This window comes from Gorilla gorilla, chromosome 7 (assembly GCF_029281585.2).
Source record: "Gorilla gorilla gorilla isolate KB3781 chromosome 7, NHGRI_mGorGor1-v2.1_pri, whole genome shotgun sequence".
Taxonomy (NCBI): domain Eukaryota; kingdom Metazoa; phylum Chordata; class Mammalia; order Primates; family Hominidae; genus Gorilla; species Gorilla gorilla.
The window spans coordinates 131,737,891-131,809,979 of NC_073231.2; the positions used below are offsets into that span (position 1 = coordinate 131,737,891).

At 38.3% G+C, this 72,089-nt stretch overlaps 1 long non-coding RNA gene, 1 other non-coding gene and 1 pseudogene across 2 annotated transcripts; 1 reads left to right on the forward strand and 2 right to left on the reverse strand.

Moving 5' to 3' along the window:
* The first annotated feature begins 1,354 nt into the window (after window positions 1-1,354).
* LOC115935658 (U6 spliceosomal RNA) lies at window positions 1,355-1,458 on the forward strand. Its single transcript, XR_004071282.2, has one exon. It is a non-coding gene; the product is annotated as a U6 spliceosomal RNA (small nuclear RNA).
* A 21,133-nt stretch (window positions 1,459-22,591) lies between these two features.
* On the reverse strand, window positions 22,592-51,485 carry LOC134759038 (uncharacterized). Its single transcript, XR_010134894.1, has 4 exons — window positions 51,202-51,485; window positions 46,237-46,486; window positions 36,580-36,673; window positions 22,592-22,616 (listed from the first exon to the last, which is right to left on the reverse strand). It is a non-coding gene; the product is annotated as an uncharacterized lncRNA (long non-coding RNA).
* Window positions 51,486-52,138: 653 nt separating this feature from the next.
* On the reverse strand, window positions 52,139-52,765 carry LOC109027942 (superoxide dismutase [Cu-Zn]-like; annotated as a pseudogene).
* Window positions 52,766-72,089: the final 19,324 nt, after the last annotated feature.

Genomic DNA, 72,089 nt, shown 5'->3' on the forward strand with positions numbered 1-72,089 from the left:
TATTTAGATTTTGCTGATGTGAGAGCAGATTAAATAACAAGGGAAAAAAATTCCCTTTTCATGCACTAGTTACTAGTCTGAACAAATGTGTAGACTTGGTAAACAGGGTGATGAGGAAAACAAATGCTGCAGCAGAAACATTGGCTGAGAAATCAGTCAGTTCTCATGACTCCCCAGCCAATACCAGGAGTGCTCGTACTTCTCAGAGCAGCACTGAGCTTGCTCAGCTACGGTTGGCCCTTGCCCTGGCCCAGTGTATGGCGAACAATCAAAACAAAACAAAACAAACAGACAAACTAGAAAACCAATGTAACGAAGAGAAGAGAATGCAGAAACTAAGGTCTAAAACTAAGGATGTTTTTAAAACTCTGTGTCTGGGGCTGGTCTAGCTAGTTCAAATATATTATTTCATTTAAACTTCCTAGAAACCCCAAGAGGTAGGTAACATTAGTGGCATTTTGTAGATGAGGAAACTAAGCTCACAGAATACTTACAACTTTACAGTATCCCATAGAATTGATAGTGTTTAGAATACAAACTATTTGAAAAGAACAGAGCTAGATGAGATAATCGAGAGTGTCTAGACAGTGATGTCAAATGTGTTGCATCTCATGCCTTAACTGTAAGTTTTTTTTGGTAGGGCTGTGCTATGGTTTGCATATTTGTCCCTTCCCAAACTCATGTTAAAATTAAGTCTCCAATGTGGTGGCATCGAGAGGTAGGGCCTTTAAGAGGTGATGGAATCATGAGGACTCTGCTCTCACTAATGGATTAATCCATTCATGGATTAATGGATTAATGGGATAATGGATTAATGGGTCATCATGGGAGAGGAACTGGTGGCTTTATTATAAGAGGAAGAGAGACTTGAGTGAGCACATTAGCATGCTCAGTCCCCTCACTATGTGATACCCTGTGCCATCTCACGACTCTACAGACAGTCCCCACCATCAAGAAAGCCCTCACTAGATGTGACTCCTTGGTCTTGGACTTCTCAGCCCCCATAACTTTAAGAAATAAATCCTTTCTCTGTAGCATGCATCACTGTCTCCTGGAAGATTTTTACAGCATAGGTTGCTGAGCATCACCCACAGAATTTTTGATGCAGTCCGTCTGAGATGGGGCCTGAGAATTTGCAGGTTCCTAGCTGAGGCTAATGTTGCTGTCTGGGCCCACCCTGTGAGGACTTCCTATTGGTAACTTTCTTGACCATTGATCTGATTCCTCTTAAAATGAAATGAAATTATTCAAACATGCATTTAAAAAAATCATACAGACTTGTTTTTTTAATGTCTGTCAACAGCACAGGATTTGTCAATAAGTTCTGAAAATTGCATCGAAAATTGTTTAATTAGTTCTTGTTTTGGCAGCACATGTATGAAAATTGGAATGACACAGAGATTAGCATGGCCCTGGTGCAAGGATGACATGGAAATTCATGAAGCATTCTCTGTTGTTTGGAACCCTTCCGCATTGTTGGTGGGAACATAAAATGATGCAACCACTATGGAAAATAGTATGGAGGTTCCTCAAAAAATTAAAAATAGAATTATCATATGATTCAGCAATCTACTTTTGGAAATATATCCAAAATAAATTAAAGCAGGATCTTGAAGAGGTATTTGCATACCTATATTCATCGTAGCATTATTCACAATAATCAAGAGGTGGAAGTAACCTAAATGTTCGATGACAGGTGAATGGATAAAGAAATGTGGTATATACATACAATGAAATATTATTAAACTAAAAAAGGAAATACTATCCTTTTTTATTGTGTAGCACACACTACCACATGAATAAACCTTGAGGTCATTATATTAAGTGAAATAAGCCAGTGACAGAAAAGACACATACTGTGTGATTCCATTCCTATAAAGTATCAAAAGTAGCCAAACTCATAGAAACACAAAGTAGAATGGTGGTTTCCAGGGTTTGCAGGGAGAGGAAACTAGAGTTGGTGTTCAATGGTTACAGAGTTTCAGTTTTACAAGATGAAAAAGTTCTAGAGGTCTGTTGCAAAACAATATGAATATACTTAACACTACAGAACTATATACTTAAAAACGATGAAGAGGGTAAATTTTACACTGTGTGTATTTTATCACAATTTAAAAAATTGTTTATGTAAAGATAACACCTTCCCTGTAGGGCATAGCAATCCTCTGTTTTAAACACGTCTAGAGAGAAGTGGAGAGGGACTCTCCTTGTGGTCACTCTAATGGGAGCCAGCTATTTATTCTAATTCCAGTCTTAGCAAGTCCCATGTTCTCTGTGGATCTTGCCTCTCCAAGGTCCTTCTTTAAAGTATGGGTGCTGGGTCCAAGCCAGATATTCTAATCTGGCTTGTGATGTGATCTGGGTAGTAAGGATTTTTGAAAGCTCCTTGAAGCTTGAATTGTAGCCATGGCTATAGGGCATTGGTTGGATCAGTGATTTGTCACTTGTGGAAGGCTAAAAATAATCTTCTTGAGGGTCTTGTCAAACTACATATTCTGAAGTCTTCTCCATTCTCTTCCTTACTGTCCCAGGTAATTCCAATGACCATCATCTCCTCTCCCTCAACTAATATGAGAAATATAACATTAGAAAGCCCTTTTCAGAGAAAATATGTTCATGAATCTCAGTTGCAGGAGCTTGGGTTCATTGTCAGCTGAGTTTGTGCCTCACCAAGGTCCTTACTGAGATTGGTAAGACAGTCAGTCATAGTTTAGGCTGCACATGTACACATAGTCCACCTATCCTTTTTGAATCCTCAGAGTCGGTCAAAGCTTACAGGTAAAATATAGCACTTTAGCTTAAAATGAAATTGCAGAATGATAACAAAACTTCATTACTTTGTTGAGAAATTAAGTTTGACAGGCTATGAATAATTTAGAAGATGATCTGAAGAACAAAGGAATAAAATTTTATTATAAGTTCAACATTTCTGTGGCGGTATTAAGCCCTGCCAAGGGTTATTTTCCTTGACTTCCTAAAAATCAGTGGTGTCAGAGGGAACTTGAACAATCCTGGGGATTTTAACTGTAGTGTCAGGGTGTGCTTAGTATAGGATAATCCCAAGTGGAAACAATTCTCTACATATTTAGTCATTGTAAGCCAGTTTAGATATCCATGAGATCAGAAACTTGGCAGTACAGGAGAAAGGGAGCTTGCCAACTTAATGCTGTTTAATATTAATTAAATTTGATATAACCCAGTTATATATTTTTCAGATATTCCCAGGCAGAATGCCAGAGAAGAAGAAATAAATCTATATTCATATTATACATAGTTAAATTATATTATCAAAATTTATTCATAATTATACATTCACATTATGTAATATATATTATCATATCTTCTAATTTTCTGAACATTTCTAGAATAACTGAAAAGGAGGAATGGATTGCCAAATCAAAAATTTTCATGAAATAGAAAAATTTTCTTGTGTACTGACACAAGTATTGTTCATACAAATACAAATTCTCTGTTTAGTATGAAGAAGGCTAAAATAATGCTACATGTCCTGCACAATAAACACACAGGAGTGGGAGCAATTAAAGTTGCCCAGAATTTTGTGAGAAGATACCATGGAGGAGGTGATTACTTAGCTGTGTTTTAAAGCATTTCTAAGACTATCCAATACCACTGGGAAACACTATTACTGAAGTGGTGCTACCTTGGAAAGGTATCCAGTAACACTTAAAGAACAAAAGGAGGATCGCAATCTTGATGGATATTCACTGCATCAAAACTTTGATGGCTTTCTCTTTAGGGTGATGATCACATCTTACACATGCAATAAAACTGTCATTGTTTCTTCGTCCTCTGGTACACGTGTGTGATATTTACAATAGGGCAAGAAGTATTCAATTTCTACTGAGTATCCCAATTTCTGTTATAGTCTTTCTAATATTTAGATGATTAATAATTAATGAACTGTATAGAAAATTAAATTAGGCTTCTCAGCATTAGCTTTAATGTAGCAGACGCACTGGTTGTACATATGGGAGAGAGTGGAAAAAGTTGTGGCTACGGGGTCATAGAACCTGGGTCCATGATCCTTGTCATGTTCTAAAACTCACCCCACAGACCTCAGATTTTGTTAGATATAAGAGAGTGGATAAATCTATACTTCACAAGCCAGAATGATTAATAAATTCAGTGGGGAGTTTTGAAAAGATGCGGATTCTCAAGAATGATTAGCCCCAATTTATGTATGAAGTAAGCCCTAGGAAAGTGCATGTATAAAAATCGTCCAGAAGAGATTGCGCCTTTCAACCAAGATGGGATAACAGAAACTATGTTAACTCTCCTGCAGAAACTAAAAAACTAGACAAAACATATGACACAATGATTTTTAAAACATTAGGTACCAGACAACAGAAGGCAATAACTCCTGAGAGATAGAAAACAAATGAGGTGAGCCCTGCAGTTATCTCAGCTAACTGCTTTGAGAGAATTTCCAGGTTGTATTGTTGGTGGGAGGGATCCAGATTGAGCCTGGTGGTCTCTGTGCATTGGGGAAATTGACTTGGGAATCTAAGGAAGCTGAAGTTTCTAGAGTTTACAGGGTAAAGTACCAGAGAAGAGAGAGTAGTACACAGAGAGGACTCTGAAAAACTGCAGAGTTGTCCCTCTAGTCTTCATCTGAGTACTAATCAGTTGCACACATGTAGAAAACTACACAAGGACAAGGAAAAAGGCAACATCAGCTCTTGATAAAAACTGTCAGCAAACCAGAATAAAAAAGAAATACACTCAACTTATTAAAGGGCATTTGTGAAAACCTATAGCTAACATTGTACTTAAAAATGGAAAAATTATTTTTCTTTAAAATCAGGACCAAGAAAGTATTATCTGCTCTCATCACTTCTATTCTATGCTGTGTTGGATGTTCTAACTAGTGCAATTAGGCAAGAAAAAGAAAAAAATGCATCCAGATGGAAAATGGTGAAGTAAACCTGTCTTTACTTGCAGGTGGCCTCATTTTTTAAGTAGATAGTCTCATGGAGTTTATGTAACAGTTATTTGAACTAATAATTAAGTTTAGCAAAGTTGCAAGATAGAAGATTAACATACAAAATTCAATTGTATTTAAATATGTTAGCAATAAGTACTTGGAAATTGAATAAATATCATTATTAATAGCACATAAACATGAAATACTTAGGAGCAGCAGGTGGGAAAGAAGAATGTATAATCCAAGTATATAACAAGTCATATTCTTAAAATTTGTACAGCATTTTCTACTAGCTTTGAAGATATTGGATGTTAGTAGTGAGTGGTGATTATTAAATGAGAAAAACGCATGCGCAGAAAATGAGGAACAAAGTATGGCACTTATATTGGGAATTTTGTAATGCTGGTAAAAAAAATATGTGGTTTTCAAGCACCCCACTTCCTCCAAGTCATGGTTTCTTTTAGAATTTGGGATTGTAGAAACATTCCTTTCTGTGGAGAATAATGCAAGCTATGCGATTTGTTCTATTTCCATTGCTGCTGTGGTTAGCTGAAAGCTCAGAACCAATGATGAATTACAGTCTTTATAATTATAAAATACCCATCATTTTTATATCTGACTATATTAGTTCTGCTGCAGAAACTAAAAAACTAGACAAAACACATGACACAATAATTTGTAAAACAGTAGATATCAGACAACATAAGGCAATAACTCCTGAGAGATAGAAAACAAATGAAGTGAGCCCTGCAATTATTTCAGCTAACTGCTTTGAGAGAATTTCCAGGTTGTGTTGTTGGTGGGAGGGATCCAGATTAAACCTGGTGGTCTGGATGCGTATCTGATGTATATACATCTGATGTATCTTTCCTTTGGTGCTAGTTTTTTGTTTCAATTAACTTTCTTATAAACTACCTATTTCTTTGTGAGAAGAGAGGAAAAAATAAATATGTATGCATGTTATAAAGATATGTGTAATTGTATGTAATATATATAAATGTACATGGAAAACCCTAGCTACATATTTATCCACATTCACTCAATAAACATGTAGGAACTACTAGGCAGATTTTATAAAAATTCTACCTGGAAACTAGTCTCATTATTGTACGCTCACCCAGCATTTGCGAGTGGGTGTGTGTGTATGTGAGTCTATCTTGTGTGTCTGTGTCTACCTTGATTCCATTGAATCTCATTCTTTAGGGACGTTGGGTTGAAAGAAAATCCATCCTTTTTTGGCCAAGGAGGATGAGGCGTTAGTTAATTAAATTTCTCGTAGGCGTTTTTCCTGATGCAATAATACTAAATCCAGGGATAAGTTGTCTTGGCAACTGCTTTGGCAACTGTTACTAACGTGCTTTTTAGGCTTGTGAATAAACATGTTTGAGAATGTAAATCACAAGCTGAGGTTCAACAGATTTTTTTTTCTTGTTCTTCCAAAGAAACTGGACAGTAATTGATAATACAGTGTACTTCCATTTATGTTTGAATAATGCAGCAACATTCAGAGCTCAGTCTTTGGACGATTACATGTATTATTCATGCTTTCAAAATGTAATGAAGATACATACTTAATATCAGTTTTCCAATTAAACTTTATAACCAAGCTCAGAGATGGTTATAGTTTTTGGCAGAGATTTTTAATTTTCTTCAAATGCTTTCTTGGGATTCACAAAACAGCTTCAAGCATAAACATGTTTAGCTTGGGGGAAAGGGAGGGGCAAAGACATTGCAAATGTGATGACATACATATGCAAAAATTATTCTGGTGACGAATCTGGCAAAAATTTGACTATAGCCCTTTTCTCTAGTAATTTCTTTTTAATTAAAAAATTCCTTTTAGCATTCAACGCACTGAAAAAAATTGGCTAGACAGTCAATTTGTTAACTATCAATTTTGTGGCCAGCTAATGTACACTGATGTCCTTTCTTAACGCTAAAATAACATGTAGCAATAGAACTATTTTTACTAGATAATAAAGTAATCCTCACTTACAGAGGCTTCATATTGAGTTCTTTTCAGAATCCTAGGGAATTAAACAATTATGCAAGAGTAAAAGGGGCCCAAGATAATTTTGTCTGAATACTTCACCTTATAGAAATGGGTATTGAGATTCAGATAAAGCATAAATATCCTAAGCCTATAGTTAACTATGATCAGGCCATGTGTTCCCCAATGTAACATCATAGCAGCCTTCTCTGAATATAGTTCTGGCTAAAACAACCCCTTCATAATATTTTTTCTTCTTTATAGAGATGACATGGTATGGTTTAAAAATATGGGCTTCTGGGTTATGTAGATGTTGGTTTAAATTTGTGTTACTTACATTGAAAACAGCAACAACTAACTTCCATAATCTTGATGCTCATCTTATGATCAGGTAGTGACTTCCCTGTCTATAAAATACGTGGAGGGTTTCCACCAGCTGGAGGTTATAAAAATGACAAAGGGCTAAAAATTCCATAGAGAGCTTCAACAGCAGACTCCATCAAGCCGAAGAAAGAATCAATGAACTCAAAGACAGGTCATTTGAAATTACCCAGTCAGAGGAACAAAAAGGAAAAAAAAAGAGTAATGAAAGCCTGTGGGAATTATAGGACACCATCAAGCGAAACACTAAAGATGACAAAGGAAATTTGTGAGACGCTGATCCCCCTCTGCCATGAGAACTTTATAAAGTGTACAACACATGGTTATAGTCAATAGCTCTACAGAACAAAATGTGTTTTACAATTGGTTTTCATTTAGTGCCCACTGGTGAACTGTTTCATTTCGGGTTGCTAAGGAAGAGGCTGCTGGCTTGTTCTGTTGGAATCTTTTTCTCTGTGACCCATTTTGCTCTTTTTCCATGTAGCTTATTGGGCAACAAAAACCTTGCTTTTTAGTTCTTTATATGTCACAGTTTTAAAAGCCTGCAAGATACTACAGCTCTCTCTCTAGCACAATGTGCTTAGCTCTTTCTTAAGCCCAGCACCTCTGAAGTATATGATACGTTCCTTCAAAGAGAGTCACTTATGAGGGCAATACTGTTCAATAGAACTTTGATGGAAATGTTCTGTGTCTGCACCGACCACTATGTTAGCTACTAGCCTCATGTGACTATTGAGCATTTGACATATACCTACAGTGATGGAGGAGCTGAATGTTTAATTTTACTTAATTTACGTTTACGTTTAAATAGCTGTATGTGAATAGAGGCTACTATATTGTACAGTGCAGATCTACAAGTTGAGTGGAGATATATGGGGAGCCTGGTTCTCTATCTCCCTTTCTTCCCACTTTCCTCAACTCTTTCTACTTCAAGATTTTTGGCTACATGCTAAAGTAATCTAGGCCAAATAGCATTCCTAGTGTTATTATTCCAAGGAAACATATGTGCTTTTTAATGGAATCCTTTTGGGGGCAGTCTAAACCGGAAAAAAAAATTTCAAGCTCTATAGAATCCTGGTAGGGAAAATCCTTTGAAGTTAAAGTGGTTGTCTTACATCCCTCAAACCACATCTGTGGATAATCATTCACTGCCAGTTTAGAACACAGGCCTAGTTGAGCATCACCACTATTACTGCTGTTGATATTTCTTGATCTGCTATAGTAATATTTTACCCTCTTTAAATAATCTGATATATGTTTTAAGACAAATAGCTTTTACATTTTATTTTCTTCTGGAGAAGGGTCTCACTCTGTTGCCCAGGCTGGAGTGCAGTGCTATGATGTCACAGCTCACTGCAGCCTTGAACTCCTGGCCTCAAGTGATCCTTCTGCCTTGTCCTCCCAAAGTGCTAGAATTACAGGCTTGAGCCACCGCACTTGGATGGGACTCTGACATAGTTTGGATGTTGTCCCCCTCCAATCTCATGTCAAAATGTAAGCACCAATGTTGGAGGTGGGGCCTGGTGGGAGGTGATTGGATCATGAGTGTGGATTTCCCTCTTGGTACTGTCATCATAATAGTGAGTTCTCGTGAGATCTGGTTGTTTAAAAAAGTGTAGCACCTCCCGTCCCTCTCTTTCTTGCTCCTACTCCAGCCATGTGATATGCCTACTTCCACTTTGCCTTCTGCCATGATTGTAAGTTTCCTGAGGCTCCATGGAAGCCAAGCAGTTGCCAGCATCATCCTTCCTCTATAGCCTTCAGAACCATGAGCCAATGAAATCTCTTTTCTTTATAAATTACCCAGTCTCAGGTATTTCATTACAGCAATGCAAGAACATACTAATATAGACTGTATTATAAAAACAGGTAACAATTTCATTTTTTAAGCTCTGCTCATCTATTTCTAGTCTCCCATTCCCATGAGTTATGTAAATACAGATAGCACCTGCACCACAATAGTTTCTTTAAATCTTGTGCTCATTCATTGCAGGAACACCACACTTCCTTCTAGTAGTACTGTGGGGAAACAAAAAGAAACGAGATGAACACAGGCATTCGTTGTCTGGGGGGTAGCCCTTAAAAAGGTTTCTTAGTTTCAGTACAAATTTCTCTCTTTTATGTTTGGTGCCTGGCTTGGAGATTTTTTTAGGGGGAGAAATTTTTGTATCTCAGCTTCTGAAGTCACATCCTTTAACAGTATTTGTGTGTGTGTGTGTGTGTAGATAAGGTCTCACTATACTGCTCAGGCCAGTCTTGACTCCTGGCCTCAAGTGATCCTTTTACCTTGGCATTCTCTTGAACATTGATATTTGAATACATGACCTGTCATCACTGAAGCCCAGCTCTGTTCCATCAAGATGTGGCTTTCTAGACCCCAGCTGGCTCATCGCCCAGTCAAGTAAGAATCAAAGGTCAGCGCCTTCTTGGGAGCTGAGTACAGAGCTGTTGTCTAAAGCTGTAGTCCAATCAATTATACCCTAAAATGGTGCCCAAATGTACCATTTAACTCACCATGATGACTGCACTGGTCCATTCCGCAATGTTCCCAACTCCTCTTAGCTGCCAAAAAGATCCTTTTTATATTTTTTTCTGATGGTTTGAACAGTCTGATTTTTTGCACCTTCATAAAATCCTTCACATCTAGAGTGGTGTGGTACCAAAATAATTTGCGCCCCACTGATCACTCACTGATGAGCAATTTGATCAATTAGCTGAACACTTAAAGAAAACTGTAGTGTTGGCAGGGTGCGGTGGCTCACGCCTGTAATCCCAGCACTTTGGGAGGCCGAGGCGGGTGGATCACGAGGTCAGGAGATCGAGACCATCCTGGCTAACACGGTGAAACCCCGTCTCTACTAAAAATACAAAAAATTAGCCGGGCGTGGTGGCGGGCACCTGTAGTTCCAGCGACTCGGGAGGCTGAGACAGGAGAATGGTGTGAACCTGGGAGGTGGAGCTTGCAGTGAGCCGAGATCGTGCCACTGCACTCCAGCCTGGGCGACAGAGTAAGACTCTGTCTCAAAAAAAAAAAAAGAAAAAGAAAAAAGAAAATTGTAGTGTCAGTAAAGAAAACTAATCTCCACTCATTAAATTAATATTTTGGTGCTGTTATAGAACCTCTGTCTGGGTACATTTTTTCATTTAACAGCAATAAAAATTATTAGTGAGTTTTCATTATTAGCCTTCCTTGTAGATAAGGAAATTGAAGCATAGGGTGTTTAAGTAAATTCTGCAAGACATCACAGCATGTAGTGGTAGAGTTGGCACACAAAACCAGGTCTATTTGGCCCCAGTTACAAGAATTTCGACTTATCACCCATTTAATCCAGTTGAAAAAGCAGACATATGTGAAGAATGTAATTCATACATGATATTTAGATTCCAGGTGCCTTTACCAGTGAGTCTAATCTATTCACTATAGCCGACCTGACAAGACTTGGAAATTAAGATATTTGTCTGAATTCGTTTGTGTCTTTGAAGAAAATGTATTTCTTTAACGGTATCACAAAGTCCAATTTTTCATGAAGTAAAAATTTCTATCAGCCAATTCATCCTCATTATGAAGTTAAAAAAATGTATATGAAGCTGGGTGCAGTGGCTTACACCTGTAATCCCAGCACTTTGGGAGGCCGAGGTGGGTAGATCACTGAGGTCAGGAGTTTGAGACCAGCCTGACCAACATGGAGAAACCCCGTCTCTACTAAAAATACAAAATTAGCCGGGCGTGGTGGTGCATGCCTGTAATCCCAGCTACTCGAGAGGCTGAGGCAGGAGAATCGCTGGAACTCGGGAGGTGGTGGTTGTGGTGAGCTGAGAGTGTGCCATCGCACTCCAGCTAGGCAACAAGAGTGAAACTCCATCTCAAAAAAAAATAATAAATAAAATAAAATAAAATAATAAAAAGTATATGCTTGTATAATATATGTACTTGGGCATTTTGTTTCCCATATACACGCATGTAAGTCCAGTCTTGAACTTTGATGTTTGTTCCTGAATTTTTTCTTTTAGGATGGAAAGGAATTTCATTTTCTGAAGATACTGATTTAAAACGTTGGTTTTCAATTTGAGTTTATCTAGCAGCTTGCCATATGGCTTTGACTAAGACAATTAATTCCTGGGCCCTCCGGTTGTCTACCTAAAAAATGGGAAGGAGAGCTGTATTACTGTTTATATTATTTTTTTTTCTCACGGAAGTAAAGACTTATAAGTGTATTTTTAAAAAATATATTTTATTTTAAATTCTGGGGTACATGTGCAGAACGTGCAGGTTTGCTACAAAGGTAAACGTGTGCCATGGTGGTTTGTTGCACCTATCAACCCATCACCTAGGTATTAATCCCCGCATGCATTAGCTATTCTTGATGCTCTCCCTCCCCCAGTCTCCCTGGGAGGCCCTGGTGTGTGTTTTTCCCCTCCCTGTGTCCATGTGTTCTCAATGTTCAGCTCCCACTTATGAGTGAGAACATGTGGTGTTTGGTTGTCTGTTCCTGTGTTAGTTTGCTGAGGATGATGGCTTCCATTATAAGTGGATTTGACATAACCAATTCTTTGTCCTTAAGTACCTTGTCCTCTCATGGCCTCTGTCACTTGCTATTCAACAGGGATAAATCAATCCTGCTCATGTGAACTCCACACCATACCTACTGTTCATGTCTGCATCTGTAGCATTCTCTTCATGGAGCATCCAGAACTCTCTTTTCCTTATAAATATTTATTTTCCAGAAATATCAGAATATACAGAACAAGGAAAACCTAAGGCCATCTGAGATAGACCTGTTTTAAGGAAGCTGGTGTAAGTGTCGCTCCAGAGTGCCCACAAGGTGGCAGCGTCTCAGAACATTAGGCCAGCAGAAGTCCTGAGTCCTGGCCTTGGCGGTTGAACTGGGCTTCATAGCTTAGTTATACTGAGATAATAGGGTCAAGTGCCTGCCAAGTGATAGCTACGGGGAGGTCCACCAGCCAACAGTCTAGAAAACCACTTTTTGACGGTATTTTCTAAAAAGCAGTAGCAACATCACTCTTCCATTTTAGAGTGCTCTATTCAGAAAAAAAAAAAAAGAGCTTTCGGAATGCTTTATTTCACTTAAGAATGTAAAACCTACACTGGTGAGAAAAAAAAAAGGAGGGAGCAGACTCTTCCTTATATTTTCCTGTCATTCAAAGTCATTGATTCTCAACCTTGACTTTACATTAGAATATCTTGGGGAACTTTTAAATCACTCTCTGGGACAGAGGCCCAGAGATTAATTTTTGAAAGCACTGTAAGTGATTCTAAAGAGCATTTGGGGTTGAGAATCATCTTTTCAGTTCCTCTCCATCCATTCATTCATTCACTTGCCATTTATTGCATACTTCCTCATGTCAGCTTTGAGCAAGGAAATGGCAATGATGTAAAATGAGATTCTACAATTGCCCCCAAAGACCTTGCAAGTTAGTAATTCAATTTAATGGAAGTCAATTCAGCAAACATTTATCAAGCTCCTAGAACATGACAGGTACTATGCTAGATACTGAAACGGCAGAGATGAGAGCAATTCTAGCTGCCTAGCATTTATATTCTAGTGGGCAGTGTATACAACTGAGTATCAGATGAGGCAGAATGTGGCATTATTCATATTTTACCTTTCTATAACATTTTACAGTAACACAAAACATTTTAACCAACTTACATAACTTAAGCTATATAACCCAATAATTCTTGAGATTTGCAAGCAGCTAGCTATCATTATCTGAAGTTCAGAGATGAGATTAACATGCTTTGCCAATATGAAGCAGAATAAGTCATCATATCCAAGTCTAGGGACTCTATGGTCAGTGCTGACTGCCTCATTTATGGTAGGTGTGGGGATCGGAAAAGAGTGGTTGATTTTACATGCATAAGTGAAGATCTTTGTCTCAGGGTATATTTGTGCATTTGTCTTGGAGATTTTATTTCTGAGAGAGTGAGTAGAAGATCATTTCTGTCTATGTATTTCCTGAGACTCTTCCTCCATCTAATCAAAGGCCTTTTCTGCTCCAGACTTAATGTATATATTCTTTCTATATGCTCTCCTTCTAACTTTCACCAAAATGATGATCTCTAAAATTGCTCTGGATGTCTATTTCCCTGAAGAGAAAACTGAAAATATTTAGTTCTATCAGCAGATCTGGTTGTCATCAGCTTCTGTCAATCACAGAGAGCTTTAATGAGGGGAATGAAAATTAGTCTAAATGTATGTAAAGAAGGCATACAAGTCTCATTTTTCAGAGATCTGCATTCTTTCAGCTAATAGAGTGTTAAGCCAAATGCCATCTGGATTAGGACTGGTACATGAGATAGTTGATCATGAACATGTTTTAAGAATTAACCTTACAGCAGATGTGGAGAGTTGACTCATGAGGGAGTCAAGTGTGGGTGAATATCTTCCTTGTGTGGAGAACCAAAATGATATGGGCATCCTTTAGGGTCAATAAGCATAGGAAGATATTACCGGGTAGCTTGTAGGTTTTATGTTCCCATAATAGCAGAGAATCCACTCAGTGGTTGACTTCCAGATGATTCATGGTCTCTCTATTATACAGAAGACTCTTACCAAATATCCCACCATGGCACTGTGGAATTGTCTGTCCTTTCCCTAAATGCTCAGCTCTATTAGGACTGTCAGATTTAGGTGCCATAGCCTAAGAGAAGCACGAATCAATTGGAATATATCCAGCAGAAAACATTCATATGACGAATGTGAACATCATTTTAAAGAACAATTGAGAAGCTGTGAAGTTTTAAGCTAAAGTAGCAGTGACCCAGAAATGCAAATGCAAGCACAATAAATCAAATATGCAAACATCTATTTCTGCAAAAGGGGGTTACACTTGTTCTGTCCAGCTCCAGAGAGAAGGAAAATGGCCAGAAGTGGAAGTGACAAGGGGGAAAATTGGAGCTTATCTTGATATGGAAGAACATTAGAATTGAGCAGTAGAAGCAGTTGCTTCCCAAGCCCCCTGTTTTCAGAAGTGTTCAAGAACACTATGTTAAGAATGTGAAAGTCCGGCAGACAAGCCCCATCAGTAGCAGGAGTCAGCAGACCCGGGAATTTGGGAGCGGACTGAGTAATTTTTCTTTGAAAGAGGACCCATGAGTTAGAAAAGAATGGCCTTGGCCTTATGCCAACAGGTATTACTTTGAGGACTCCCACTCCCCCTGTTTTGGGCCCTGAAATCCTTGCATTAGTCATTTTTCTAGTTAGTAAGTCTATGAAGGCCTCAAAGACAGATGTGATAGCAGTCCTTTATCCAGGGGCTGAGACCGATCCCTGCTTAGTCCAACAGTTAGGACTTAGGAGAGGGGACTCTGGTAGATTTGGCCCAAATTAACAAGCATGGCCAGGGCTGATATGAAGCCTGGGGAGGAGGAGATTCTGAAACGAAGAGCTGTGGGTGCCAAGTACCCACAGCTTGGACCTAGTTGTCACTCCTGCCATCTGGAAGCTCATCTTTAAGAAGAGATGCTTATGTCTATTAGACTTTCATCATGGTACATCTGGAAGTTTAGCTTAAAGAAATGATGACTCAGATGTGGGAATGGACATATTAGAAAGGCCCATTGGGTAGAAGAAGGGTTAGACTCTCTCCACTGAGCACTAGAGGAAGGAAAATCACCAAGGGTGGATATGTTGAGGGGACGAGGTTTCAGTATAATCAGTAGCTGGAGGGACTTTAGAACTACTGAACAGTGGAAACAGCTGCTTTACAATAAGTCCTGTCTGTAGAGATGTTTAGGGACACATTGTCACTTCAGGGAGGAGGAACCATCATTCATTCATCATTTGTCCTTATTGAAGTAAGAATTGAGATTAAATAAACTCTAATGATGTGTAGGAATTTGGATAAAATGTATTTTCCTGAAATTTTGTGAAACTACTAAACACTTTATTTATTCAACATTCCTGGATGCACTAAAAAGAATAATTCTCCTCCACATGTATCTAATAATTCTGATTGAATTGTCTGTGCCAGAAGACACTATTATCTCAGCTGAGGGCAGAGACTATGTATTTATTTTTTTCTGAATCCCTAGCCCATAGGACACTGCCTACTATAGAGTAGGTATACAACAAACGTTTGTTGAGTGAATGTCAAATAAATTTTGTTAATTCTATTGCTCAAACATGGACCGAATCCCCTCTGTGTATAAGGTATGCCTACTCAAAATATATCGATAGCTAACATTTATCAAATTCTTGTTATTGGCTAGGTGCCAGGATTTCATACACTGCCTCATTCAGTCCCTGCAACCAACCCTCTTAAAAAGATCAAGTAGATGCTCTCACTACACCCTTTTTACTAATAAGGAAACTGAGGCATGCAGAGGCCAAGTAGCTCCCCCATGGTTACACAGAGAGTAACTAGATGATACAATATTTAAATTTAGGTTGTGTGACTACAAAACCAACACAGTTCATTATTACAGTATAGTCTCAGTAAAGGAGTGATCATTAATAGTGTAAAATATTTTTAAAATATAGCTAATAATTATTGCATGTGTTCTATATGCCAGGTCCTAAGCATTTGTCCATTTATTCCTCACATTAGCCTCACAAGGTAGGTACTATTATTGTGCCCATTTTACAGATAACAAATAGAGTCTAGGATTTTTGGATCTGGGCTTATCAGACTGTCAAACTTATCCTCTGAATGTTATGTGATATTCTTCCATTTTTAGGGGTACTGAAGGAACAAGTATCCCCCAAAATGGAAGAAGAAGAACATTTTGGGGGATACTGAAAGAATAAGTCATGATTCCTCTTCTGTGAAGTGTGTGTGTTATTTTAAGAAAATTATATTTAGATTTGACCTGGCACTGGATCTCGGCTCATCCAACACTCTATTAGGATAGTACCATTCCAAATGTTCTTTATGCATGCCTTCTGGATATCAATTAGCTATGAGTTCAGAGGCAGGTTAGAGGTGACAAGGAAACTCACAAAGAACTAAAACATTAGGATCAAATGGAGATGGGTTCTGGGTGAGGCTCACTATTGTATTAGCTATGGGAATACTAATAAAATCCCATATTTGGAGGCCACTTAACCTCTGCATAGCCTAGTTTCACCATCTATAAAATGGAGTAGCAGGAGTAATTATACCCCTTTCTTCTTATCCATTTTCTCATTAAAACTTGTAACTTTTTAAATGGGAAGAATCAGGTGTATTATAAGACAAATGGAATTAGGTGGAGAAAAATTCGTGCAAGCCTCATTTTATTATGTAGCCTAACTTTGCTTTATGAAACTAAGTCTACCTCAAAAGGGCATCGGAGCCTCAGAATCCTACAAAATATGGCCCCTGACTCAGAATTGGAAGAACTCAACCAGATACACGAGCAGGCTTAGGTTGTCTTGGGCCTGGAACTTATACAAATTTTGGACTCTCTTTAGGTAAAAGAATACGAAATTAGACACAAATGAGATTTTGTCATAAATCTTTAATGTGGATTAAATTAAGTCACATAAGAGATAATTCACTTCTTTTAAAATATCTTCACCTAATCAAAATCAATCATACTTCTGAAATAATCCCAGATCTCATACATTAAGTTGAAATCAAAAGCTGTGGATCATGTTATAATATAACAAGCTTGGCTTTGTGGAAAGAGGCATGGAAAGAGGCATAGCTTCCCTCTCCCCCCATTGGTTTTATATATTTGAGGTCAAAAGCCTTCTTGCTGAGAAAAAGAGAAAAGGGTTGATAAGCGCAAGAGTGCATGTGTGCCTGCAACAGCAATTTGGTGTGGGGAGTTCTCGAGGACAGCAAGGATGTGAGCCATGGCAGCAAATCAGGAGGAAGCTAGGTGTTCACCACATTAACCTTATCATTAAGAAAACAATCTGCCTCTCTTGGCCTGGGAATCCCTCCTGAGTGCTTCTAGGCTACGAGTGTCAAATTGCTCCTTACAGATGCTGAGCAGAAGAAGATTTTCCATTTCATCTTTCGGCCTTCTCTTCTCCCTCCCTCAATGAGGACTTGTGCTGCCTCCTGCCGGAGTGTTGTAGGGAAGATTAATTAGCTAATATTGGTTAAGGGCCTTTGATGATGACTGCTAAGTGTTTGCAGCATGTAATTGCCATTTTTTCCAAGGAAATGCCCATATAGTTACTAATTAGGCATTGTTGAAGAACCTCATGCCCCATTATTTTACAGTTGTCTTGTAATTAACTGGCATCAGTTCCATTTCAAATGACATTTATTGCCCATTTCCCTGGTTTAATTTTTGGAAATTTTATGGGAAGCCTGGGCATCGTTTCTTATTCACTGCAACTTGAATAATTAACAAGGTAAATATGGCTTTGGGTGGTGATATTGTCAACAACAAGAGTACTTTAGAGATTTTAATTAAGAATGCTACTGCTGTACTTTATGTGAAAGTTTATTATGGTGCCTAAGCACTCTAAGCACTCCTTCATTGTGGATTGTGGCTCATGTCTGAGTGTTTGTGCCCGTGTGTGTGTGTGTGTGCGTGCTTGAATGAATGTGTAATTTCTATGACAAACAATGCAATATGAGATATGAAAACAAAGTCCTCCTTTGGCTTACCCTTCTCAAACGCACAAACTGGAGAAGCTGATTAATTAATATTTTGCCATTTTCTTACTATAACCTAGAGACTTGAATTAACTCAAATCAAACATCACTTGTTAAATGTCTACTATAGTATCAGTTTTGGACTAGATGTGTTTCATGATTTCTTTAATCTTTACAACAAGTCAATCAGGTCTCTCACAATGACAAGATGAAGATTCAGAGAGGTTAAGTAAGATGTCCAGAGGCACATGGGTAGTAATAGATGAAGATAGAGCTCAAATTCCGGTCAGCCACACTCTGAAGACTGGGCCCCTTCCATGCTATCTCTCAAGCAAAATTACTGAGCTTTCTACTTGGAAGTGAGTCTTGGTCACTCCAAAGGCCAACTCGTGCCTTCTCCAGGAAGTCTTGAATGATCATTTATGTAAGTGCATCTTCTCACCTGTACTCTGATATTACTTTCTATGGCTTCTCATAGTTTGACTTTTATTTAAGCTGTGTGCCAGTGGCAAGGACAATATAATGTGACACTTAGAAAAGGGTGGACTTTGGAGACAACTGTAATGTATTCCTTATTCTGCTTTTTCCTATCTGAGTCATTTTGGACAAAATTCAGCACAGCTTAAGATTCACGTTGTTGATGTGAAGACGAAAGTAGAGCATGTGTGGAAAGTTCTCAGAATGTGTTGTGCATGGGAAGCACACAATATATGGTGGCTGGTTAGATGGATAAAAACAACATAAATGGGCTGGGCAATGTGGCTCACACCTGTAATTCCAGCACTTTGGGAGGCCGAGGCGGGTGGATCATGAGGTCAGGAGATCGAGACCATCCTAGATAACACAGCGAAACCCCATCTCTACTAAAAATACAGAACATTAGCTGGGCGTGGTGGTGGGCACCTGTAGTCCCAGCTACTTGGGAGGCTGAGGCAGGAGAATGGCGTGAACCCGGGAGGCGGAGCTTGCAGTGAGCCGAGATTGTGCCACTGCACTCCAGCCTGGGTAACAGAGTGAGACTACGTCTCAAAAAAAAAAAAAAGAAAAGAAAAGAAAATTGTAGTGTTGATAAAGAAAACTAATCTCCACTCATTAAATTAATATTCTGGTGCTGTTTTAGAACCTCTGTCTGGGTATGTTTTTTCATTTAACTGCACTCCAGCCTGGGCGACAGAGCAAGACTCCGTCTAAAAAAAAATAAAAAACCGTAAATGAAGGAATGAATGGCAGTGTCCTTTGTTCGTTTATAGGATCACCTCTCCAAAATTGTGCTCTGTGTCGGTTCAAAATGTAATTTTAAAAATATAAAAATGAGTCTCATAAAGACTTGAGAAAGACAAGTATATCTGACTGAGTTCCAGGCTGCCCCACTGTAGTAGAAAAACCTGACTAGATCACACTGATTATAATGTTGTATACAACTTCTTAAAAATAATGGCCACTGAGACCAGAATATGTTGATTATTAATGAGCTGAAATATGGGGTCTATTGTGTTGTGAGTTCCTCCAACCTATTTCATGAATGAAATAGAACGATGGAGACCAACAGGAGACCTGGACTCGAAATCACAGGATTCTTATCAGAATTTTAATTTCAATTCCACCATGTGTAATTATATATGTGACCTCTATACGCAATAAGCTGTAAATTTCATGGAACTACCAAGACTCCAGGAAGTGGAGTCTGAATTGGAAATTTATTTGTGTAAAGTTTATTGGGGGTGTTTTCTGGACCAGGACCTGTCAGGGGGTCAGAGAAGCAGGATTGGGTCATACTGGTTGCAAGTGACTTCCCAGGCATTTCTGGAGGGCTGAATTGAAGAAGGAATGCTGAGACTTTGAAGCCTTTCAGACTGTCCCCAGGAGAAGGGTGTAGCATTAGAGAGAGCAGCTCTCTTTGGCCAAGAGAGGACATTTCCTGGGAAGAAACTTGGCTGTGAGATGTCAACAACCCATAATTCCAGCAGCCATGGGCATGAGTTTCTCAGTTCTGGAATCTGAGTGGAGCACTACAGCATCCACTACAGTGGTGAAAGAAGGATTCGAACTCATGAAACCTGACCCCTCATGACTTCATTATAATTTCTTTCCTTGCAACTCAATGACTATCATCATTTTCACTTTACAGTTCAAAATATAGAACCTCAGAGTTAAGTAACTTGCCTAACATGCCAGAAATTGTAGGTCCCAAGATATACAACGAAAGCCCATGCGCATTCCCTAGGACCATATATCTGCGTACTTTAATAGCAAATGAAAAGTCACTCAATAGACTGCTAAATTGTTCAACATGTAATCGTTTGCTAAATCTCAGAAGATGGAAGGGGATTATGTGTGTATGTACTTGCGTGTAATGTTTTAGAACAGGCAGATAGATATTAGCTGTTTCCGCCTGGATGGTGGAAACACTCAGGACTTCAGAGGAGTAGCAGCAGAAAACCATTACAACACACTTCATATCAAGCAGATTTTGCGAGTCAAGTAATTGCTTGTAAACACAACACCATGGAATAAAACCTGATATATATTATTTGGACTTCACAAAATAATTCCTATTATTTCTGTAAGTAATTTTTGTGTATCTCTTTTTTTTTTTTTTTTTTTTTTTTTTGAGACGGAGTCTCGCTCTGTTACCCAAGCTAGAGTGCACTGGCGCGATCTCAGCTCACTGCAAGCTCTGCCTCCCAGGTTCAGGCCATTCTCCTGCCTCAGCCTCCCGAGTAGCTGGGACTACAGGCGCCTGCAACCACGCCCGGCTAATTTTTTGTATTTTTAGTAGAGACGGGGTTTCACTGTGTTAGCCAGGACGGTCTCGATCTCCTCACCTCGTGATCTGCCCGTCTCGGCCTCCCAAAGTGCTGGGATTACAGGCGTGAGCTACTGCACCCAGCCTTTTGTGTATCTCTGATGTTATGATGTACTCACTAGGAATATGGAGGTAAATGGAGCTTATAGATTGGTGACAGAGTTGTGTTGTATTTGGGCTTCAATACTGCAAGAGGTTTCTGGTGACGTGGTCACCCAGAGAATATTATAAACAGACGGAGAATAGTCTTAAAACTCAGCCCACTCCATCATCCCAAATCTAAGATAAAAGGAAGGGAAGGAGGGAGGGGATTTACTGAAAGCAATAACTTATTTGCTCCAGCCTGGAAAATGTCCTACAACGTATGGAGTTGTACTAATGTGTGAGTGGACCTCAACGTCAGCGTGAATCCCTGCAGGGTTAGTTGGCATAATCATCAACCTACCCACTCACAGGATGCCAGCTTCTGGGCCACAGGAGCTCATGGAGACACAGTAGCACCATGAAACTTGTCTTCATAACAGGACTGGTCCATGCATCTACTTCTTCCTCCTCATAGACCCCATCTGCTGTGGGAAGTTAGGGCTTCACCCTGAGGTTCTGTATTTTCAACTGTAAAGTGAAAATGATAATAATCATTGAGTCTAACCATTTCCATTTTCTTAATATTTGCTTTCATCAGCCTGGGCCACCTCAGGATCTGTGTGTCTGCCTAAAGGCAAAAACAGTTCTCCCAGGCCTCTCCCAACTAAAATGTGAGAGCAGAGTCCAGCAGGACACTGGATTTGCAAGCAGAATGACATGGACACGAGTCATGATTCCATCACTTTGTAACCAGCAGGCTACTCAGTTTCTCTGGGGTTTGATTTCTTCATCTGCAAAATGAGGTCGGATGAGGGATAATAATAACCATTCACAATTGTGAGGCACAAATGAGAATATTTGTGTTTTTAAGGAGGAATTATATAAAAGTTCCATACAAATAATGATGTTGAGCTGGAGGGCTCTGCGGATGCATTTAGCTTGGGAAGAAGAAGATAAGCCTTTACTTGGAGGAAAAGCCAGAATCACAGCTGTTGGATTTGTTCTGAAATGAATACAAGACACCTTTGTAAGCCAGACTGACAAATTAGTCTGCCCTACTCCTCATGTGCTGGCGGTCAACTTGTGCCCCACTGCATCCTGTGCCCCATGTTCAAATTCAATCAAGGTCAGAGCAAACAGTCACCCATTGCAATTCTAGAAACCTGTTTTCTCCTATCCATTGCACATCTCAACCCATCACATTGGAATAACACAGTCAGATGCAATTAGCCCCAGACTATTTAATTACCCAATGGGTTTCCATATGTCATTAAGCAACGTCCTTGTGAGATCACAAGGGTGCTGCACACACAAAATGGTCATGTCCTCTGCTTTGCACTTTCAGCAAATAAGACTTGAAGTCAGGTTGTCATGATAGTCTTGATTTAACATATCTAATTCCAGTAATTTAGAACTTTCCTTGGATCTGGAAATGCTCAGGACCCATCACTGAGGGTCTATTTTGATTTCCCTGGAGGTGGAGAAGGAGATGCTTTTCCAGACTTCTGAGAAAACACATCCTTCTTGGGCCCTCACTTCCTTGCACAGGCTATTCTTCTTGCTATCAATATGTTTCCTTCTTATCTTAGTTGGCAAATTCAGAACACAAGCTTCAAATTAACCTCAGGTGGAACTCACCTGTGAGTAAAGGTTTTCCTGAAGTTTGCAAAAGCAGAGAGAGTCACAGCCATGCCCCTTGTTCAAAACACTTCTAAGCACATCAGCTCCAATTTCCAATTCTGCAGTTATTTGTTTAACTATATCCCTTTCCTGTAGACTGTGAAGTCCTTGAAGAATGGCACTGTATTTTGTTCATCTTTTTGATTCAGAACACTTAGTGTGGAATGAGCCTGAAATTATAAATCGAATAGATGAATAAATATACATAAATATAAATAGATACTGTTTTCAAATGTTTATTTTCAACAGAAATATTGAACTCATTGTCTTTTGGTGAGTTGACTTTCATTTTTTGAGCACCATGCAAAATTATACTGGCTATTTTTCAAGGAATAAAACAATGGAAAATAATACCAGAAAGATGAGATTTCTTCACTTCCTCCTTTCTCCACTGTGGGTAAGTTTATTATTATTTTTTTATTTCCGCTTTAACTATGGGCTGCTATAACATGCATAATTATTTAGTGGACTACTGGACTTAATGATAAGATCTGTCTGATACGCAGGATGATGTCTTGGAACTGTCACAGCTGAGTTGGGAGAAAGATATAGCTCAAGATGAATGGCTGAATTCAGATTAAATCATCACTCTTTGGGCATCTACTAAGGATTGGATATGGTGCTGAAAACATCACCTTCATTATCTTAATGGTCAATTGACATTAGCACTCCCATAGTGCAGGTGTAGAAAGGGAGGCTCATAGAAGTGATTTAATTTGCTAGAGATGACCCAGCTATTAAACATATGCTGAGTCCAGTATCTAGTTCCACACAGACTAGAAATGGGCTGGGATTCAGAGAGGACATGGGAGTGCTTAGCTAGCGGATGTGTCTCCAAGATAGCCAAGTCCCTGCCAACCCTGAGGCTCTGTGATTTGTGTGGCTTGGTGAGGACCTCTACTGGCTAAACTTCCTGGGCTGATAAAATGCAGTGAGGATGGAGACTGGGGGAAAGAAGGGCAAAGGATCTGAGTTTGAGTATTAGTCTAGTCACTTATTGGATGCATTGGGTGTTTCTTGCTTCATGCCACTGTTCTGCCTATGTCCTTCCACGGCTCCCCAGTGCTCTTTGTACAGAGATCGTGAATCTGTCAGTTGCTGTATGGCCTGCCTCTCCTTCCCACTCCAGCCTCAACTCATTTCATACCCTGCTCCCTGCCTTGGGGCTGGCCATACCAGGAGGCTTCTTGCCTGCTCTCTCTTGCCTTTGCAAGTGCTGTATATTCTGCCTAGAATTCTCTTCTCATCTCTCTTGTGCCACCTAAAAAAAAGGCTTTTCATCTTTCAGCTCTCAACCCAAGCACCTGTTTCTCAAGGCAAGCCCTTCTGCTGCCCCAGAGCCAGCTCAGCTTCCATTATGAGTCCCTGATATTGACCTGTCTTCCTTTCCTTCAGAGCCCCTCACTTGTTTTGCAGGTAACATTCACTAATGGATTAGGTAATTAATGCTGGTCTTTCCTTTTAGACCGGAATCTCCATAAAAGCAGGGACAGCGTAGCATGGCTGGCACAGATCATGTTATCTACTCACAGACAGCTACTATCTAAACATTTGCTTGCCCTCTCTGAATCCCAGATAGTCTCCACGCTCTGTGAAACTAGATTATAGTAGTTGGCAAATCAAAATTTGTGATTCACTTTCAAAAAACTGTTTGCCATTTCTTCAGAGTACAAACTCAGTTCATATCTACAAACTCCAATGGGTCAAATGACTAATAGCGAATGAATGGAGAAGGAAGGAGTAGACACAACTGGTCTTATCATTGCTTAGCTGTCTGCAAGGCTTGAGCTGCAGAGTGCTTGCTATTTTGTAAGTTTTTGACCTTTGGAGGAGAATTCCAGAGCTGGTCTACTTATCTAATTAGGAGCCCATGTTCACAGTAAAATCAATTCTTCATGTAGTATGGGGTTGAGGGATCAGTAAAAGCATTGACTTTGGAACCAGACTGCCTGGATTCTACCACTTATTTGCTCTGTGAATTTAAGCAACTTACTTAACCTGTCTCTGACTTAGTTTTGCCATCTGTAAATTGGGGGATATTACAGTATTTGTGTTGTATGGTTGCTGTGAAGATTAAATAATTTATATTTATTTTACAAAGTGTTTATAATAGTTCCTGACATATAGTGCATGCTATATAAGTAATTTCTATTATTTTTATTCTTTTGGAGATGGGACATACTATGCCTTTTCAAGTGCCAGCCCCTATAACCACTTCCTTCCTAGGCATCCTCCCATTTCCCCCAGTAGCTGTAGCTGTTTCTGCCTCCCTTCTAATCTGAGTTGCTAAAATTTGAGTGTGTCTCATGTGTTGGCTTATGACAATATTGGTTGTTTCTTCCCTCTGTATTTTCCATTGCAAAGGCTTAGTTCTCCACTAGTAGGAAATAGTCCTGTTGTCTCAATTATTCTTGGGCTGTGCCCCAAGAAAATTTGATTCTCCAGGTGCAATCAGGCAACAGGAACAATGTTGGGGAGGTGAGAGAGCTTGAGAAAGGTGGCTTTTGCTGGTGTGAGTCAATACAGCTCAGCTCCCCTGTGCTAAGTGGAGTTGCAAGTTCCAATGTGAGTCTGTGTGTTCACTCACTCTCCCCTGGCTCATCTCTCAGTGGGCTCCTTGGCTGGCAAGCTGGCATTACACAAACAGGAATGCTAATGAAATGCCTTTCCAAGATGGGTGCCAGGCAATTTAAACACAGAACTAGTTATTAAGGTTCTCTAATGGCATAAGAGAGTTGAGACTAAAGTCTGAGCTGGCCAAGGCAAAGAATGTTGTCTGGTATGAAGGACAGAATCCAGGCTGTACCAAGTAAGACATCGGTGAACTTAGGGAAAGTCCCTTCCTCTCTGTGGCCCTCCCCATGTGTTAAAGGAAAGAGTTCATTCATCCATTCAACACATATTTATTGAGCTTCTACTGTGTTCTAGGCACTGCTGGAGAGATGAACTTTCAGATGTATTATGTTGAAATCATTTTGTGAAATACATGACCGAAAGCTCAAATATGGTGAACTTGGGGACAGGAGTAGATGGACTGCATTATCTTAATCTGTGTAATCAACACATGGCAGAAAGCATGGTGCATAAGATGAGCTCTGGAAATATTTGGTGTTCTTTTAAAAATTCTGCTTTTGGCTTTCTTACTTTCTAAAATGTTTGTATACTATTTTACCGATGTCGTTTTTCATATTGATTATTTTCTTCCTTCTATTTACTTTGGGTTTACTTTGCATTTCTTTTTCCAACCTTTGAAGGTGGAAACATGAACCACTCTTAGTCTTTTATTTTTATAAAGTTGTAAAATTTCCTCTAGCACTGCCTTAGTTATGAATAATTTTTTATTTGCTGTGTTTTTACTATGATTGTTTCAAATACTTTAATGTCCTTTGTGATTTCTTTTTCAACCTATGTGCTATTTGGAAGTGTGTTGTTTAATTTCTAAATATTTGCATATTTTATGTTTTTAGTTGTTGATTTCTAATGTATTTCCTTTGTACTCAGAAATACAGTTGGTAAGCACTGTGGTATTTCCTGTGAGCTCTGGAAGAGACTGGCTCTATATATGTACGGCCCAGCTTTGGACCAAGGATCCACTCAGATTTCCCCATACAGCATTCTGAGGACTCTTGTCTGAGTAGTACCCTTCTCTTTGTTAATTTGCCCTGCAAATTCCAGTTTGCATTCGCAGCCCTCAACTTTAATCTCTGCCATCCCAGCTCAGCAACACTGCTGTGCTCTCCTTGGTCTCCATCTCCTTGTGACATGCAGATCCCTGAAAGTTCCCTACGGCAGAAGGTTGAGAAAACATTGAGCTCACCACATGTTTGCTTTTTTGCTAGCATTATAGTTAGCTAGCATATGGGTCAAATGACTAATAGCGAATGAATGGAGAAGGAAGGAGTAGACACAACTGGTCTTATCATTGCTTAGCTGTCTGCAAGGCTTGAGCTGCAGAGTGCTTGCTATTTTGTAAGTTTTTGACCTCTGGAGGAGAATTCCAGAGCTGGTCTACTTATCTAATTAGGAGCCCATGTTCACAGTAAAATCAATTCTTCATGTAGCATGGCGTTGAGGGATCAGTAAAAGCATTGACTTTGGAACCAGACTGCCTGGATTCTACCACTTACCTCCAAAAAATGCTTCACCTATTTTGTTCTGTTTCATAGTTGTTTACCTTTGTGAAGGGAGGAAGAACAGTCTAGGTAACACCCATACTCTGTTGCAGCCAAACCCAAAATATTACTTTTTAATTTAATCTTATTTAAGTTGCTAATATTGACATAACAAGGTGGGTTCTGGAAGTTTAGGTTTTAAAATACATGTTTTTTAATTTTCAAAATGTGCTTATTTTGTTTTTACCAGGGCCATCTTTTTAGGTTTTTAATTTAACTTTTCTTTGCATTTCTAATTGTGATTTATTTATGTTTATGCATTTTGAAGAAAAAAATTATTAAATCATCTTTTTCTCCATTTGTGAGCTTCCATCATTTCGAGCAACTAAGTTGTACCTGCAATTGCTATATAAAACCTCTTTCTAACAATATCTGAATAGTGCTTTTTACTTGATGCTTTTTAAAGATAACATAAAGAACTAGTTACAAATGACTAATTTAATACATAAGATCAACTCTGAATGACTGACTAATTGGTTTGCTTAAGCACAATGTTATCTTCTCACAGTAAAATGATACCCTGATAAGGCTATAACAGGTCGATGCCTCCCATCTCAGCCCACTCAGGTGACAGTGAGTCCTTTAGTAATGTATTCTGGGTAATATTGCTGTCTTGTGCTTGCTTAGATGTTCTTACTAACTCATGTCTGATTTTATACATTTTGCTGAATCTCTTCTGTGGTTCATGCTTGCCCATGCGAGGTGTGCCAAATAATTCTGTTTCAGATAAGTCACTACCTTGTATCTGTGTGGAAAGTGTAACTCCAGAGACTTCCCAAATTCTTTGTTTGTAATTCCTTATAGAACACCAATTATGAACAGCTTTCATTTATTGCACTTTTAAAAAAGCTATTTATGTTTCTATTGCCTATTGCATTCATCCATACAAATGCTGAAATTTGAAGGATTTTTTTTCCTCCTTCAAAGTATACTCTGCAAAATTACTTTGCTTAAGCTCTTTGTTATCTAAGAATGCCTTCTCTTTATGGCAAGAAGAGGGGGTTAGGCTGCTTGGGTTTGGATGAAAAAATAATACAAGTTTATGCTCTCTAAAAAAAGCCTGTTTCACTTGGTCAAAGGTTATTGATGCTACACTTAATTCCTGTGTCATATTGTAAAATAATTCCTAGATGTAATCATCTTAGGTTTTGCCTTTACTTATTTAATACTCATTTAAGATGGCAAACATGATTTAGTAACATTTATTTTGGTTATTTGAAAGCTTTTTTTCTTACTTATTGATTCTTTCATATATTTCTAATAGATAAGACTGCTAGCGCAGTGAATTCTGGTAGATGAGGTATTATTCTATCTTCTACTCACTTGTATTGATTCATCCAGCAGATAGAATTTAAAATCACAAATGCTACTATTTTAGGGAAAAGAATCATACTTCATACTCTGGAGGATACAAAATAAAGATTTCCAGTGCTCAAGTTGCTTAAAACATAGATAAAGGTCAGGCAAAATTACATGAAAATTAAATGACAACTCAAATTTTTTAACTGGAAAAAATTAAGGAAATTTTGTAAAAAATAAATGGTTGGGCAAATAATGTGGACAGTTCATAGAAGAAACTGAGGATTGGAGTGGCTAAAAAAGCTTTTTATAGAGACTGTGTTGTCAATTGTATAACCTTTGTATACTTATTATACAAAGAAAAAAACCCTTGCTGCTTAAACCCTATGATTGTGTTTCTACGCAAAGGTTTAAAAGGCTCTTTGTTCTTTGAAATACAACTGGCCGTGCTGTCTAAGTTACCATCATATCTCCAACCTATTTAATTCATAACATCTCATCCCTCTGCTCTCTTTGCTCATCTTTTCATGTGCTTATTGGTTATTTGTATACCTTCTTTGGAGCTATGTCTATTCAAGTCCTTTGCTCATTTTATAAATGAGTTGTTTGCCTTTTTGTTGTTAAGTTGTAATAGCTTTTTATATTTCTGTATTCTGGATACAATAGAGAGCCTCGTGCTTTCTAGAGCCCCAACTTTCCACTTTCATTGTTGCCTCCTCACTTGCAAGGCTGTCCAAGCTTCCCTTGACGCCAACAATGGGTTCAGCTCCATATTCTAATTCCAAACAAGGTTGCAGGCCACCATGGACTTCTATGTCCAGGTCATAAGTGCTGGGATAGGCTCCAACCACCCAAGACCCTGAACTGAAATAATGGGGTAAATAATCTTATTTGAAAGACTGTATATATGAAAGATTTTTCATATATATGAAATATTATATATGAAAGATTTTTCATATACATTTTATATATAAAAATATATATGAGAGAAAGAGAGAGAGACAGCACACTCACATTTGTTTCAGTGTTTACCATTAGAAGTGCTTTGGTTTTTTTTTAGAAGTTTGGTGATGTTTCTGTGACCAAAAATATGCTGTAGGAAGTTTGTTTGTATCAATGAACCTATTTTGTTATAAATCCTTTCACTTAAAGTCACAGTTTTCAAGAACCTGTGGATGACATTGAGGACTTGTTGTATTTTCAATTCGTCCTTTTGTTTAATCCACATTATTACCCCATGGAGTATATACAGTAATTTTTATTTATATTTCATATATGAGACTCAGTTATTGAATAGGGAAAGGTATAACCCAAGACTTCTGACTTGGATTCTAATGCTCTTTCTTTCACCCTCTACCTCATTTGGAGGTCTAAAAATTGGAAAACAAGACAAAGAGGATATAAAAGGTAGTGTAAGACTTTTCTTACATGAAAAAAAAAAAAGAGTCAGAAACAAAACCTTCATTTTTCAATGTGAAGGAAGTTTTTTTTTTTGTGTTTTTGTTTTGTTTCCCCATGGTTTTGAGTTTTCCAACTTTCTTGCTTTCCCTCCTGGGCTAAAAATCCCATAAATTTCCTTCAACTTATTTCCAGCTCAATTATGCAAACTCAAGAGACTTGTGTAGCTTGAATGCATTAGAAGATAACCCTTAATTAGCGATGCTTGGGTGAAATCCTCAGGCATTGGTATCTCATTCGTTTTACTGGGGCTCTGGTATTTTACTTAAAGGATCAGCAGTGTGTAATAACAAGGCGAATTATGTGGTCATGACCTGAAACTCATTATGATCATCATAAAACTTTTGATTCTTTCCCCTTCCTTTGCCAAAGTCCTTGGAATAGGGGAATAACTTAGAATATAAAACCACTGTGCCTCCAGATCTTTTTGACACAAATTCACTCCACAAATATTATCTATGCATGATCATAAAGCAATGATACTTCTTTTCTTTTGTCTAGGGTGTGGTTATAAGGCACTTTGTTCACTAAAGTAGGACATGGATGACTGAAGGTGTCAGAAACAGGAATGGTACCTGCCCAAGGAAGGAGGGAAAGCTGGGGTGGACAGATGGCTGATATACCTGGGATCTGATAGGGAAGGGCTAGACAGGTGGCTGGTACAGCTGGGATCTGAGTTCAACAGAAGGGCACAGGGATCTACTCAGAGGAAATGATTGAAAAGCCTGTGGGTTAACTGCATCAGGGACAACTGTCCACAAATCATGAAGCCCCAGTTTCTGAGCTGAGTTGAAGGGCAGAGAGGAAAAGAAGTTAGGAAGGGCAAAGAAAAACAGGACAGTTTTATAGGAGTTAGATGCTTGAAACAAGAATTTGAAACAAGCTCAAGGAACATGTCAGAGATTCAGTTAACTGGAGTGGAGAATGAGATCCTGGCAGAACCAGTAGCTAATATTTCTTTATTCTGTATCTATGTATTAGACAAAACCTGCTCGTATCACATCACAGGTAAGAGTAAATTTATCCATTAAATTCACAAAGGCTTTTTGAGCACTTATCATGTTTGTAGTAGGTGATGGGAATTCAATAGATGAAACAGAAAGGCATCCTGCTGTCAGGCAGTTTATATCCTAATGGAGGGTGAGAGACAATAAACATAATAAATAGTTGAAGTTAAATAGAGATGACATTTAGTATGTAAAAGGTATTGTGTAATGTGAAAAACGGGTTTAGGATAAACAGTATTGAGAGTGCTAGGTGTTCAATCAAAATGAATGCAGACTTAGGTAAATGGAAACTTTACTTAAACAGCAGGGAGAATGCTTCCATCTCAGAAATCTCAAGTGTCTCAAAGTCACACAGAAGAGGACATATCTTTTGGAGAGAGGGAGAGGTAAAACTGACAGGGAAGTTTGTAGGGGCAAAAGGCAAGAGGGCAGGGTAAGAAGGTGGCAAAATCAGGTTGCTTCAGCAGAGAAATGTTTTTCTTTGTGGTCGGCTGATTCTCGGAATGAGTGTTGAGGAGGATATTCTGCACCTGAGGTGCTTAGTGCTTATTTAAACTTGAAGGCAGGTCAAAATGTAGGTGCCTGTAGGGAGGGGAGAAGTCTGGCTGAAGTTTTGTCAAGCCAACGTTAATGGGCAATGGTGAGCCCTTGATCACCAAGGAGACTGTTTATGTGTCATATTCAGTAGAGTGGTCCAGGAAGAGCTCATTGAGAAGGTGACATAATAGCAGAGTTGAAGTAAGTGAGAGAGCAAAGTCTAGAAAGCTGTGAGGAAGCAAAACATGCTGATATCAAGAGAAAAGCATTCTAGGCAGAGGGAAAAGCAATGGCAAGCACTGAGGTGAGAGTGCAGCTGTTGTGTTTGAAGAATAGGATTTTCCAGAGACTTCCCTGATAATATCTTCTATCCCACATGCTCCTTTGCAATGTGACCTTGCCATGTTACCATGAGCAAGTGGAGTTTATTACTCCATGCCCTCAAATCCTGGCAGGCCTGGTAACTGCTTTAACCAGTAGAATATGGTAGAAGTGTTGATGGGCCAGTTCCAAGCATAGTCTTTAACTGGCTTGGCAATTTCTACTTCCTGCCTCCTATAACACTTGCTCTTGGGACTCTGACCCTCAGAACACTGAATGCCATAGCTGCTGTGCTATAAGAAGCCCAAGGCATGTGGAAAGGCCATGGCCAGAGGCATGTAGGTGCTCTTGTCCACAATCCCAGCTCAGCTCTCAGCATCAACTGTCAGTCACTGGAGTGAGCAAGCTACCGTGGACGTCAGCCCATGGATCCTTCAGATGACTTCAGACTCAGCTGACATTGGACTGTAACCACACAAGAAGCCTTAAAGCACAAATGCCCAGTTGAAGTCAGTTAATCCACAGACCCAATAGAGAACATAACAAATTGTTTTAAGCTGCTTAATTCTGGGTGGCTTGTTATGGAGCAATAGATAACTAAAATAAATAAAAAGGAGAACATGGTAGCTAGAGGAATGTGAGCAAGAGGGAAATTAGCAGGAGATGAAGTCGGAGAGGACTTGAGAAGTTCAATAGGATATTTTCTTGTAATAACTTTGAGTTTTGCTTTGAGTGAAAGAGAGAGCTCTTCTGGGGTTGTGAAAGAGGAGTGACGTGATCTGACTTCCATTCTAAAAGGAGCCCTCTGGCTGCCATGTGGGGAATAAACTGTGCATACTTTGGTAACAATTCAGGTAAACAATGGTTATGTTACAGGTTGGATAGGTAAAGGGGTGGGAGATGAGAAGGTGTTGCTGTCTGTAAATATTTTGAAAGTAGAGCACAACAGTGTTTCCTCATAGATTGAGATATAAGAGATGAGATTGCCAATAATGTTTGAGATACTAGAAAAGGATGTTTCCATTTTGAACTGAGATGGAGAATACTGCTGGAAGGCAGGCTCAAGGAAGAAGACTAGGGGTATATTCGTTAGAAACACTGTTGGCCTTCTCAGTGGAAACATCAAATAGGCAATAGGACACCATACCTTTGGAGCTGGTGAAGGTGTCAAGGTTGAAGATATAAATATGGGAGTCAGCAACATGTGGGATTTTTAAAGTCATGAACTAATGAGATCCCCTAGGGAGTGAATGTAGTTAAGAGAAGAGAAGAAGACTGACTGATCCCTAACACATTGCAGATAAAGCAACTGGTAGGAGACAAAAAATTAGCTAATTAGACTGAGAAGAAACAGTCAGTGACATATGAGAAAAGCCAAGACAAGGAATATGCTGGAAATCTAGCAAAGGGAGCATTTTTAGTAGGAAGAAGTTATCAGCTGGATCAAAAGCATTTAGGTCAAGTAAGAAGAGAACTGAGAATTGACCTCTGTATTCAGCAATGTGTGGTCTTAGCAGAATCATCTAATTTCCTCTTTCTGTTTCTCCTCATGCACAACGCAATATTTACTGAGCATTTACTATATGTCAGGTACTTCCCAGGCTTTGGGGATAGTAAACCAAATAAAATGTTCCCTCAAGGAGTTTACAACCATTCAGTCGATTAAACAGTATTTACTGCACAATTACTACGTGTAAGACACTGCACTAAATACTATGAGAGATATAAATGTGGTGTAAGACATGTGTTTAACCTAATTGGAAACTTTAGACAGAAACACACAGACTTGTAAATTGCAGTACAAACAAAGCCAACAAGAAATGCCAAAATGAAGTATAAAGTTTCAATAAATGGCAGCATATAAGACTAAATGCCCTGTGATGAAAGGATAAGTAGTCTAAATTGCAAAAATGTAGAAAAGCTTCATGAAAAGTCACACAAATAAAAAAATGCAGGGTTGGGGAGCCTATGACATAGACATTGGAGGCCAATAAATGAGCAACTCTGAGGAGACCAGAAAATGAATATAAAAAGTAAGTGCAACAACATGGGTGAACCTGAAGGACATTTTGCTAATGAAATAAACCAGTCACAGAAGGAAAGATATAGTATGATTTGACTTACACAAATATCTAAAATAATCTCATAGAAGTAGAGAGTGGAAAGGTGGCTTCCAGGGGCTGGGAGGAGGATGAAATGGGGAGTTACTGTTCAATATGCATAAAGTTTCAATTATGCAAGAAAAACATGTTCTAGAGATCAGCTGTACAACATCGTGCCTCTGGTTAATGATATTGTACACTTACGAATTTGTTAAAAGGACCGGTCTTATGGTAAATGTTCTTACTGCTGTAAATGACAACAAAAATTTAATAATTATGAATTTCTTAAAAAGTAAGTGGAGCTACATCAAGAATGGATGGGGCCACTTGTATGACTTTGGAATTTGGCTTTTTCTGTGCTATGGCAAGGGTGGAGTTTGGGGGATGAAGAGGTTTTAGACCTTTGGATATATCATAAGGTTTCTATTTCAGGATAATTCAATCTAGTGGTGGAAGTTAGGATGGAGTGTGGATGGGGGATGACAGGACTCAGAAATAACACCACTGACATGGATTGCCACTTAGAATAATGTAGGTATTTTAAAGCCTTTGCAGTCTCACGGAGGCTTTCCCTCTCCACTGATGTGTGTGTTCTTGTACATTTAGGATGGGGTATGTGTGTGTTTAAAAAACATCTCTTTCTTAATGCATTAATTTGTAGGCACTCAGTTTTTGCTGCCAGAAATGGAATCCATTCATTTCACACTCTGGCTGTCACTAGTATTTAAGAATTTAACTGCAACGCTTGGGGTTTCCTTAGATTCTACAACAAAAAGAGCTTAATTTGTTTCAGGATTTACTTTTATCCTATTTTCTGCAGCACTGAATTTCATATTAGCCATATACTCTCGCCCATAGACAAAGTCCATGTGAAGGAATTCTGGAGAGACAACTGCCTGGCAGCAAAATGGACTGTGCCCTAATTTTACAAAAACTTCTTCTTAGAGGTTATAGAGGTGAGAAGAAAAAAAACTGTATGTGTTGCTAGCATGAAGGTTAGTATAAATGTGAAGTAGCCTTGACATCTGGTAATTTGCAGACATTTTGTACATTATAGGTCCTGTAGTTCAAGGTTGGTCATAGGACCAGTGGACCAAGAAACAGGGATGTGGTTTGGGGGGCTAGGTAGATTCTCTCTAAGAGCAGTCAACTGTTATCAATTTTATGAAAAGATCAACATCTAAGAGTAAGGCCAGGACAGTGCATTTAAGAGTTAACCATGTCTTTTCTCAGAAAACGTGACAAAAAAACAAGTCTGGGAAAGTCCTTTTTTTGTTCTCTTTGTGGTTTGGAGCTAAAAAGTGTAAATGGGTGGAGGTACACTTGAGGTTTACATCTTCTTTTGTTTTTGCATAAAGATTTTAGTTCTTTATACTCTTGGGCACCTTGTGCTTACATACATCCCATTGGAGGTCAGCTTTGCCCTGTATGGACAGCAAACCACAGCACATAAAAAGTGCCACCAAAACAAAGTGAGGCTAATGTCACAGATACTGCTAATTCCCCAAAGCCTAAAAGGGATGCTTACATTTTCCTTGTCCTTTAGTCTAAAATGTAGCTTTAGCCCAGAAGTTAAAGGGACAAGTTATCTTGTCGTATCTATAAATAAAAGAATGAAGTCCACAACAAAGTTTTGAAAAACTGTATAGATTAAAATAATAATAATAATAACCTCAGGACTATTGGTACAAATAGGCAAACTACTGGTCAACCAGCAGCTGTGTTTCCTAACATTACACTTTGCCTACAGTTCTAACTTGTAACTACTAAAAAGGAAGGTATTTTTTCCTTTCTCTCAGCTCACCCACCTCCTGTAATTTCTCTTACATTGACAGTAAGCAATTACAATCCCTGTAAAAATAAAATGATAGGCCCGTAAAATGTATGTTTTGTATAACCACAACAGAAGGAAGAATCCCTAGCTTCCCCAAAACCAAATATAATTTTATTCAAAGCATCTCAAACTACCTGTGGGAAAAGGATAATTTTATTTTTTTAAATTTCTAATGCTGATTCTTTCATAAAATAGAATAAAAATCAATTACTACAAAAATTATTAAAAAGGCATAAAATGCAGCTCTTTTTATCATCAGATTCAACAGACATGAAATTTCTTTGCCAAATGTCTATAAAAGTTTCTAAAGACTTACTCTCAATTTCAGTACTCATCTTGTCAGAGATAAACATTTGCAGACTTGCATTAGCCTGTTGATGGCCTTGGAATATCACCTTTCTACAGTTAAATATTCTGAGTGAATATTGTGATTAATCTTTTTTTGAATGCACATTAATTGAAATCTTTGTATGTATGTATGTATGTATGTATGTATGTATGTATGTATGTATCTATCATCTATTTATCTATCCATCCATCCACCTGTTTATCATCTATCTATGATTTACCTATCCATCCATCATCATCTATCTTTACTATGTATATTATTGCTTCCCTAGTTTGAGGTCATATGCTTAAAAGCTATTTTATTCTATTTTCTTTTCTAAATTTGTTAAACTTGTGGCTACAAAAACATCTTTCACTAATGGATCCCAAACCAATGGCAAGAAAGCTGGGAAGAATGTGTGCAACGTGTGCGTGTGTGTGTGTGTGTGTGTGATGTTGGTTATGCCTATAACAATTTACTATAATGTGTTAAGAACTTGTGGGAGAGTAGTCACTTGGCTCTGGTTAGTGAATGTTCTTTTTATGTTTTCTGACTGCAGATTTTTAAGTAAATGATAAAAGTCACATTAAAAAGTGAATCTGTTTATATTTTAGGCTTCATTTCCTTTATTTCTTAATATTAATCTTAAGGGTAATCTTTTGATGGCAGAAATGTTTTCGGATATTCTTTGGTTGTACCTCAAGGTTTTCACAATGAATAGCTCAGCTGACCAATCTTTTTTCTTTTTTTCCGATGCTTTACTGCTCTTGATTTTTTCATCATAGTGTTCATTTTTTAAAATTATGTTCCACTTAGTTTGAATCTTAAATTATTTATTACTTCTCATTTTTAAAGGTGAAGGACTTAGGTAACAATCTTTTTCAGTCCCTATGTCTTAATTCTGTTTTCTATGACCTGCAGAGACCAAAATTAGCATATCTGGGACTTACCACTCCTTGAAATTGCTTTGTTTATCCTAGATTTGTGTTGATTTTCATCTAAACCTTTGTCTTCTGAAAGTCTGAAAGGCAAAATCTGAAGCCATTCATCTTCTTGTATCTTTAATATTACTTACCTTCCTCCTGGACTCATGTAAGATTATCCTTGCATTTGGAGGGGAGGGAAAAATATTTTTCCATCTACTCTCTTCTAGATTCTCAGTTGAAGCTCTGCAGCAAAAGATAGATTAATGAGCAAAAAACCAACAGAAGTTTACTAATGTGTATATCTCCTATGTACATGAGAGAAACTCAGGGATGAGTAACTTAAAGGTTTGGTTAGAACTCGGACTTATATAGCAAAGGAACAATAAATTTTTAAAGAAGTGACAAGACAGAGGAAAGGGACCTTTAACCTCTAGGGATAGTAAATTGTGGAAATGCAAATATATGAAAAACTAGTCATAGACGAAGTCTAGTTGGTAAAGTTTATTATGCAGATCCTTCTGGTACCATCCCATCTCCAGGATGACAAGGATCTAAAGTTGTCTCTGATGATTAACTGTCGTCCTTCCTGGTACAGAGGTCAAGAGGAGCACTTTTGCAAATTTACTTCCTAATTTTAGGAAAACAGGTGGAGGGTGGAGAGCTTTTTTTTTTTTTTTTTTGGGTGGAGGGGTATCTATTTCTTCACAATTTTTTTACTCAAAGTCGTTATTATGCCAAAGTGGCATTTTTGCTACCCATGACATTTAAGGTCATAAAACTTAAAAATTAGAAGAAAATTTTTCTCTTCCAGTGTTACTTCTAAGAAAAAAATCAATGGCAAATTAAAATTAATGTCCATATGAGATTTCATATCTGGGATTTTAAAAGTAATGTGCAGTGAAAAATCACATCTCTAATTACACAAAAATAAATACAGATCATGGAATAAAAACAAGAGCTAAAGAGTAAAGAGAAAAACAAGATAAAAACACATATGAAAATCTATTCTGAAACAGCACCTGGATTTGAGAAGAAAATTAAGTTGCTTTCTTGTATTGCATGGTAGTAATTAAGAGCATGGACTCTGGAGCCAGATATCTATGTTCAAATCTATCTGACACCATTAATGTAATTGTGACTGGTGTCAAATAACCTCCTTAAGTCTGAAATAAGTGGGGATAAAAAGAATACCTTTCTCATGGTATCATGAGGAATAAATGATTTAATACATTTAAAGCGTTTAGAATAGTGGCCTAGGAACTCTAGGTATAAAGATGAATGTGACATACTTTATGTTCTTTGAGAGCGATCAGTAACTCTTATAAGCAAAATGTAAAACAGTGAAAGTTAAATGCTAGAAGATGGATACATGATGGACAGATAGATGAGCATAGCAGTGTGGACATTAGAGTATCTATTCAATAAATAAAGAAGCTGAGACCCAAAGAGTTTGTGATCTTTCGGCTAGCAAGATCACAGGCTGAGAATACAACTTCTTTTGCCATCTCCAAGGAGAGAACCAAGGAGGGAGGCTTTTTTCCTCTGTGCAGCATAAGCTCAGTTTCTTTACCTACTAGATGTATGGTCTTTGGGAAGTTGTTCAGCTGCCCTGAGCCTTAATTTCTGTATCTATGAAACAGAGATGATAATAGTATTTGCCTCTGAAAATTGCTGTGAGTATTAAATGAGATGATATGTATAAAGGGCTGTGCAGAGTGCCTGGCTTACAGCAAGCATTCAATAGATTTTAAGCTTCATTAATAGTAACATAAATATTTTATTTCATCTCAATACTATTTGTGGAGCGTAGATTAGATACCTGGAGATACATAGTCAAGATTAGTACTATTTTTCTATCCAATTTTTGCTTCTGAGTAGAGAATACAAGACAGAAACAATCAGAAATAATAAATACATAGAGATAAATACTGCAATTACAAGGCAAAGTCTTCCCAGAAGAAGTAATTAATTGCAAAATGAAGTGACATGAGTTTTCCTTCTGTCTCTTTAAGCTCCCACAAGAGGCTATAAAATGCCTCAAAATACTCCAACATATGTCTTTCAGAAAAAAAGAGAAGAAAAAAACCTCTGGACAATGCAGTCTATGTAAAGTCTCTTGGGCAATTCCTGGCACCCAAAAGGTGTTCAATATAGCTTGAATTGCCTCTTTATGTAAATGTTTCTATGCCTTCTCCACAAATACCCAATGTCCCCAAAGTAGGTTTGTCAACCTCAAGGTCTGAGTAATGCCAAAAAAGAAAAAAAAAACGAAACACCTGTCCTTCATAGGGGAAAGTTATGGCATTCATTTGCACACAATTTGGATTAATAATAAAGCATCTAGAAATATGTGCTTTTAAGGGCTGGTTTTAAAATATAATATGGTTAAGCCTCTGAAAGCTGTCGGGTTTTTTTTGAAAGACGATTGTGGCCTGAATGATAATGAGTGTCACTGACAACCAAATAAATTAGAGAACTCTTGGAAGCAAGACTTATGATGAGAAAAAATCACAATTAGTTCTACAGTGCAGAGATGATATTCCGTAAGCTGTTCAGTTGCTAATTCATGGTGAGTTCCCTGAGGCCTGGGGATGCGCAGCAACCTGTGTCCGGCACTGGAGGCAGCCCGTGAAGTGTGGGGTAGAACCTTGTTCAGGTGCTCAGGTTCCCATAAAAAGACAACACATACACTCACAAGTCAACCAAATTGCATTGTCGAAGGTCAATAAAAATTCTGTAATGAGGAATTACAATGCAGAATGCGATTCAGGCCAGATAAGAGGCATAAGCAGGAACTTCTTTGAGTTATGGGGACAAGAAGGCATTGAGGAATGCAAGGACCAGGGAAGGTTTTATGGAAGAGGTGAGATCTTGAGCTGAAACTCAGTGGATGCTCAGCAGCAGGAGATGGCATGAAAGAGCTGAGTTGCCAGGACCATGAGAAGGCGTTGCTGCTATATAAGGGGAGCAGACAAAATGTTCTGCACTTGGGAAACCTACTGGGGCATCTCTTAGAATTATCATGCTATGGCTTGATAAAATGTGGTAACTAGGAGCCTAGACTCCTCAGGGATGGTGGTTTTAGTAGCCCCTCCAGGAAGGTCACCCACACTGACAGAGGCACTAGCCAAAGCTTCATGAGGAATCTAAAACAGTGTCAGAGAAGAGGGATGATGACCATCACTTACGGCCTCAGGTCTAAATGCTACAACAGATGACTTTTTTCCACTAACTTTTCTGTTTACAAATTTTCTCCTAGAAATTGTGACTAACCTGAAAATGTAAGAATCTGTGACAGATGAGACAAACTTAATGTGCCCCACCCAGAGTATTTCAGGGCAATGTTTCCAATGCCTGATTGTGTATTGTGAATAGAATAACCCAGCTCCTTTAAGTCATGACCACCCCTAGGGTATATTTTATACTTCAGAGCCTTCTGCAGACCAGGCTGCAGTTGGAGCTTCCTGAGAAATCACACATCTGCTTGGCTTCTTCCCTTCCCTCTCCTGCTTCCTGCCTGCCTTCTTATAAGAGAACATCCTTAGTACATCATTTATACTGGGATCCCTGCATCAGGATCTGCTTCTGGACCTACAAGAAACATGCATTGGATATGGATTGAATGAAAGCTTAAAGGACAGAATCTGCATGTTTAATTCACTAGAGGAAACTGTTCTCATTTAGGTAGAAAAGGAGTGAATGAACATTCTGAGAACGAGTTTGGAAACCCAGTTATTGGATGGTGTGTTTCAGAAATTTAATGAAGCTAAATAAATTCATAATTCTTTTTTGCCTGCCTATCAGCTGAGACAGCTTATTACACATGCAACAGCTTAGATTCAGCTGAAATATAATAGAGTCTATGTTCTTTGTACTACAAGAATCCATGATTTTCTACCTAGGAGCTCCCTCTGCCATGATAATATGTTTGCTCTGATGTTAGGTGGGCTGAAACGCTGGGAATTAATATCCTCAGGGCAGCTGTCAGCTAATAGTTAATGGAAATTGTTATATTAAATATTTCATATTTCTTACTGCTCAGGTGAGTCAACTCTGAGGCTGTTCTGCTCCATCTCCTGGAGACTGAGACCTTGTTTCCTACAATGACATTCCCCTTTAGCTTCTTTTTCTTGCCTCTCTCATTCTCCAGCCCCCTACTGATGTTTCTTGGGATCCCATTCCAAATCTATTTGCAATAATCCTGTGTCAGGGTCTTCTTCTGGGGGAACCTAAATTAAACCATGAATTTTCCACCTCAGACCTTTCCTAGTCCCCTGAGTGCCCTCTACTGAGATGCAGTGTCTATAAGAGGCAATTTACCTACAACACTACTCTGCAGTTTTGGAGTATGCTTCTTCTGAAGTTATTCTACACTTTGTAACTCATGTTTATGAATATGGTTAGTAAGGATACATACTTTTTTAAAAATTGTGACAATGATCTTAACAATATTGAGTGATATTGCAGACGATACATTTGGGATTAAAAAAACCAAGACTCATATTAAGGAAATCATAACCCTTCCAGAAGTGGTGTACAGCTGTTCTGCAAGTCACCAATTCAGGCAGTATCTATCAAGCCTTGGGCATGCATAGGGTACTGTGTGGGAGCCAATATAGTTGTGAGTGTGGATGTGACTTTGAGGAATACATCCCATTAGTCATGAAAGCCAAGAGGATGTTCACATTGGTTAATTAAAAAGGAATGAAACTGATTTCAGTATGGGGTTTGCTCAGAAGGTGTCCCAAGAATTAGCTTTTAAGGAGGAATTCTCTCCTGGGTTTGAGTTAAGAAAGTCAATCCTAAAATAAGTGAATATCCAGACCCCCAGAGTGGCTAGTTACCATGTTCTAACATTCATTAGGTTTCATGAGATATAACACAATTGATTAACATAAATCATTCTATTTCATATTCTACCTCTTAGAGTCTTCAGTTTTTGCTAGTTGCTTTATGTGAGTTTGTCTTGTTTCTACAGGATTTGAGATGTGTTCTGTAAATCCAGTGTATTGCACAATTTTAAACACATATGGTGAATTCACCCACTTTTTAATTTCACAAGAGTTTAGTAAGTACTTATAGTGCTCCAGGCACTGCCTTCTGAGAACAGATGCCCACTCACTACTGCAACCCTATGTCTCCCCTTGCCATGAGAAAGCATCAGAGAACACATGGTCTTGACCTGCAGGGAGCTCCTGGTCTAGCTGCAGAGACAGAAAAAGAAGGAGGAACTTGCTAAACAGTGTGGTAGGTGTTGTGACTGGAAAGGGTAGGGAATAGAGGAATTTCAGCCAGACTCAGCTTCAAGGTGGTGGGGAAGGCTGGGGGCTGAAGTTGGGGCCTGGGATAAATCCAGAAGAGGTATCCTCTAAATTCTTATATACATACGTTGGGACTTAGCCAGTTGGAGGGAGGGCATTGGAGGTGGAAGGAAAGGCACAAGCAAAGTCCTAGACATGGAGAATTGCAGGGGGTGTAGGAAAGCAGCTGGAGGTTCTGCACAGCTGGAATGTAGAGTTGGCTAAGGGCTGGCAAAAAAAGGGGGTGACTTGGAACACGAAGGGTTTGAATGTTGTGCTATGTAGCATAGGCTTTCCTTGAAGGGCAATAGGGAGAGACAGAAAAATTTTGAACAGGTTGGTAACAAAATCAGATTTTCACTTTTGTTCATTCTGGCTTCTCTGTGGAAACTAAATTGTGAGGACAAAGAGTGGAAGGAAGGCAGCCATTTTGGAAGGTAGTACAGTAGCCTTGGAGGGATGAGGTGACACACTGATTGAGTCAGCATGAGTGCAAATAGAGAGGTGTAGAAATGGGTATTCACAGGGCAAGAAAGGCTATGTGTAAGAAGGTGGGGTGGGGTTGGGACAGGCAGGCATGGGAAGGAAGTGCATCACATGCAAGTAAGTGAGCTAGGCTGCAAGGAGGTATGCCTCAGCCTCTTAGCTTTACTTGGGGTGGGGGGTGGGGGTGGGAATGACGGCAGCCCCCTTCCTGTTTCTGGTTTTTCTGTTTGATGTTGTCTCTGTGTGAAACTATTCTAGAAGATCTTTGGTCAAGTGTGACAAGACCTACCACAAACTGTCCCCTTTCATCTGCTGACAAAACCTGCTGACAAAGCAAAAAAATCTACATCCTGTTCTTTGTCTCATAGCTGATTAGCTGAGATAATCTCTGCTCTCTGAAGCTTACTAAGAAAAACCACAACCACTACTGAGAAAAACATCTCCAAATGTTTTGGAAAGTTAACAAACTGTGACATCTGCAGTTTGCAACTGACCACAGTGTTAAACCACATCATTTGCATTTGTTTACCCCTCCCTATAAAAGCCAAACTGCCTAAGAGGCTGAGCCGTTCCCATCATCTTCAGATAAGGGTGGTTTCCCTATTGCAATAGCCCAAATAAAAGCAATCTTTTAACTTGTCTGTTTCTTTGACAGGATTGCTGCCATGACTCAAAATGGGACCATGCCTTCAGATCTCCATCTGCTCCACCCAGGTAATAAGGACACTTGGAGCCTTCATGCTCCATTTGTGACTGGCAATACAGAGACCTAAAGGTGAGCCCTATTCCTAATTCAGTGTTCCAGACTCTTGTCTGTTGGTAGCATGGTAGGAATTTAATTTTCATTGAGTATGCAGTTGATCTCTAGTGCTGGATTTGTGTGTGTGTGTGTGTGTGTGTGTGTGTGTGGTCACTTGGTAATCTCTGTAAATGAATTAAATGGTTTGCAGATATTGGGTCTCTGTTACATCAGAAAGATGCCAGAAAATTGGGTTTCTTATTTTTGTTCATCTATTTTTTCTCTATTTTGAACTCAATCAAGAATTTCTACCCAGTGGAACGAAAAGAGCCCTTTTTATAGAAACAAGTGAGTTATGTATTTCTGTGTTATGCCTAGTCTATGGCTGAGATTTTAGAATTAAAATGATAAGTTCTCTAGATCTGTATGTATATTTATGTGTCTGTGGGTATGTAATATTTTCCTGCCTCCAGATGGTATTACTAAATTAGATTATCAAAATTTTTAAAGGTACTATTTTCTGATTGACTTAGAACTAACTAAAGTCTTATATAAATAAAATATTCAAAAATTTCTGGAAATTAAGATAATTGCATTTCTACTTTTAATATGCTTATAGATACTAGCTTGAATATTGTAAGAATTTAAGTTACATAATTTAGGTAAGTTTCGGCAAATGAGACTAGCTTTATTTTGTTGGTTTAATTAAAACAGTTATGTCTTCTGAGTTCTCAGTATTAGGTATTACACAAGCATACATTTTAATCTACTTACGCACATTCTTCCTCAGCTTATACAGCTTTCTTGGTTTAATAATCTATCATTTTAGTTACTATATGTTTATAATTATAAAAATATAAATTTGCATTTAGTTAAATTGAATCACTGTTTTGACAAATGTTAATTCAAAAGTAACTAATTACATTTTATAGTGTGTCATCCTGGCTCAAGACCAAGATCTTTTGATAACATAAAACTTTAGACTGATGCTAAATTTGGTTAATTAATGGGCATTCATTAGATACCTAGATTATCTAACTATAATAAAATACTGAAGCATTAATTACTAAGTATAATTTTCTGCTTATAGACTTTTTGCTTATTATTTTTTATATAATATGGAGAGCCTATATATTTGGGTGTGTTAATGGGCATGTTTATTTTTTGCTACAGTGAGTTGTATTATAGGGATGTTTATTACTGCAAAAATTATGAGATGTATATTCATAAGATCTGTTAGTCTGCTACGAAATAGTGTGTATGAAAATAGTTCACAATTATCCACTGAAAAAGACTCTTCCCTTGACCAAACTTGAGTTAGGCTCCTTGGAGCATTTTTCCTAAGTAGACTTTGACCTTGGCCTGCCCAGCCCAGTTTTAGTAAAGATTCCTGCTTAGCGAATTTATCAAGAATTTACTAATTCTTGATATTAGACTACTGGATATTTGATCAAGTTTCTCACTCTCCACTCTGGATATCTTAGTTTTAGAAAGTAGTTTTATTATTAATAGTTTTATTAATTAACAGTTTTATTATTAAAAATAATTTTATTAAGCCAGTTTAGCAAGAATCCCTCTACCTTTGATATCTAGTTAAGTTCTTAGTAAATTTCTATCTGCTTACCACCTTGCTCTACTCCTTGGCTATAAATCCACAACTGTCTTTGCTGTATTAGAAGTTGAGCTCAGTTCCATACAGAAACCTCTCTCTCCTACTGCAGCAGTTTGAATAAGATCTATCTGGCTGTTTTAATACATATCCAGTAACTTTTCTTTTATACTACCTCCAAAGTTTCTCTATGCAATAGGAGTTACCATAGTTAAAAATAATCAAGGCCGGGCACGGTGACTAACACCTGTAATCCCGGCACTTTGGGAGGCCGAGGCGGGCGGATCACGAGGTCAGGAGTTTGAGACCAGCCTGACCAAAATGGTGAAACCCCGTCTCTACTAAAAATAAAAAAAGTAACTGGGCGTGGTGGCGCACGCCTGTAATCCTAACTACTCAGGAGACTGAGGCAGGAGAACTGCTTGAACCCGGGAGGCGGAGGTTGCAGTGAGCCAAAATTACACCACTGCACTCAGCCTGGGTGATAGAGCGAGATTCTGTCTCAAAAAAAAAAAAAAAGTTATAATCAATATATGTCAATGAGATGAATGAGACTCTAGTAGAAGTGACTGTGGCAGAAAGGAACATTTTGAGTGCAAGGTATGCAGGATTTTTTTTGTTAAGGAAAACAAGAGTAATTTTTTTCTGAAGTAAAATGAGTAGTTATTCCAGGATGAGAAAGAGGAAAGTGTAGGGCAAAACCCTACAAAACCCTAACTAGATAGAGAAAGCTGTAGAAGGTTCATGGATAGGAAATTTTATTTCTTGTAGTCACAGCTGGCTGAAGTTTAATGGGTTTGTTTATAAAATGTTTAATATAAGCATTAGTATCAAATATGCAGATGCAAAACTAGAATTTGTTTTATTCTCTATTAAAATAATTTTTTTGGATTAGTGTATTCTCTTAATAAGAGCTTGTAAAATATTTTTCTTTACCTTCTGAGTAATCTGCTTAGAAGATAAACATTCAGAATCTCATCAGAATAATTTTCTGTGCTTTGTGCTGACTTTTTCAAGTCCTTGATTATTTAAGAGAACAGTCTTCATATAAAAGAGATGAAGTTCTTTGCAATTATGTTACCTCCTATATCTACTCTAAAATTATTTTACATCATTTGATTAAATAGATAACCAAGTACTATTTCTCAGTAATCCATTATCCTACTTAATTAAGTATTTGAATTTCCTGACAATGTTTTATATTTTACCTTCTGAAAATCAAATCCTAAATGGTATCTTTTGCACTGTCAATGAAAAAAAAATATACAAATCTGAAGTTAAGTGAGGAAATCATTACTAAGGGAGAATCTTATAATAGAAAGATGCTCAAGATCTAAGCCAGGAAAGTCTCAGGCGTGGGGTGAGCAAACATAGCTTTTATATGCAGAGACCTTGGGAGAGATGCTTATGGAAAATGGAAGGGGGTTTGATGCTAAGAGCTGGTATGTGTGTGTGTGGTGGGGGTGGGGACAGGGTGCGGGACTGTGGGGGTGGTGAGGGATGATGCTGAAACTTACTGGGCTACATCAAAATTGGTAGCAGAGAAGTTAAGGCAGGAAGATTGGTCTATGGTTAGGCACATGGGGTGGGATTCTGGGTCTAAGAGCAAACAAATTAGAATGCTGGAGGAGGTTCATATAGATTGAGAACCTAGTAGTTTAGGCAAACCAACCTAAAGTTGTGTCAAGGACAGTTTAATCGCCCTATCGGTCCTCCACTCTTGTTCAAGAAAGGCTCGGAAAAGGTGTCCTTGAACAGAGAGTCAAGGAGAATCTCAAGTAGGAGATGGCTGAGTAAAGTAATCCCAGGTCAGGATTGCTCAGTGTTGTTCCTGGAGGGCTAGTTAAACCATGTGTTTGACATGCTGGCAAAGGTCAGTTGTTTTACTGTCCTTCAGATCAGGCATCTTAGAAGTGGGATACCTAAAAGGAAAAAAGAGAAATGTTAATATAGAAGGAGAGATTAAACTGAGAAAGACAGAAGTTGAACCCAAGGGTATCCATTTCAGGGGATTTCAAGGGGTTAGTGGATGAGCCCTTTTGATGATGTAAGATTGCTCTTTGAGCGTTTTGATGCTCTTGGTAATGTTGCCCAGAGCCTGGATTACCTCTTCTGTCAGAACCCATGCGTGACCTGAGCATTTCCCCATCCTTTTTTTGTGGTCCAGTCAGGGCTTGTCCAGAGAAAAAGAGAATCATGCATAGTCTGCTAGCAATGATGGGTCTTTATATGTTTATAACAAGTCATCAGACTTGAGATTGCAGTAATTCTTCAGAGACTGGGGGCCAGCCACAAGGCAACCCAGGGTCTCAACTGTCATCTGGATAGTAAAGTTTTCTCAGTGACTATGAGTAACAAAAAAGGAGAAAAACTGGAACATTAGTTGAGGGGTTTATGGCTAGATATTGAGGGAAATTGGAAGATTTGAAAATTTAGTAAAAGTGGACAATTTGTGCAAGATAACAGATTCAAGTACAATTTATTAGTAGTTACAAAAACTGGTTTTCCCATAGTGTGAGAGAAAGTCAATTAAATCTCTACCAGAGAAGAGAGAGTTTGCATAACTATCAGTTACTCGCAGTTTACAAAGAGGCACTAAATAGCTCAAACACAAATTAACAGGATCAGAATCTGATAATCCAGAAAGATGTGCTATGATTTCCCATGGAAACACAAATTTTCTTTCTACAGTTACTCCTCCTCTTTTGATCAAAGACAATCTCAAAGAAAGATTATTCTTGATCACAAATTAAGGTTGGTCTCATGAGATTTGGCCTGGTTATTTGCATAGGTGCTGCAAGAGTGGCAATTTACATATAGATCATATTATATTTGCTTTGCTGGAAGTTTTCATAAAGAATGTCAAATTGGACTTTTCAAAGCCTCTTGAGGATAAGAAGCCAAGCCAACAACTCACATCAGATTTCACATGCAGTAACTATCGATTTGGCAGGCATTCCTTTCTTCTTGAGATCCCACAAATATCCTAAGATTCCAGAGCCTGCTGGGAAGTGACATTCCTTGCTCACCTGCAAAGCTGCAAACCCTGCAAAGCCAGGTTTCAAGCCAGTTTTCACAAGAGGAGCTTTGTAAGCATTGGCCCTATAAGGTCAACCTTAGTTCCTTAAAAGTGTCTGGTCATATCTGATTAAATAAGCATCACTCTCAAATATGACATCCAGGCAAAGCCTTGGTTGTATTACCAATGTTTTTGTGCCCTGTTAACAAAGAGGACAGACTCTTACGGAATCTATGCAAATAACCATATTGCCATGAAAATAAGAAGACTCAAGGAGAATTTCCAAATTTTGAATGGGTGAGTCAGGGAAGAAAAGAAAGAAGTTTCATTTCTGTTTACAAGAAATTAGCATGGTCTATGAAATTGTTATGAGTGATGAATAGCTTAAAAAAAAGAGGAGGGGTTTTCTTATGTCCAGAAAATAGGATATTAGGCGGAGTGTGGTGGCTCACATCTGTTATTCCAGCACTTTGGGAGGCCGAGGCGGGTGGATCATGAGGTCAAGAGATCGAGACCATTCTGGCCAACATGGTGAAAACCCGTCACTACTAAAAATACAAAAATCGCCAAGTGTGGTGGCACTTCCCTGTAATCCCAGCTACTCGGGAGGCTGAGACAGGAGAATTGCTTGAACCTGGGAGGCAGAGGTTGCAGTGAGCTGAGATCACGCCATTGCACTCCAGCCTGGGCATAAGAGCAAAACTCTGTCTCAAAAAAAAAAAAAAAAAAATAGTACATTAAAGGAATAGCCGTATAGCCCTATTCCAAAAAAGTCCCATAATTATCTATCATCAGTTCATTCACTCCTGTGGAATTAGTTCTTGTCCCACTTGATCCCGGATTAGTAGGCTTATGAACCCATCTCTTTTTCAGCTAGAGTTCTGGAATTCCTAACTCAGTTCATTGTTTTGGTCCCAAAGTTACTTAAACAACGTAATTAGAAACTTTAACACAACAGCACCTAGCATAATCCTTTTCCACGTACTTCTGAGTCAGTCCTTTTTTGTGGAAACAAAGTCCTCCATAGATAACAAAAGACTTAAAATTGCTGTGGTTAACATATTTTTGATAATTTTTGAAAGTAAAAGATCTGATGAAAGTTTGCTATAAAAATAATACATTGACAGAAAAATTTAATTGTCGTTATGGCACTTAAAGTTGCTACAAAAAGTTTCAGAGAAAATATGTGTAAACATAATAATTAATTTTATTTTCAAAAAAGGGTGGATATTACATCAAATTTATGAAAGTGGATGGGCATAGTTTTTATAGAGAAAACATTTTCAGATATAACATGATTGAGTGGGTGCAGTGGCTCATGCCTGTAATCCGAGCACTTTGGGAGGCCGAGGCAGGTGGATCACAAGCATAAGTTCAGGAGTTGGAGACTAGCCTGGCCAACATGGTAAAACCCCGTCTCTACTAAAAATACAAAAATTAGCCAGGTGTGATGGCAGTCACCTGTAGTCCCGGCTACTCGGGAGGCTGAGGCAGGAGAATCTCTTGAACCTGGGAGGCGGAGGTTGTAGTGAGCCGAGATTGTGCCACTGCACTCCAGCCTGGGCGACAGAGTGAGACTCCGTCTCAAAAAAAAAAAAGAAATAACATGATAATCATGAGACATAATATGTCATGAATATATCAAACATATAGTTAGAATATACCAAGAATAGATTATGAAGCAAAGAGATTCAGTATATTTGTATAGGTTTAGGAAAAAAATACTCAAGTAGAACAAAAATGTATTCTTACTATGTGGACAACTCAGAAGACATAGCTATATTTATTAAATCAATTATATTAAACTACTCTCAATGGCCAAAGTTTTATCTAAATTAGGTGAACTTGAGTTTTTTAACATTTTGTTAAGCTTTTATAAAAATACTTTTTTCACATTGATGATATTAGAAATTTGATTTTCGTAATTTCAAGGAAGTTCAAGAATACTTAACTTATGTAGGCTCTCATTCATCTCTAAGACAATCCAAAAGGAGCTTATTTAAGGTGTTTTATAATTTAACGTGGTAATACCATCTGGAGGTAGGAAAATATTACACAAACAAAATGTATGTGCACATGCACAAACACACATACATAAACGTACAGGCAGACATAGCCAACTTACAGCTTTAAGTTTTAAATTTTAGCCATGACTTAGGCATAATCACAGAAATGCAAAACTCACTGATTCATATGAAAAAACAGAGTATTGACTGGGCACGGTAGCTCATGCCTGTAATCTCAGCACTTTGGGAGGCCAAGGCGGTCAGATCATTAAGTCAGAAGATCGAGACCATCCTGGCCAACATGGTGAAACACAGTGTCTACTAAAAATACAAAAATTAGCTGAGCATGGTGGCATGCGCTTGTAATCCCAGCTACTTTGGAGGCTGCGGCAGGAGAATCGCTTGAACCTGGGAGGTAGAGATTGCAGTGAGCCGAGATTGCGCCACTGTACACCAGCCTGGCAACAGAGTGAGACTCCATCTCAAAAAACAAACAAACAAACAAAAAAACAAACAAAGTATCATCATTGCCTCATGTTTATATTTTTACAAGGATAATATTTTTGGTAGATGGGGCAAGTTGAAGTAACCTGTTCAATATGGGAGCTGAAGCATCTTCACCAATATTTGTGTAGGAGACCCATAAGCTACCCTTGGCTCTGGTGTATAATTCTAGGGAAGCTGTGGACTCAATTTCAAGGGAGGCATGGAGGAGAGACCAAGCGGTCATCTGGTGTCTCCAGAGCCCACCTGAGGGGATAAAACATTCAGCCTGTTTCCGGTGAGCCTTTTTAGCCTCAGGCTGTTGCTCTTAGTGCCCCTGGGCTTCTCTAGAGCCTCCCATGAAGGGACAGAACTTAAAGCTCAAGGGATTATAAGGAATTGAGGGGCCAGAGTGGGAGAGGAAAGGTCTGGCAGGAGTGGATGGAAAGGTGGAGGAGATAGAGGGTTGAAAGAGGAAGATCCAAGGATTAAAGGGAGCTGAAGGGAACATGGAAGATGGTAGAAAAGAGAGGTTGGGGGATAGGTGATGAGAAGACACAGGTCACAGATTGGGGAAGGAAGACTGTCTTTGAAAGAAGCAATGGTCACTGAAAAGTTTATGAGAGAGAGCATTTTTTTTTCTGCCTCTTTGTACCAAATGCCCACCACCACTAACAAAGCATCTATTGCTTGGATGAGATCTTGGTGGCACAGGATTCAATTGCCCTTCGCAGAATGAGGCAACTTGGAAAAATTCTACATTCTCCAAAGAGGCCATTGAAATTTAAGTTGTAAAATATTGCCATTTTTTTTTTGAAGAAAGTGGGTGGAATTATTACCATAGTAACACAGAGCATACCCCAGAGTTGAGGGGTCTGGAGTACAACAGCCAAATTGATGGTTTCTCATGATAATGGAAGGGACACCTGCTGGTGCTAGAGGCCTTGGGATTTCAACTCAGGTATGATTCTCAGGAGAGAATGAGGGGCTTTCACCACACTCAAAAAAGGCAGAAGGGAAAGATAGAAAACCAGAAGAAAATGACAAAAATGAGAGAAATATAAGTCAACTTCTCACTGTGCTACAACAGACAGACGTCTGGAACACTGGATTAGAAATCATGACTTACCACTGTGGTTTCTGATTTCCCCAGCCAAGGAGAGGCACAAGGAGTCCAATAAGAAAGAACTGGGTGAAGAAAGCAGGACCCAGAGGCAATGGGCATTTTGTCCAAGTCATGGCATCATTATTGTCAAAGAAAAGAAGTTTAATCTAGACATTAGTCTAGAAAAACTTTCTTAAGAAGGGGAGTATTGCAATAGGAGTGGGGCAACAGCATAACAGAAAGATGCTCAAATCCTAAGTCAGAGAAGGGATGAGTGAGCAAAGCTTTTAAGATACCTGTGGAAAGTTGAGGGGAAATCAACAAAACCCTGCGAAAATCTGGGGGTGGGAGGGAATTCTTAAAACTTAACAAACATCCTCAAACATTATATGAATAGGAGAATTGAGACAGGAAATGTTGGTTTGTGGTCAGGCACATGGGGCTGGGTCTGCACCCAAAATGGAGCAAACAAGTTAAAGTGAGAAGTTCACATAAAACAGAGGGCCTGTTAGTCCTCTGCCAAACAGCCAAAAGTTGTTTCAGCTAACAGTCAAGCACAGTCTTCTCAGCCTCCTCAGTGCCCAAAATTGCCTTTGAGATTTCCCAGAGGACTTCTGGAAAGTTGCAAAGATGTGTTCTTTCACCGTGGGAAAAGACAAGAATTGGAAACAGTTAGGATTGTTTGATATGTTATCATTGATAAGATGTCTAGGAAGCATTGTCCAATCAGAAGAGATGCTCAGGTTTGCATAGGTTAAATTTGTATGGGTAAAATGTCATTAACATAAACATGTTTAAAACTGTATTCTACATAAGAAGTTTCTGGAGAATTGTGAATGTGTGTGTTTTTTTTTTGTTACACTTTTAAGATTACAGTGTTAAATGTTTATCAAGTTACATTTCTACAGCTAGCAGGATAACACATGTGTTACTGGCACTCAGACTTCATCCTAGGGAATGTTTACTGGGAATTCCCAAATACACCACAAGCCAAATAACTTCCAGCATTTCCCATCTTTTTACTTTCTTCATTTCCATCTTTGCCCAAGTCATCTGGTTTTTCATGGACCACCATTGCATGGCCAATGATGGAGTGGCCTCCTGAGAGTGAGATCATAGAATCTTCAATAGAAACATCGTTGCACCATCTTTGCCAGCAGTCACATAGCCGAGGTGTTTAACATGCCTCTCTTGATCCTTTGGTCCACCGTGTTTTGGGGATAGAGGATGAAAGTGAGGACCTGCACTGGTACAGCCTTGTATATTATTTGCAAACTGATGAACATGGAATCTGCTGGCCTTCAGGCAATCCTGTAATGTGTCCCAACACCACAACTGGTCCATTTTCCTTCTGCTTGAAATGGATAATTCTCTGTACCAGGCCTTCGCCCTTCAGCATGCACTGATGCGGCCACGCTCCTGTCTGGGTTCTGAGGATTGCCAGGGAAACAGGAGGTGCTATAAGAGATGACAATGCAAACCCCAGAATTGTTAATGTTTTCACTGTCCATGATGTATTTCTATTTATCAGAGTCCTGGGGTCGCTTTGTTTGATGTTAGATAAAAGCAGTATAGTGTTATCAGTCATAATTCATTATATTTTCAAACTTTAACTTGGTTGCAACTTTACTTCTTTTATTTGGAACCAGTATATGCTAGGCTGGTAGTTTTACCTTGAGAATTCACTTCACTTATCTATGCATTTTTATTAATACTCTAATGTTTAGAATCTACTTCAGATGTGCTGACTCTATTTACTTGATAACTTTGATATATTTTTAGTAAATTCTAATGAAGTGCTAGGTATTTGTGGCATCTAATGTCTCAGGATTTTTATGTTATATATGAAAATGTTTTCTTTGTAAGGTTATATATAAGCATTTTTATAAATTGGATGTAATATAGCCTCTTTGAAAATATTGCCAATACATTGTGTTTATAGATATTTTCTCTAAAATGTTTTTTGGATTGAATTTATTTTGTTTTGTACAACAGAAACAACCAGATGTGTTTGTCAATTGCATTATTCTTATAATGAACTCTATTCAGATTATTCACTTTTGAAAATTATCAATAATATGTACATGATAGCCATTTTTAGACTTTTGTCATCTACTGATAGTTTTGTTTGTTCTGTTTTACACTGATGTTTCCATAAAATCCTTGCAATCAATTATAGGCTAAGGTGTTCTATCTTCAGCAAAAAAGAACAATCTTAGAGTCTGGTGGAAAAGGATCATGCCATATACTCTGGGGAACAGATCTCTGATGGCATTGTTTAAACGACTATGAAATCATACCATTGGACTGAGTCAGGAGTTGCAGATGTCTAGTTGAGAAGCAGATGCATTCACGAAACAACACAAGATCAGGTGGAAGAAGAGTTAATTTTATAGAACTGAATGAGCAGATGAATATGATTTTTATTTGAAATAGTATTAAGGTTTTATTCTCTATTTTTTGGAAGTAAGAATTTCTTTTCTTTTTCTCTTAAGCTATCACTCAAACAATTTTATAGACTATGCTAATTTCTTGTAAACAGAAATGAAACTTCTTCCTTTTCTTCCCTGACTCACCCATTCCAAATCTGGAAACTCTCATTGAGTCTTGTTATCTTCATGGCAATATAGTTATTTGCATAGATACCGTAAGAGTCTGTCCTCCTTGTTAACAGGACACAAGCAAAAACATTGGTAATACAACCAAGGCTTTGCCTGGATGTGATATTTGAGAATGATGCTTATTTGATCAGATATGACCAGACACTTTTAAGGAACTAAAGTTGAGCCCAAAAACTCCTTAAGCTAATAAGCAACTTCAGCAAAGTCTCAGGATAGAAAATCTGTGTGAAAAAATCACAATCATTCTTATACACCAACAATAGATGAGCAAAGCCACATCGTGAATGAACTCCCATTCGCAATTGCTACAAAGAGAATAAAATACCTAGGAATACAGCTAACAAGGGATGTGAAGGACCTCATCAAAAAGAACTACAAACCACTGCTCAAGGAAATAGGAGAAGATACAATCAAATGGAAAGACATTCCATCCTTATGGATAGGAAGAATCAATATTGTAAAAATGGCCATACTGCCCAAAGTGATGTATAGATTCAATGCTATTCCCATCAAACTACCACTGACATTCTTCAAAGAATTAGAAAAAAACTACTTTAAATTTCATATGGAACCAAAAAAGAGCCTGTATAGCTAAGACAATAATAAGCAAAAAGAACAAACCTGGAGGCATCACGCTACCCGACTTCAACCTATACAAGGCTACAGTTACCAAAACAGCATGGTACTGGTACCAAAACAGACATATAGACCAATGGAACAGAACAGAAACCTCAGAAATAACACCACACATCTAAAACCATCTGATCTTCTACAAACCAGACAAAAACAAGCAATGGGGAAAGGATTCCCTATTTAATAAATGGTGCTAGGAAAACTGGCTAGCCATATGCAGAAAACAAATTGGACCCTTCTCTTACAATTTATACAAAAATTTACTCAAGATAGATTAAAGACTTAAATGTAAAACCCAAACCATAAAAACCCTAGGAGAAAACCTAGGCAATATCATTCAGGACATATGCATGGGCAAAGACTTCATGACGAAAATGCCAAAAGCAATTGCAACAAAAGCCAAAATTGACAAATGGGATCTAATTAAACTAAAGAGCTTCTGCACAGCAAAAGACACTATCATCAGAGTGAACAGGCAACCTACAGAATGGGAGAAAATTTTTGCAATCTACCCATCTGACAAAGGTCTAATATCCAGAATCTACAAGTAACTTAAAGAAATTTACAAGAAAATAAAAGACCATCAAAAAGTGAGCGAAGGATATGAACAGACACTTCTCAAAAAAGACATTTATGCAGCCAACAAACATATGAAAAAAAGCTCAATATCACTGATCATTAGAGAAATGCAAATTGAAATCACAATGAGATACCATTTCACACAGTAAGAAGGGTGATTATTAAAAAATCAAGAAACGATAGATGCTGGCGAGGCTGTGGAGAAATAGGAACACTTTTACACTGTTTGTGGGAATGTAAATTAGTTCAATCATTGTGGAAGACAGTGTGGTGATTCCTCAAGGATCTAGAACCAGAAATACTATTTGGCCAGCAATCCCATTACTGGGTATATACCCAAAGGAATACAAATCATTCTACTATAAAGACACATGCACACATATGTTTATTGCAGCACTATTTTACCGTAGCAAAGACATGGAACCAACCCAAATGCCCATCAATGATAGGCTGGATAAAGAAAACATGGTACATATATACCATGGAATACTGTACAGCCATAAAAAGAAATGAGATCATGTCCTTTGCAGGGACATGGATGAAGCTAGAAGCCATCATCTTCAGCAAACTAACACAAGAACAGAAAACCAATCACCACATGTTCTCACTTGTAAGTGGGAGTTGAACAATGAGAACACATGGACACAGGGAAGGGAACAACACACACCAGGGCCAGTTGGGGGTTAGGGGGTGAGGGGAGGGAGAGCATTAGGACAAATAGCTAATGCATGTGGGGCTTAAAACCTAGATGACGGGTTGATAGGTGCAGCAAACCACCATGGCACATGTATACCTATGTAACAAACATACACGTTCTACATTTGTATCCCAGAACTTAAAATAAAAATTTTAAAAAAGTTGAATTGTCATTTTTGCCACATTCTGTTAATCAAAGCAAGTTAAAAAGCTAGCCCAGATTAAAGAGAATGCAGAAAGAGCCCCAGCAATGATGACAGGAATGGCGAAGTCACATTGCAGTATAGCGGTGTCTACTGGAATAGGAAAACTATGGAAATTTTTAAAAGTCTAACACAATCTTATAAGGAATTCGAACTTTACTTTTTAATGATTGAGGCATCTCTAAAAGGTATCAAACAGGGGAATTACATGGTCAAGTTTGTATTTTAGAAAGATGACTATTAAGGTAGTATGGAAGATGAACTGAAGAGAGAAAAGATTGAAGTTAGGCAAAATGTATTTAAAAGACTAATAAAATAGTCTAGAGATAGATTCAGGATGATAGAGGCTTGAACAAAGATTGAGGAGATATCTTATGGATTTTTCCATCTGACTCTGTCTAGTAGGTTTCAAAATTATATATAACATGATAACTCACTATATTATGACTCTGTGTGTGTAATAAATTATATATCACATTTTGCTAAAACGTGATATAAATATTTATCGAGTGAAAGTAAGGAAATCATAATCATAAGCATAGGATTTGGCTGGAATAATGATTACCTTAGGCCAAAGTTGTAAGCTACTTTAAAGTTCTGCATTTTCTATATTGTTGTGGGCTCATACTTGCTAATTGCATTGACAAAAGAAACAGAGAGAGAAAGAAGAAAGATAGTTGTAGACCAAAGATGAGCACATAGCATAAGACAAAGCTTGCTCTGAATCTCTGATCCATGAATGAAAAAGATAATAGTAGTCTGTTGTGTGAATATCTGGTGAGATTGATTTGTATGCAGCATTTCCCACATTTGCTTGCTCTTGAATCATTTGTCCACAGATACGCTTTGGGTAGTACTGAAGAACTTAACATTTCAATGACAGATAAGAACATTTGAGTTATGAGATGTAAAACAAACTTGTCCTTCTTTCTGATTCCATACTTAATATTTTTCTTTCTTTTGTTTGTTTCAGTGGTTTTAAAAATAATTTTATCAATTAGTAAGAATTCAATTTAATAAGGACTGGATACTTTACAAGGTCCTTAATACTATTCATAAAAAATCATAAAAGCCATATTCTAGCATCTAAAGATGAGCTGTCTAATATGGTGTCTACAAGCCACCCAGCACTATTAAGCACTTGAAATGTGAATAGCGTGACCAAGAAACTAAATTTTAATTTTAATTATTTTCCATTAAATGTAACTTTATTGCTTTGGTAGAAGTATATTTCACTTAAACTATTGTAAACCTAGCATCCAAATTGTGATGTGCAATAAGCATAGAATGCTCACTGGATTTTGAAGACAGTATCAAAAAATAGTAAAATATCTCATTAACAATTTTTATATTTATTAGATGTAGAAGTAATAATTTTTGATGTATTAGGACAAATAAAATATTAAAACTAATCTCATCTGTTCTTACTATTTTTAATGTGGCTGCTAGAAAATTTCAAGTTCCATATTTGGCTCATATTTATTTCTATTTGACAGCACTACTCTAGAATACTTTTATTTCTTGGTTAAAATACAAAGCTCAAACTTTGAAGTACTGTAACTGCTGTGTGATCATCAGAAAGAAGAAAATCATCTATGGCTTTCCGACTTTTAAATTGTTATTGGCCATTGACTCTTCCCAACATGTGAGGTCACAGCCCCGGAATGTGAGGTCTGTTCACACCACTGCAAGTAAGGTTAAGGTATGGCAGGCCAAAGAGGTGCCCTTTCTTTGTGACAGTATAATCCAGATAGATCGGACTCAAGACCGATCAGAGGCGTCTGCTTGACTTGTTTCAATGTTGAAACTACACATTTCTTGTTTGGCTAAAAAGTGATGGAGATTATACAGTAATGAAACTTTCTCATTTTTTTCCAGAGAAGAGCATTCTCCTCTAGGACCACAAAAATGCTTGTGTAGATAGGCCAATTACGAGAAAAGCATGAAGGATAGAAGGGAAGAATATAACTGAAAAATGTGAGAGCTCAAAAAGCAGCCAAACCCTTCATAAGGGTGTAATTTGTCTGCAGCTCAACCTGCTCAGAGAGGAGCTCTGAGCCCTCAAAGACTTGAAGGAATGGCAGGAGAAACAGTCCGGAAAGGAGTGTGTGTATGTGTGTGTACACATAACATGCACAATTTTAAAAGATTGTACCTTCCAAACAGGAACCCACACTGAGATGCACACAGTAAATGTATGCATTTCTCCATCTAACAAACATTTATCCAACATCTGACTCAAGCTGATGGATTGGATATAGATGGATAGGAAAAAGAGGAATCAAGAATAAATGCTAGTTTCTGGCCTGAGCCACCTGGTGGTGCTATTTACTGAGATGCAAAAGATTTGTATCTGAGTAGGGTTCACTTGGGTTTCTTTGAGTTACAGAGACAGAATGAAGGGAGGAGCTATTGTGTCCATGTTAGTTTTGAGAACCCTATAATATGTACAAACTGAGGCAATGTAGAGTCCTGGTCCCACCCTGGACCAAAATGTGTACAAATATCTTGAGTGGTGGTCTGGCTTTGGTATTTTTTTTTTTTAATTCCTCAAATGACCCTGTGGTGCAGCCAGACACAAGTGGAACAGTTTGAGTCAGGTGTTGGGTAAATGTTTGTTAGATGGAGAAACGTATGCATTTACTGTGTGCGCCTCAGTGTGGTTCTTGTTCGGAAGATACTATCTTTTAAAATTGTACATGTTATGTGTACACACACACACATACATACACTCCTTTCTGGAGCTAGAATATGGCTGAACACATAACCAGATTTTGAAGGGAAAGAAGATCCATTCCATTTTGACAAGTGAGACAGAGGAAGTGAGAATGGGTGAACAGATTTAGGAATCCTACGTGCTAGCCTAAGCTCTGTAACCTTGGAGAAGTGCCTTTCCTGTTGTAGCCTTAGTTTCCTTACCCCTGAGATGAAGAGATTGGACTATATGAGTGCTATTGGTCAACTGCTTCCTAAATGACTAGGGGTCCTCAGTCTTTGGCAATATACCCTGAGTGGCCACTGGTTAAAATACAGGAGTTAGACCACAACACCTCCATTTCCTAACACTGACAATGGACAAGTCATGTAACCTCTCATATGATTGATTTTCTTAGAAGTGCCTCACAATACCTACCAACTTGAATCATTATAAATATTAAACAAATTAACATCTATAAAGTACTTAGCACAATGACTTTCATCTGAAAGTTGCTCCTTAAAAGTAAACATTATTATGTCTTTTACATTTTCTTGTTTATTTATTTATTTTGATTTTTCCTTAAGTTATTGGGGTACAAGTGGTATTTTGTTACATAAGTTCTTTGGTGGTGATTTGTGAGATTTTGGTGCACCCATCACTGAAGCAGTATACACTGCACCCTATTTGTAGTCTTTTATCCCTCATTCCCCCTCCCATCCTTCCCCACAAGTCCCCAAAGACCATTGTATCATTCTTATGCTTTTGTGTCCTCTTAGCTTAGCTCCTACATATCAGTGAGAACATACGATGTTTGGTTTTCCATCCCTGAGTTACTTCACTTAGAATAATAGTCTCCAATCTCATCCAGGTTGCTGCAAATGCTGTTAATTCATTCCTTTTTATGCTGAATAGTATTCCATCATGTATATAAACCACAACTTCTATATCCACTCATTGACCGATGGGCATTTGGGCTGGTTCCACAATTTTGCAGTTGCGAATTGTGCTCCTATAAACATGCGTGTGTGAGTATCTTCTTCAAAAAATGACTCTTTTTTCCTTTGGGTAGATACCCAGTGGTGGGATTGCTGGATCAAATGGTAGTTCTACTTTTAGTTTTCTAAGAATCTCCACACTATTTTCCATAGTGGCTGTACTAGTTTACGTTCCCACCAGCAGTGTAGAAGTGTTCCCTATCACCACATTCATGCCAACATCTACTGTTTTTTTATTTGTTGATTATGATCATTCTTGCAGGAGTAAGATGTTATCCCATTGTGGTTTTAATTTGCATTTTCCTGATCATTAGTAACATTGAACACTTTTTCATATATTTCTTGTCCATTTGTATATCTTCTTTTGAGAATTATGTATTCATGTCCTTAGCCCACTTTTTGATGGGATTGTTTGTTTTTTTCTTACTGATTTGTTTGAGTTCGTTGTAGATTCTGGATATCAGTCCTTTGTCAGATGTATATACTGTGAAGATTTTCTCTCACTTGGGTTGAATGCTTACTTTGCTGACTGTTCCTTTTGCAAAAGCTCTTTAGTTTAGTTAGGTCGCAATTATTTATCTTTGTTTTTGTTGCATTTGCTTTTGGGTTCTTGGTCATGTAATCCTTGCCTAAGCCAATGTCTAGAAGAGGTTTTCCAGTGTTATCTTCTAGAATTTTTATAGTTTCTGGTCTTAAATTTAAGACCTTCATTCATCTTGGGTTGGTTTTTGTATAAGTGAGACATGAGGGTCCACTTTCATTCTTCTACATGTGGCTAGCCAATTATCCCAGCACCATTTGTTGAAGAGGGTGTCCTTTTCCTACTTTATGTTTTCTTTGCTTTGGCAAAGATCAATTGGCTGTATTTGGGTTTATTTCTGGGTTCTCTATTCTGTTCCATTGGTCTATGTGCCATTTTAATACCAGTACCATGTTATTTTGGTGACTGTGGCCTTACAGTATAGTTTGAAATCAGGTAGTGTGATGCCTCCAGATTTGTTCTTTTTGCCTAGTATTGATTTGGCTATGCAGGCTCTTTCTTGGTTCCATATGAGTTTCAGAATTTTGTGTGTGTGTGTGTGTGTGTGTGTGTGTTTTAATTCTGTGAAGAATGATGGTGGTGTTCTGATGCGGATCGCATTGAATTTGTAGATTGCTTTTGGCAGTATCGTCATTGTCACAATATTGATTCTACCCACCCATGAGCATGGGATGTGTTTCCATTTATTTGTGTCTTCGATGATTTCTTTCAGCAGTGTTTTGTAGTTTTCCTTGTAGAGGTCTTTTGCCTCCTTGTTTAGGTGTATTCCCCAGTATTGTATTATTTTTGCAGCTATTGTAAAAAGGGTTGAGTTCTTGATTTGATTCTCTGCTTGTTTGCTACTGGTATATAGAAGAGCTACTGATTTGTATACATTAATCTTGTATCCAGAAACTTTGCTGAATTCTTTTATCAGTTCAAGGAACTTTCTGGAGGAGTCTTTAGGGTTTTCAAGGTAAACGATCATATTGTCAGCAAACAGCGACAGTTTGACTTCCTCTTTATCGATTTGGATGCCCTTTATTTCTTTCTCTTGTCTGATTGCTCTGGCTAGGACTTCCAGTAGTATATTGAAGAGGAGTGGTGAGAGTGGGCATCCTTGTCTTGTTCCAGTACTCAGAGGGAATGCTTTCAACTTTTCCTCATTCCGTATTATGTTGGCTGTGGGTTTGTCATAGATGGCTTTTATTACATTGAGGTATGTCCTTTGTATGCCAATTTTGCTGAGAAAAGATAAAATTGATAGACCAATATTAGCAAGATGAACCAAGAAAAGAAGGGAGAAAATCCAGATAAACTTTTACATTTTCTGTTTTATCTTATGAGGCCAGAGTTCCAGGGAAATCAATAAAGACCACGTGGAAGTTATATTTAGTTGATTTTACATGTTTGTTTAATTTCTCTGTAGGCTTTCATGGCCATATTTTCCCCTCATGCTTACAAAAACATTCACAATCATCAGAGTTAAATAGCTTTCATTTTTTCACCCTCAGAATCTGTAATATTTCACATGAATAGTGGAATTATCCCTGAGAGCTTTCCAAAGCATTTTTAACACAAATCTTTATTTATTAAAGGGTAAAATACACCCCCTGTAAGAATACATTATTTCATTTGGAGAATACAACAGCAGTAATTGTTTTCATTCACTTGTAACAATTTCACCATCCCAAAGTTTACCTGCATAGGCATATTTCAGTCTGGAAGTCCCACTGCCAGACAGCTTGTTTGCACATTTTGAAAGGAGGGGCACAAGGAGGGAGTGGACATTTATTGTGATAAGCCCTGTGCTATGCTTTTTAAATTAATTTTAATAGCCACACAGCATTTTAAATACATAAATATTTTTTCATCCTTTGAAAACCAATTGTACGAATATCTGGGTGCATGAAGTTTCTTCAGCTTCTTGTTAGATACATAGATATTTATTTTGTACATTTTTGTATTTCTAAAATATTTCAGAATGCCTTTTGTTTTGGCAGCAGTCTCTGCTGCATGACCTCAGCCTTGCCAAGAACTATTTTGCTGCTTGGTGCTACGTGCAACCCATCTTGTGTCTTATTTTAGTTTTTCACACATATTTATGTTGAGTGATTAAACACTAAGTTGGTTGCGTTTTTAAACAAATTTTTTTTCAGTGTTCTTGCCCCAAAGATGCAATTCCCAAGTCAAGAAAAGTTAAGAAGGAAAGAGAGTTTTGTTAATGTGAGTATAGAAATAAAAACAACTTATCAATAAATCTTTAGATCACTAGTCTATGTGAGGCTACTTGCTTCTATGAGAAAAGAAAGAACTAAGAAAAAAAACCCTTGGCTTTTTTCCTCCTCTAAGTGTTATTTTTCCTCTTGCCTCATTTGTTCTCTCCTGCAAATAGATACGTTGTTTCCCTTTTGACTTTTGATTTCTTGACTTAATTCCTTACTTCCCTTTCCAATCATTTAAAATTGCCTTCAAATGGGATATTCCAGTTTTCAATGACTGAACAGGAGGACTGTAATCAATCCATAGGTGGTGAGAGCTGAAAGACATCTTAGAGATCATCTATAGAGTGGTTCTCAAACTTGATCATGCATTGGTATCATCCTGAGAGATTGTTACACTGTTAGGTCCCATGCTCAGAGTTTCTGATTCAGTAGGCTGGACATGAGACCTGATAATTCGCATTTCTAGTAGTTTCCTAGGTGGGACTGATGCTGCTAGTCATGCTTGGAGAACCTCTGATCAGTGATTCAGGAGATCAGTGCTCTTTTATTTCATTGAAGAATGCTTACAAAGCACTTTCAATGGGTCAGATAATAAAGTCATTTAATTATCATAGTAATGCTATAATTTGACACCATCTTTATTCCCATTTTATTGTTGAGGAAACTGAGAGAGATAAAATAATTTGCTCAAGGTAACAAGGCCAGTGAGCAGCAGAGCTTTGGTTTAAACCCAGCAGGCAACCTCCAAATTTGAGCTGTCACCCCTATCCTCTGCTGCCTTCCTGCTGAGTTTCAATAGCACAAACAAGATGTGAGTGTGGGAGGGTGTGGAGGGGACAGAGAAGAGAGTAATTCATTTAAGCTTGGGGGTCCTAAGAAAGTGGTAGAAAAGAATTTGAGGGTGTTGAAAGCATTTTCACTAGGTCATAAAGAAAACATAAATTTTGACACGCTGTGACAGCAGGAAGAATATTCCAGGCTCTGGAGGAAAACCATACAATAAAACAAAATGAAGAAAAGTGCATGAAATATTATGAGAATGAGGAGTCTGGCTTGATTGAGCCATAGTTTGCCTAGATACGTTGAGCGAGAAATGTAGCTAGAACATATTGGGATGTGAAAGGAAAATATCTTGAGCCCCCAAAATCACTAAACTAAAAGGAAAATTCAAGCTGGGAACTGCTTAGGGGAAATCTGCCTTGCATTCTATTCAAAGTCATCCCTCTACTAACAGATAAATGCATATCTGATGCCTCCTTTGGAAAGGCTAATCAGAAACTCGAAATAATGTAACCATTTGTCTGTCACTTACCTGTGACCTGGAAGCCACTTCCCTGCTTCCAGTTGTCCTGCCTTTTGGACAAAACCAGTGTTCATTTTACATATGTTAATTGATGTCTCATGTCTCCCTAGAATGTATAAAACCAAGCCATGTTCTGACCACCTTGGACACATGTCATCAGGACCTCCTGAGGTTGTGTCATGAGTGTGCATCCTCAACCTTGGCAAAATAAACTTTCCAAATTAACTGAGACCTTTCTCAAGTTTTGTGGGTTCACAGAGAGAATAGATCAAAAGGGACTTGACTACCTGCCAATATTAGTTTGAATTTTCCTTGTGATAAGAGATGGATGAAGAGGAGTCACTGAGGTGTTTTAAGTATGAATGGAGCAAAGCTCACTATCATTTTGGCATCAATGTGGAGAATGGATGGAGGAGGAGGATATTAGTCAGAAGACTGCACAAGATTCCAATTAAGGGATGATGGCAGCCTTGGACTCAGGTAACAAGAGAAAGAATGGAGCTGAGAGGGGTTGGGTTTGAGAATTATTAAGGAGGTTGAATCTAAAATTTTTAAACATTGATCATATAGAAGCAGATGATACAGAAAGAAGGAAAAAGAGGCGAAACTAAGGCAGACAAACCTTTATTGGTTTGGACATTTGTTCTAGGCACTATAACAACTATTACTAACAAAAGGATACATAAAATTGCAGGTTTAGAGTCTGCCCAGAAGGCAGGGAAGACTCCAAGGCAGCGTCAGCAATAACTCCTTCATTTAAACCCACACTGGCAAGGTTCTGATCCAGAGTGTAATTCTCCATGCTGAAGCTTGGTTGGACGAAACAGCTTTGGATTCAGGATCATTTCCCATCAGGAAAAATAGAGTGAACTAACCACAGTCAGCATGTCCCACAGAAGACAAGTGCCTCTACGGCAACCACACTTTGAGCTGGTAAATAGACCTGACATTTAGGCATCTATTGCTCCTTGTGCACTAATAAGTCTAACTTGAGGCTCAGAAATCATTAGCAGAGTGAGTGCTTTTAGTAAGCTCTAGGAGAAAAATATGGTTTAAAAAATACCTTACCTGCAGTTAAGCATTACCGTGGATGCTAATGTTAAAATTTATGGGAAAAGTGCTTGAGGAAAGCCTGAGCCATTATAAAAGCTAGACAGAATTTGTATTTTAGAAAAAAAGTTAGATCATTTTTTAAAGTGTCCACTCTAGAGTTTATTAAGACCTCATAATAGATTTTATCTCATACTCAGTTTTCCCTGTCCCGCCCCCCAACCCTTACTTCCCCATGGTGGTTAAATACTAGGCTGAGAACAGGCAATGAGGCCATGCTGTGACCTGGTAAATGCATCCACTAGCTCTTTTTCTGCAAACGGTTTTGCTGGCCAAAGTGGAGAAGTGTCTACCCAATCATTTAACAAACTAAGGGCAGTCAACCCTAATACATCCATTAAATCCATTCATTTATTTAATTATTCACGTAACATTTTAATTCAACATTTATACTTAATCAACACTTACTTAGCTAGGTTAGCCATGTAATATATTGTCCACAGCAGAATAAATAAATAATAAATAAATAATAATAAATACATATATAACAAATAATAATAAATAATAATATTTATATTATAATAAGAATAAATAATAAATAAATAAGTTCCCTTTTGAGAGACAAAGGGAACATTATTAATAATTGCTTTTGTTACTTATTGCTGTGGAAAAAGACTCCAAAACTTAGTGGCTTAAAGCAGGCATTATTATTATCACCTATGATTCTCTGTGTTGACCAGGCTTGGCTCAACTGAGTGGTTCTCACTTGTGGTCTTTTGTGTGGTTGTTGGCTGGGAGTGGTATCATCTGAAGACTCACCTGGACTGGATGTCCGTAATGACCCTCTCTCATTTGGCAGGAAGTTGGTGTTGGCTACCAACTGGGAGCTTAGCTGAGTTGCTGACCTAAGCACTTATGTGTGACCTCTTTGTGTGACTTGGATTAACCACAGCATGGCACTGGGTTCTGAGGAAGGACATCCATACCAACAAACATTCTCTAAGAGGCACAGCTGGAAATCCCAAGTCATCCAAAAGTGATGCTTGGAACCGGCACAGTGTCACATCCACGAAATTCTATTGACCAAAGGACAGCCTGGAGTCCACGGGATGAATAGACAGACTATGCTTCTTGATGGGAGAATGGTACTTTCATACAAGGGGAAAAGAGTTGGTGGTACTCTTCTCAGAGGGGAGCTACCTCAATAATTACATTAGGAAAAAAATATATAACCCAGGATTACCCCAGGGACTGCCATCCAACCTCACTCTCAGTCTCCTTTTTTGTAAAATATGGGTAATAATAAGGTAACTTTCATTGACCTGCAGTAAGGATTGAATGAAGTAATCCTGGTGAAACCTGAGACCCTGTGTCTGGCACAGAGTGGCGGGTGCTGGATGAGCTCTGACTGTTTTGTGGTCCCATGTTGATTGTACTATTCATTCTCTTCATTGCCATTGCTCAGATTGGGCCCTCATTGTCTCTCAGCTGATAGTTATAAAAGTGGTTGGACCAGACTTTGTTTCTATTTTCTATTCTTGTCCATCTGCCCTTCAGATGATCAGCAGTATGTCTTACTCAGCCCTGTTCCTACCATGCCCCTCCCCTCCTCTCATGACTGCAGCATGTCCTAACATGGGTGCAAAGTACAAACTAGCTTTCCTGACATTGTAAGCCTGTGCTCCAAACAAACTGGCCAAGCTATTCTTGCTATAAATGGTCCCTCCTCTGCTGCCTGCTTAGTTCCAGGCTGCTTTTTCTTCCAAGAATGCCCTTTCCCAAGTCCTGTGTGCCTAGCTCCCCATCCTTCAAGGCTTATCTAAAAGCTGACCATACTCTCTCATTTGCCTCTTCATCTCATCCATACAAGTTGTAAGGCACTGGGGAAATTCTACCTTGCATTATGATGACTGGAATACACGGATGCTTCAGGACTGGAGGGAGAGAAGGAGAAAAAGGAGAGAGAATGAAGTGTAATATTTTAAAAATGTTAACTATTTTTTTCCAATTCTATCATCATTTGGTTCTCTTTAATCTAAGCTGTTCATTAAGTGCCTCCAATAAAGGATATGGCAGCGGTAAGATTGTTTTGAGAGTCAAGATCTTAAAACTTAGTGGCCAATAAATAAAAATCCAAGGCATAGAGAATAAAACTGGAATATGTGAAGACAAGAGAAAGGCTTCTATAATGAGACCAGATAATAATTTCCCCAGGCTTTGTTGATGGGAAGGAGGGAGTAGAATGTGCAAAGGGCGAGGGGAATGTGTGGCCCCAACTGAGGGGCCAGAAATGAGCAGACTTTCTTGGAGGAGTAGAATCAGCAGCCCAAGATAGTTCAGCTTCTCATGAGTGCATGCTGTTCTTGTTGCATCTTGAGGGACTACACTGATGATGCCATCATTAGTGTCCATAGCACAGCCAGAGATTGCCCATGAACCGTTCAGCAGGAGTGGTTCCCATGTCTGCCTTAACCCTTTGCTTGGTCCTTGCCTTATTTACCCTGTGGAACAACCACCCTCACTGCCTTCGTCCTTCACCCACAAGAGAGAAGGTGGGTCCTGGTTATCAACAGGTGGAGAATGTACGGAAGGAAAAGTCCCTGAAACTGTGATATGGTCAGAGCAGAGCAGATACAATCTGAGAAATCTCAAGCTCAAACAGGGGCCAATCTCAGCCCTGCACCATTGTTATTGTCATAAATAATAATCCATAGATACTTATGGAATATAAGGCCATCTCTGAAGGCACATGCAGTGTTAACTGAAATTCTGCACAAGAGGTGTGTTTCTTCTGTTTCTTTATTTACATTTATTTTATTTATATTTATATTTATATACATCTGTTTCTTTTATTTATTTGGGCAATCCTTTATTAATATCTCTACAGGGTAGGCATAGCGGCTCATGCCTCTAATCCAGGCACTTTGGGAGGCTGAGGCAGGAGGATTGCTTGAGACCAGGAGTTTGAGACCAACCTGGGCAACATAGTAACACCTGTCTCTACAAAAACAAATTTTTTTAAAAATTAGTCAGGTGTTTGGTGCATGTTTATAGTCTTAGCTACTCAGGAGGCTGAGGCAGGAGGATCGCTTGAGCCCAGGAGTTTGAGGTTACAGTGAGTTATAATTGTGCCACTTCACTCTAGCCTGGGCAACAGAGAAAGATCCTGTCTCTAATATAAATATATATGCTGTGTGTGTGTCTGTGTGTGCGTGCGTGCTTGTGTTTGTGTGTGTATTCACGAGAATTTATTTTATGTTTTGGGTTATTATCCAATACTACTTTATTCATTTTGTTGTTGACATGGTTTCAGTTTTGGCTGTTGGGAGCTTTTTCAGTTGACTCCTGGGTCTCTTTGATATACACCCATCATTTTTGTTTTGAGCACTTCTTTTCTTTCTGGCAATGTGCTCCCTACTCATCTTGTGTATTCTGTCCCTCAATCCTAGAATGAACCATTTCTTTAAGGTGCCCTGGTCCCTTTTATTGGAGAATGACATTAAAAGAACAAATATTGGTACCAAGTGGACTTTGTCTTTTTATTTAGGAAGGGGAACTCTTTCCAGAAGACTTTATTTCTTTCTCATAAGCTGACCTGGAAAATCAAGTATTTGGTTCCTTTTACCCCTGTGATTGAGGAGAGCATTGTTGTGAATAGATGTTAAGTGAACCAACCTATGAGATTTGCCCCTATTAGAGAGGCAACTACTTCATATGTAAGTTTTCAAACCAAATCACGATAAACACTTCCACTGCTTACTTGGAAATTTGGGAACCTCCATTATTGTAAAATTTTATGTTGCTCTTTCATCTCTGTAAATACAGACTACTAATGAACTATATATATATGTAGACTTTAGCCATTTATAATAATAATGATGATGATATCTAATGTCTGTGAAGTGTTTATGATATGCAAGGGACTGTATTATTTTGCAGGCATTATCAGATTTGATCCTCAAAAATCCTTATGAGATATGCACTGTTATTATCCCCAGATGCGGTCACCGAGGCCTAGTCACATTAGCGACTTGTCTAAGGCTAATACCTAGCAAGTAGTGAAGCTGAAATTTGTATCCAAGCAAGCTTCCACAAGACTCTCAGCCTCAATTTCTCTGTTATTGCCTTGGTAATTTATAAGGGAAGATATTGCATATGAGGGCATTGCATCTCAAACTCTGTTGAAAGACACATTGTCAGATGCTCATGTAAACACATAAGAGCTGGTATGTGCCCTACAAATTATGCGATGTTGATGTTTTTAGACTGAGTGCTGTGGGATGAGTCATGTCCTGGCCTCCAAATTCATACACTGAAGCCTTAACTCCCAGTATTTTAGAACGTGATTTTATTTGGAGATAGGGACTTTAAAGAGATAATTCAGTCAAAATGAGGCCTTTAGGGTGGACCCTAATGAAATTTGGCTGGTGTCCCTATAAAAAGAGAAAATGTGGACACATAAAAAGACACGAGGGTGCACAAGCGCAGAGAAAAGACAAGGTGAGGGCACAGCCATCTGCAAGCCACAGAGAGAAGCCTTGGAAGAAACTAAGTTCATGAACATTTTGGTCTTGGACTTCCAGTTTCTAGAACAGTGTGAAAATAAATTTACGTTGTTTAAGCCACCCGACTATGGCATTTTGTTATGGCAGCCTTGGTAGGCTAATATACCAATCATGCCACAAGTGATTTCCCCTAGTCAGATTCAACCAGATGCTGTTCACGTGTGAGTCATATACTCAGAGTGGTTTGTTTACGAGAGCTATGAAAACTCCGGCTTAACTCCAGGAAAAGATGAGATAGCAATTCATAAACAGCATAAACTGATTGGAAAAGCCAAGTACCCATTGGTTAGTAGCAGAAAAAATAAGGTTATATCCATCACAAAAATGCCTGTAAGGAGCAAATCATATGACAAGGGAATAATATTTGAATTAGGCTATATTAAAAAATGAAAAAAAAAATAGATGCCAGAGGAATACAACTTATTTCAAGTGAGGCTTTTACTTAGGTCCTAGTAGAGCTGCCCCTGATTTTGTATTGTGGGTTTTGGGACTAACTGAGAGAAAAACCCACGGGGCACCCACATTCTCTATATTTTTGGTGGTCCATCATCACACTGTAATGCGCTGATGTGAGAGAACATGCTCCTGATTTAACAGCCTGAGTTTGAATCCTGGCTTGACTGGACCTGCCACTTTGGGCAAGATACCCTCTCCACACCTCAGTTTTCCCATCTGTAAAACAGGGTGATAACTGTTCTCACCTTGGAGGATTTTGTATTATGAGAGAGAATATGTTGTTAAGTGCTTGGAACAGTAGTTAATACAAATTAGTTTTATTACAAATTTCATTTATAAAATATCTGAATCATTCCTCTATAATTTATTTATAATAAAAATTTTATGATAAATTAGCTTCCTAGGTAAGTGACACTGCAGTCTTGACATGAATCTCTTCCATTAGAAAATGCTGAACATGACTTTATTTAGCCTTTGCTTGAAGATGCCATCATCATCATGGATATCACAATCTCTAGTTTTAAATACGCAGTTCGGTCCCTTCTGAGGCAACAGGGCATGACCTCCAATTGCCTTTCTAACTTCATTGATTTTCTCCACCTATTGACACCCCATGATTCTGGGAGTCTAAACTGCTTTTTTTTGGGGGGGGGCTCCTATCTCTCCGCAATCCCCTGTCATCTTCACAGACTTTTATGTAAACCTTCTTCTCTGCTTCAAATATTCTGCCTTCTGCCAACCTTCTCCTGATTGTACTTCTTTGTACTCATCACTGAAGATTCATCTTGGCCGGGCGCGGTGGCTCATGCCTGTAATCCCAGCACTTTGGGAGGCCAAGGTGGGTGGATCACGAGGCCAGGAGATCGAGACCATCCTGGCCAACATGGTGAAACCTCGTCTCCACTAAAAATACAAAAAAAAAAAAAAAAAATTAACTAGGTGTGGTGACACATGCCTTTAATCCCAGCTACTCAGGAGGCTGAGGCAGAAGAATTGCTTGAATCAGGGAGTTGGAGGTTGCAGTGAGCTGAGATTGCGCCACAACACTCTAACCTGGTGACAGAGTGAGACTTCGTCTCAAAAACAAACAAACAAACAAAAAAGACTCATTTCAGTATCACCTTTCCTGATCTTCTAGCCCCTGATATTCAGTGTTAGCCGTATCTCCCCTGGGCTTTTCTGGATGTCTGAGCATACCTGTGCAATGACATTTATCATGGGCATCATACTTCTTTGCTTATTTTTCTATACCTACCCTCACTGGATTCTGAGCTTCATGAGCTATTTCATTATTTCTGATCTTAAGTGCCTACCAGAAAAACTGCCATTAAATAGTCACTTTATATAGGCTTAAAATAAATGAATAGATTTAAAAGCAAATGTACGTTGAGGTTTCCCTTCGGTCTGAGCAAAAGCAAGTCAGAGTTGGACCTAATAAATTGATGGCAGTAATATATTTAATATGTGTTATTTAAACTGAATGTTTTATTTCAATAGACATTTATTGGCTGCTTAGCTATATGCATAGTACTGGGATCAATTTGGAAAGGAGAGGGAAGAAAATACTGTTGTACTCTTTGCCCTAACAGGAAGATTCTACCTCTTCTTGCTTAATTCAAGCCCCCCTCCAAGATAGGAGAATCTGCTAATTCAATCAGAGTCTTGAATTTGGATTGGATAATAGTTGTTAGTGAGTCTGGTGACTGGAGTCTGGTGACATTAAAAGGATAGAATGCACATGTGCAGATAGCACTCTCTTGCGCTTTCTGATTCTCCTTTTCATATAGGAAGCAGACATCAGCACGGTCAATAGCCCTGAGCTGGATGCAGAGCCACGTCTCTCCTCTTTCCATCTCAGGACTTAAATTCAGAGGGACCTAGGGGATCGCATTTAAGCCTCAGGCTTCGTATATATTCTCCATTCTAATTTTTACCAGTGCTATGATTTAAAGGTTAAATGGTGCTATTCCATTAAATATAGTAATACTTTATTTTTCATATAACCTCTGTTCTTATATGTAGCTCTCTAAGAAACTGGCTTTGATTGGGGTGGGTTACAGGGTGGGGATTGGAGGTTGAAGAAAGAATGAAAAATGAATAAATTATGCAGCAGGATTCAGGCTTTTCTGGGTTTCTAGCCATACCATGAAAAGAATAATGGAAAAGATATATAAATAGAGATCATTTTACCCTTGCCTTATAAAAATTATAATTTATTATACCTTTATGAAATTTATGTGAATGAGGAGAGCTGTTGTATTAGTTTCCTAGGGTATAATTATTCTGCTGTAACAAAGTACCAAAAGTACCAAAGGACCAAAAGCTGGCTTAAAACAACAGAAGTGTATTCTCTTACAGTTTTAAGAGG